This window comes from Chlamydotis macqueenii, chromosome 10 (genome assembly GCF_036417535.1).
Source record: "Chlamydotis macqueenii isolate bChlMac1 chromosome 10, bChlMac1.mat, whole genome shotgun sequence".
Lineage (NCBI taxonomy): Eukaryota > Metazoa > Chordata > Aves > Otidiformes > Otididae > Chlamydotis > Chlamydotis macqueenii.
This window is the reverse complement of record NC_141565.1, coordinates 18,087,994-18,160,082: the sequence shown is the minus strand read 5'-3', so window position 1 is coordinate 18,160,082 and position 72,089 is coordinate 18,087,994. Positions and strand designations below refer to the sequence as shown.

At 43.4% G+C, this 72,089-nt stretch overlaps 1 protein-coding gene across 1 annotated transcript; it reads right to left on the bottom strand.

The window, feature by feature from the left end:
- Positions 1–34,634: 34,634 nt before the first annotated feature.
- On the bottom strand, positions 34,635–69,028 carry LOC104477206 (uncharacterized). Its single transcript, XM_086755929.1, has 11 exons — positions 69,013–69,028; positions 63,548–63,707; positions 61,807–61,898; positions 60,368–60,600; positions 53,469–53,705; positions 51,922–51,999; positions 50,520–50,736; positions 45,491–45,699; positions 44,891–44,963; positions 40,293–40,410; positions 34,635–34,830 (listed from the first exon to the last, which is right to left on the bottom strand). The coding sequence occupies exons 1-11, from the start codon at positions 69,026–69,028 to the stop codon at positions 34,635–34,637; spliced, it is 1,629 nt and encodes a 542-aa protein (XP_086612055.1).
- Positions 69,029–72,089: the final 3,061 nt, after the last annotated feature.

Sequence of the window (72,089 nt, the reverse complement as noted above, 5' to 3'; positions counted from 1 at the left end):
AAACCTGGTTAGTTTTCATAGTTTAAAAAAGCTTTTTTACCTGAAACCTTTTCAAACTGAAGGAATTCACCCCAACATGCTCCATCCTGCAAAAACCCTCAGCAATGGTAAATATGATGTTTTCCCACTGGGATAAAAGCTTTGCACCCAGATTACTGGTGAGCCTGAAGAGGGAGACGTGCCTTGGGGTCAGGGAGGTGGGAAGCAGAATGCAGAGTCGGGGTCCCAGACCAGCTGTCCCCATCATCACGCTCATCTCTGTGGCCTCCATCAGCATCCACGCGCGGTCCAGGAGCACAAAGCACAGTGACAAATGTGGGCCTCTGGTTTGGGAAAGGGAGAAGAAATTTAAAAAAAAAAAGGGAAAAAAAAAGAATTGCAGTTGTGTCTTTTCTCTTTCACAGACCTGACGTGGAGGTTGGGTAAATACGCGAGGTTTTGGGTCACCCACTGCAGGCAGCCTCGGATCCACCCGCTGCTGGAGGGGTGCGAAGGCACAAATTCCTAGAAGAGGAACATTAATAATACAAAATTAGAAGTACTCTCTCCCTCAAGATCACTTACTCGCTGTCTATAGCAAATGAGGTGCATCAGCGAGCTCCCTCACCCACCGGCAGCGGTGGTCTCCCGCAGATCCCACCAGTGCCGTGGGTTTTGGTGGGCTCCAGCTCAGCCCCCCGCAGACCAGCATGAGGCTGACAGTGGGTACTGGGACTTGTGCGCGTGTTTATGGAATGGACAAGGTATGTATGTGGAGTTAAAAATAAAGCTTTGGGGCTTTTTTTCCTTCTCTCAGATGCAGGTGGGGCTATAAAACCCTGTTAGCATGAGTCAGAGAGCCAGACTTGGCAAAGCTTGGCTTACCACTTTAAAAACAGAGCACTAATTAAATCAAGTAACAACAAGGAAAAAAAAAATCTCTTTTTTTCCAATAACTAATCCAGCCTGAAATGAATTAAAAATATTTTACCTGGACTCTATTCACGTACAGAATAAAACAAAAAAAAAAAACATGCCTGAAAAAAAAAATGCTTGGCAAAAACCTAATGCAAATTGCTCTAGCATGAAAGTGCAGACTCTTTTTTTAAGCAGTTTAAATAGATTTAATCATGAAGCTGAAAGACTGCTTCTTTTCCAAGGAGAGGCCAAAGGAAGGGCCCTCGCTTGGGTGTTTTTGTAGGGGAGAGAGGATGGGAGTGTCAGAGTCATTCTGAATAACCCGCTGCAAACTGCTAGCGATCTATATTTTACATCCTATTGCCACTGTAGGAGAAGCTAAGAGGGGGGTCATTAAGGTGAGATTATGGCAGAAGTTTAGGCTTTGGGCTGGTCCTGTATCCCCTGCGCAGAGATCTGCCCTGGCTCATAAGCCCTCGCTGAGGGATGCTGCTCTCTGGCCCAGAATTGTCCCTGACACAGAGAGGCTGCACCGGTCCTTGCAGCACATCTGACAGGCACAACCAACCTGGAAGATTTTAACAGCCATTATAGCAAGTTCATTCCCCTGTGTTCCTGCTTCATGCAAACATTTCAGGAAAATGAGATCCATTTTGAACCCGCATCAATGTGGAAAAACGTTCATACTTACAGTACTTCACAGTTCCTTGGCACTATCCTTACAGATTTTCTTCCAGGGTTTTTTTTTTTTTTACTCGTCTGTTGTTTATTTAAAAAAAAAAAAAAAGAAAAAATCTTAAGAAATGTTAGTATCAGTGACACACGGAAAATTAGTGCGAAGAACACTCAGTAAAAATACTGGAACGTGATGGGAAGTAATACATTTTTAAAAAGCAGCCAATTCCTCCTGAGCACACCCCACTTGCAGAATTAGTTAGCAACAGTCAGGCTTGACGCAGGAGTCACGGGACAAAGCTGTGCAGCCTGTGTTGTGCAGGACATCGACGGGCTCGTCATGGGATTCACTTGCCTATAAAATCACTGGGGGCAAAACGATTCACAACTCCAGCTCACTGTACCTGACAGTTGTGCCATTAACTCCAATAGGAATCTACTCGCCTGAATAAAACACGAAAGACTTGCTGGGGGATTTCTCTCAGCACAGTGAGCAGGAAGAGATACAAAGCACACAGCCTGCAGTTATTCATTCTGGAGATTTATTTTTATTGGGAGCTATTTAAAGGAGTATCTGCAGCTGCACATTTGGAGATGCTCAGGCCAGGCTGGACGGCGGAGCATTTCCCCAGACGCGATCCCCAGCGCGGCAGAGGCACGCTGGCTCCTCTCGCCGGCTTTATCTGCTCTGCGTGCTATCTGCAGGCTTCTACCTGCACCCGAAGCTTCCATTCACTTCAGGGACAAATTTGGCTGCCAAATGAAAACGATGTCTCATCCAGTGAGCTGGGTGGGTGGAGTGCAGACCGTATGCGGTGGCAGGGTCTGCATTACCCTTGAAGCCTAGGCATCAATCCCATTAACGGTCATTAAAATTCCCGGCTGGCTTTGGAAGGAAAATAGACATTGATTGGTATGCGGGGGAGTTCGGGAGGAGGCACTGGGGAATCGCACAGCTCCTGATCAGGCTCCTGATCTGCTGGGAGGTGTTTCGATGGGTCAGTCCTGGGTTGGGTACCGCTTGCTGCAGCACGGGACCCACGGCAGCTCTGGTGGGTACAATACCATGTCCCAGCACAGCTTGCCCTCGTGCTGTCCCAAGCGCCGTGCCTGTGTGAACGTGGCTTTGTGATATTTCCGTAAGGAACAGAAAACTCAAGGACCATGCCTGAAATTACATGAGGAAAGCAGTGCCACCTGAGACTTTCCAAGTCCCATCCCCTGCATCTTTTCACTGAAGGGATCTTTGTTTTTTTCAGAGTGCTCATTTAAATTACGTTTCATACGATAGGCACGTCAGATTTTGTTTACAGAAGTTTACTGTTCAAGTCAGTAGGGAAAATAAAAATCTATCGACTGTGGCTTTTAAACAATATGAACGTAGATTTTTTTTTTATTAGCACTCCATTTCAGTGCAGACAGAAACATCACCGACTATCACTGTTGTTTACTGTTAAAGGCACCGCTCCTACCGCCTTTCCACACGTAGAATATTCCCATGGCAATCAGCGGAAGTTTAGCATAAAGAGCAAAATATACTCCATCAGGTTGTCTCTCTATATAGTAAATGCTAATTTCTTGCCAACTATAAACTTGAAAATTTCTCGCAGTACATTGCAACACAAACCTATTCTCAGTGTGCAATTTAAATTTTCAAGATGTGTACATTCCCAGCGGAGAGTCATTTGTGTGTGTGTGTGTATATGTATAGGAGACATGAAACATTAATGACTTCTCCTTCTACATTTCTATACTTGTTAGCTTTTCCTACTAGCTTTCTTCTGCCCTTCAGAGTGCTAATTGTGCCTGTAAAAGTCCAGGAAATTTGTGTCATAAATAGTTCCTGCCTATTACAGCCAATGAAAAACATATCGGGACAAATACATGGGACTGAAGCACAAGTTATTTCACTGAAGTTAGTGAGGTTACTCTGCATTTTGATCTCGATTTGGCAAGGCAAGTGGTCTAAAGTTGGTCTTGGAGACGGGAATAAAATTAAGCACATGCGTATGTACTTGTCTGGGGCTTTTTTTTGTTGTTTTTTTTTTTAAATTGACTCCATACAGGGAGCAGCATTTAGCTAAATATGTTTAATATAATTTCCTTCTGATTTTCACCACTATAGATAATAGCCTGTATTGGGAAAAGCACACCATAAATATCACACATTTGCCAGAGAATGGGCAAATAGGAACTACCATTGCTGCGCGTGAATCAGTAGCAGTGCTGATTTGGATGGCCAGGTTATTGCCATCTGGCCATTAATTTTGCTGGTAGGTTGGAAAATAATACACTTTTCTATGTTAACTAGTTAATTTTGTATTCAGGATGAAAAAAAAAAAAACCACAAACCTTTCGTTTCTCAGATGTCCAGAAGTACTACCATTTTCTTGCCATTACCTTTTCCTCAGTATTTTGGGTGTGTCACTCCTTTTGGTGGGTATATTTGAGCCTTAAAACTCAGTTGCCTTTTCTTTTTTTGCCACGTGTTATAGAATTGTGTGCATGTGTGTTTTTAAACAAGGGCACCTGCATAAAAAATGTCTATCCTCATTAGATCCATTTTCTCAATTAAATTCAAGTTTCTATGTCCAAAAGGCATAAATCTGGGTATCGATTCAGTCATAAAATAATGAAACTCCCAGCAGTCTTCTAAACCCATTTTACTTGGATGAGTGTACAAGCTTTTAAAATATCAAGTTATTCCAGTATTTAATACACATAACTGCTTCCAGAGGTCTGAAGGCAATAAGGCAAATCTTCCCCACTCCATTTGAAGCGCTGCCGTTCAAGCTAGCCAGTCCCCCACTACTGGTTTTAAGGCTTTTGACAATTTTATTCAGTGTGAGTTTGATTCTTTCTCAACAGGGGCTATATCCCCTACGCCCCCTGAAGCCAAAATCAATAACCTATCAAATCAAAGCTCTATAAAATACCAATGGGCTTTTGGTGTTTTGCTCCCATAAATGCAATTCAGCTTAACTGTACACTTCCAAAACCGGCTGACTCTACGTTTACTGGCCTGTCCCACCAAGTTAGCGGTATGGTCAACGTGTACTTCAAAAAAATCTCTTTTTAGGCAACAAATAATGATCTATCGCTTGTAAAGCAAAGAATCAAAGCCAGTTCCACTTACCTGTGGAAAACTCTGAGTCTTTTTTTATTTTTTTTCCCCAAGCAGGACAGCATTTTGCTGCGCCAGTGCATCCTTTCCCTTGTTCAAATGATGTGTCCAGCTGAGCGAGTACAACCTCTGTGTGGAAATAGCTGGAGTCTGGGTAAAGCATTTAAGTTTTCAGGTTAAACAGGATTTCATAGTGTGTAGATCAATGTTGGTAAACAAGCTTTAAGGTACATTGGCCTCTTACTCAACCCTGTCTATGCTCAGGGTAGTTTGAAAATATGGAAAGAATAGTAAATTGAAGCAAATTTTTTAAAATTCCAGTGTGTTTTAGTTTAATCTTTTCCACTCCTCACACATGTGAAGAAGTTGCTGCTTGATAAAACAAAATTTAACAGAGATGAGCATTTTATCAGCTAAGAAACCTTCTCTTCTACCACAACGTTGAGTGTAACAGTGCAAGGAGTAACCTGCCTCACTAAATCAAAACAAATTCCGCATACAATGTTTTTCCCCAGCTGGCAGAGTTTAGCAAATAAACTTACCCTGCATAATATAACAAATATTCTTCTGATAACTAGGAGTGACATTTCAAATTCAGTGGGTTTGCGAGGTGTTTGATCTGCTGATGCAAGATCCTTTTTTTTCCCAGAAAGCTCAGTTACCGCCATGTTATTCCAGGCTTTACACCACTACACAACTGGAGCAAAAGACCCTTACTGCCGTCTGTTTTCAAATGATCTCAAAAGAATTAACTGTCAGGTTTCACTGAAATTGCACGCACAGAAATCTGAAGTAACATGGTGATGAATTATCCTCCAAGTACCAGTATTTTGATTATTAATGAATATGAAATATCATTAGTCCTAGCAGTTCCTTATGTACAATCTGGAGTTCTGTTCAGCAGCAAAACTGGTTTCTAAATATAGTCTTGAGGTCAGCTTGTGAAAAATGTAAAGTGTGGCCACATTTCAAGTGTGGTTGTACATCATAAATCAAAATTAACACCAAAAACTTTCATTCAAATGAGTGTCTTTTGGTTCTGCCACTCTTCTCTCTGATTAATTCTTCTCTGATAAATACAGCTAATTTTTTTTTCCCTCTGGATGGCACTTACATAGTTCACCTACAGAAAACATCACAGGAATTTATTTATGTGTTTATCTCTCTGGTGTCCTCCAAAATACCAGTTCTCTACTACTCCATTATTCTAGACGAGTCCTTACATTCTTGACCCTAGTCTACAAAATAAGTAAGCACATTTTCTTCTATGTTAATTAAAAAAAAAAGTCAGAGTGATTCTTCAGACCCAGTAATATCATCTGAAATAATCTCCTTCACTATTAATTTCAGCTCTGTAGCTAGCAAGGACAATGTCCAGATTTGGAGGGCTGAACAGCTGCCGAGCAGGACCGCAACCTTTGTTTCGTGACATCTCTTGTTTTGACCCTTGCTTTCTGGCCACCGGAGAGATGATTGACTAAGTGCGCAGGGAAGTCCATTTTTAGTACGGGGGACTGGAGCACGGCATGACAAACTGTGATGTCTGAGTTTTGCGTTACACCATCTGGCCTGCCATTTCCAGAGCCTCACATCAGAGTCCTGATGATGTATGTTTAAGCTTGGCACTATCATTTATCTCCTATCTTGTGTTTAAACAGATGCTAGCTGAATATAACAGAAAAGGAGACCTTGATGCAGGAGTCGCTGCAGAAAGCGATGCTCTTGAGCTGTCTATAGACTCCAAGATTAAGTGTAAAATCTGACAGGAAGGATATGTATTAAAAAATATGTGTTGACAGAATGATTTAACTAATATTTTACAGGCAAAACATCAACTGAATTTCCATATTATTTGTAATGTTAGTGAACAAGGTACTACAAAGCAAGCTATCCCCTTCTGTCACCAGCATCTTATTCACGACTTTATTTTACAGATCAAGAATATTTTAATAAAAGGAAGCTCTGGGGCCTGATTTTCAGCTGCTGTAAATCAACCCAGCTACACTGATAGCACCGGGGTAGCCACATTAACGAGGCGACGCTGATTTGCATCGGCTGAGGATCTGGTTCCTAATTCTCATACAAGTTCTTGTGCACAGAGATAACTTGCTGCATTGCAAGGAATACAAGACCTCACTGAATAAATGAGCCCTTGAAATGCCACGGGTGGGAACGCATGAACCAAGTGTGTTTATCAGCCGAGGAAGAGGAGAGGAAAGGAGAAGGGTCTGCCCCGCGCACCAGGCCGTACGGTGGTGCTGGGTCCCTGCTGTCCCAGCCGTCCTCAGCTCTTTTTTCCTTCATCCCAAATTATCACACATCTTTTCCTGGATCTAGGTCACATAAACCAGGAAATCCAATGGAGGAATGACATTTCACACCAGTTCTGGATTCAGCCCCCAAAGCCTAGATGAAGCTCACAAAACCACCGAAATTCAACTAATTGCAATACTAAAATTAGCAATCCAGGCCTGCACTCCTAATGCACAGAAAGAAGTTGGCACAAACAGAGTGGGACACAGCCATTCTAAGATGCGAAACATATCTTAAACGAGAGGTGCAGACCCCATTTCAGTGACAGGAAAGGGAGCGTTGGGTGCTGCATTGTATCTTGGGCACCTGGATCCCCACATCCAAAAGAGAAAATATCCCAGGGCAAACAAGATCATTGCCAGTGATGCAGAGAAATGGAAAGTTCGAGGGGAGACAGAGGAGGTTGGAAGGGGAAGAAAACAGGATAAACTAAATAAAATAAGCAGGTAATTGAGATGTGAACAGTCTGGGAAGACTGAGCTGTACAAAAACCCAGATATGTCACCCTCCTAGTCCCTCAACATAGCTGTAAGTGACAGCAGCGCTTCCACAACGTCTGTGGACATCCGGGTGCTGAAACCGGACCAGGAGCAGCCACGGCACTGGGGGGACAAGGCCGCAGCCCCTGAGCGGCATACAGCCCCGCAGCAGCTCCAGAGCAGACAATTTTCAACCTTTATTAAAATGTTAGCACTTTATTTTGTGAATGGAGCGATACTTCCATTGCATGCACAATTAGCCTTTCGTATTAGCAACTTCCCAGCAACTCTGTTTCTTAAAATAGGGACTTACAGTGCAAGCTTTTATCTTATATAATCCCTCAGAAAAAGATAGCTCAGACACCTTTTGGGGGTTTTAAACATCAAACCTTCAGCTTGAGACCTGTCTTTATCAAAGGAACTAGCAGCTCTATCTAGGGTTTATGTTCTTTAGAGGAATTCCAAATTGCCTGTTTTTTATAGACTACCTACATAACAACCTCCTACAGTATTTAAATTTTTGTAATTTTCTACCCCTAATGTGATCTTCACATTTAAATGCACACAGAGTATTTTACATTTATCTATTTAATATCATAGTTATGTCTTTCTTTAAATGCCTGTTATTCAACAACTTATTAATAGTGAACTGTTTTTTCTGAACAGAAGCCATTTAAATTTAGTTAGTTTATGGTGATTTCTTGTCTCTTTTCAGCCAGGAGAAAAGCCCTAATAGCCTAGAAGACTGTATTTATAAAATGTGTTTGTCTGTTTAACCTCAGATGTATCATCGTTATGAGAGAACTAAAGCATTTTCCTGACTTTTCTTTTCACAGATACTTCACTGCTATGCATTAGTAAATGTGACTCCTCTGAAACAGACTTGCTGTTTATCACCAATACTTTAAAATTGTTTTAGCATTAAAAAAAAAAAAATGTTCTCCCACATGGAGTCTTTCAGGAAGCTGTCCCAAAGACAAAGGTCACGGCAGAGCTGTGCTTACCTTCGCTGTCACACTGCCATGGGGTCCCAATACAACAGTCTCTCACCCATCACCTGCTGGACGTGACGCCATCCGTGGTGGTACAGAGCACCCCGAGGCCTGGGCTGGGTATGTGGGGTGAGCAGGCTGACTGTGGCTCAAAGAAACATCATCTTGTTGGCCAAGAGTATCTACCACCTCCTGGGCAGGAAAAGTTAAAAGGGGGAAACCAGGTGTAGTGTCGTTTAGCATCACACTCACCCTGCAACCTTCTTAGTCCTGTGGACTTGCATTTTGGTGCACAAGTGGGCCATAATCCATAGCAAAGCCTTTGCACGTGCTGGTCTTGAAGAGCAGAAATGTTCTTTTCAAGGGTTTCAAGGACGTCCTTGGCCACTGCTCTGCATGGGGCCTCTGGAGGCACGCAGCAGTGAAATGTGTGTTTTCCTGACAGGTGCTGGCACACACCAAGAGGAAGAGATGAGGGCTGAGAGAGAAACAGGTTCAGCTGAAATGTTGTTTGTAATGACCTGCACAGGATCAACAATGGTCGCTCCAGTCAACAGTGTCATTGTTGACTGTGAGCATCTCCCAGGCAGGAGGGAGGTGACCCACTCACTTCTGACAAGTGCCTGAACACCATTACTCTAAACTAGGATGAGCAGGGGGAAATTGGGGGCTCCCCAAGGATGGGGACAACCCAGTTCCCTGCATTCCCACTGGGCCCACAACATCAAGTGATATCTGAGAACAGCTCGGCTATAGAGGCAGCCCAGAGTGCAGGGAAGGCCTCAAACCTGGAGCATCTCACCCACCTTTTTGGGTCGTCTTCCTCCCTGCAGGACCTGAGCCGTTGGCAGGTTGTGCAGTTCCTGGCCTCCTCCCTTGCTATGGGTACCTAACAGCGAAACTTCAAGGAGTCCTTTTCCTCCTTTTTATTTATCCACCAAGCGTGCTTTGAAAAGGCTAATTTATATTTGAGCAGCAGTGTGTATGAAGGTCTATGCAAGGCAGCTCAGCCACCAGAAAAGTTAATATGTGCTTTGCATTTGCTGTCTCTAATTACAAGAGGGAAGAAGTGGAGGTACAGCTATGCCTGCCTCTGCATGAGCCACTTTGACTATTCCAAAGCTAATTAAATATGTCTCCTGTATGTAAAATATATCATCTCCAGATAACAGCATACTGTTAAATTCTTCATCTTATTAAAAGCTTGCATTAATGCTTTTCCAACATAAATTTTAACTGTGGACAGGTACTATTTGAGGAGCCTGACAATAGGACTGACCTAGATTAGGCTGACAGTGCCAAAAGATATATCACCTCTAGCTGTCTCGGGGAGAAGAAGGATGAGGAATACATTCTCCATTATTGCCTAATGCTGATGTGCCGGCATTATCTCCAGAAACCCAGTGTTGCTTCCTCTTCTGCTCTCTTGGTACCGTAGGTGGCTATACCATGCCGAGGAATTATATTCTCTGCTTGCCATCTCTTATTTCCCACCTTATAACTCAGCTGCAGGGATATTTAATGGAGCATCGGATAATGATTTGAAATCTATTGATAAGTCCTCCTACAGTTTACAAAATTATGGGAGCAGTCAGATAATTCCATGTGGTTGGGTTTATGCACTAAGTTCTCGCAGGCATTTACATCAGGGCTGTCATCTGTACAGGAGCAGAAAGAAGTCTGCCTGTACCAACACTCAAGCCTTTGCAAATTAAATCTCCTCTAAGGTTGCTTGAACTCTTCTGCTAGGCCTGAGCAAGCAAGGAGCTGTGATGACAAGTTTAAACACCACGGGGAGTTTCACCACATAGAGAACATTTTGTTCTTTTAGTGTATATGCACAGAGCTGATCAGAGATCTTTTCCAGGCATCGTTGTACAAAAAGGAAACAGCAAGTGGGTTCATAAAAACCCCTTTACTGTTACACAACTTCTAACGCAGAAAACAAGAAGACTGCCGAAGAGCAGCAGTATTTCTCGCATACATTACTGAATATTCAAAAGATATGAAAATAGCTTTAAGAGTCTAAGAAAATAGAAGTTCCAAATATTAATAGGAACTCTGGCATTGATTTTAGCACAGAGCTTGCACTGACATTGTGAGATTGCTCAGTCTTAGACACTTGATTGACACAGTGATGGCTCATTCAAAGTATATGCAAAGTCAGTGCAACTGTATTAGGCTTTTCTCGTGACTTCAGGCTTTTAAACTTTTTACATTGACATCCCAAGGGCCATTGTATTGACAGAATAATACTTCTGCTGCAATGCTGGTGTATAAGAGACTTTCTTTTTTGGGAAGGGGGAAGAAAGGACTCTTCCACTCCTGTCCTCCTGGATGAAGAGCTCAAGATACATTGAATGAGGTGCAGCCACAGAATCTTCAGCCCATTAAATTCTTTTTGGACTAATTGGTGAGTTGCGCACTTGAAAATTCAGTTAAAAACGGCAGGGAGATCCCTCTACAAACCAGCACCTCTGAAAAGACGATTTTTGCTGTTGGGATGATAAGGCCAAGGATCAACTTCAGAGCCACACCTCTTTAAGGTGACTGTGGTGTTTCCCAGAGCTGGAAAACCAGGAGGAAACCAACATTGCCATCTCCCAAAAGAGGACAAAACTGTTTTCCAGGACAAGGGTGTCATTTGGTGTGTTTCCTCCTCATACACCCAGCAAATTGTCTACTGTAGCACAGACCCATCCTTTCCCCAGGAAGCGAACTCATGGCCCCTGGCAGGGGCTCGTTGACTAGGACACCAATGCAAGCAAAAGTGGCCTGTTCCAGAGGGGAAAAAAATACTCTGTTGACACCTGCTTTTGCTATACAACTGGGTGAAAGACAAAAAAAAAATTAGAAAAACTGATGGAGGAAAGGCCTCTCTACAGGGAAAGTTACCCTTTGAGAACCAGGACAGTAAAGTAAAACTTACTATATCTAAGGATTCTATGTGATAAAAAGAAAATTCAATGCCAAAATAAAACCAAGGATTCGAAACACAATGAGCAAGAACTGAAGGGTCTCAGGATCACTTCCTTGGTGGGAGTAAATGGCTGTAACTGCACTGGATTTAATACCAGACAAGAATATGTCAGAGATCTATCAAAAATGTCCTACAGAAACAGATGTTTCCACCTACTCAGAGATGTGGACAAGAGCTTCAGTTACCCAAAATCCCTCTCATGGTCTTCTAAATATATATCCATCATATGCCCTTTAAAGCGTGAGAATGATGCAAGACAGACTTCACATGTATGAAAATCTTATCCTGGATTTTTACAGGGAAAAGCATAATTTATCATTAAACTTTTTTCCAGCAGTTCCACTGGCTGTGGAAATTCACCTGTTCATTTTGGAAGGTATGTACAGAAATGTATCTAACTCAGGCAGGAAAATGAAAACTGACGATAAACCATCATAATCTGCTTGATCAGCTGAAGCACAGAAATAAAAAATGCTACCTCTTAAAAGAGCAGTCTGTATTATCTTGATTTGTACATAGAAATAAATGACAACAACTTCTAGATAGCCCCACTGCCTAGCCGCATATTTAAACTTAAAAGTCAAGGTTGAGTGAAAAAATATTGCTGCCTTGCAAGATAAATATATTACTTATATTAGCTACAACAGGAATATGTGCTACTGCATAAATATTTAAATTCAGATTTGGAAACTATATATTTTGAAGAAACCAAGACCAATAAATATTGGATTACAAATTCATATTTACAATTTCCTTTAAAAAACCACTCTTATGATTTCTGTTTCACTGAACTAGGGTGGCAATAATTTGTCTATATTGTACAAATGCTCTATTCGCACTCTGTTCTCCTAGCTAACATTTCCCATTTCCTTTTAACTACCAGAAAAGTGAAAACGTTACTTTAAAATATTTCCATTCAAATTTTCTAGATTAAATCATATGCTTTTAAACCTCACTCTATGGCCAAGACACTTTTCTTGCAGCACTCCAACCCAGCTAGCTGAGCGGGATGAAAAGCAATAGAGTTGCGCTAATACAGCAACGCTCGTTTGGAATAGATAGAACAGAAGTGCTGCACGGTAGGCAGCTGACAAAGCTCGTTTCCAAAAGACACGCCTGGAAGAAGTATCTTAGCAAATTTTTTAAAAAGAGGGTGGCAGGAAAAGACCATTGTACATAATCAGAGCAGAAAGGGCTTGAAATATCTTGAAATACAAGACATCCGCCAGCCTGTAAAGAACATGAGCAAGGAGGCGGCATTTCATTTGGCCTGCTTTTTCATTTTGACCTACTCTAAAGATTACTGCATTTAGCTCCAGGGCAGCTCTTATGGCTCATTTTTACCTACAAAATTAGGCCTCCATAGCCTGAAGTCTCATATGATCTGACGGTTCCTACATTAATTACCAAAGACCAGGTTCTTCCCTCCTTGCTCGGATGAGCTGCTGTTGGTCTCTGGTGGTGCAGACTTTGAATCAGAGGATTTACAGCTATGGCACGGCAAGAGTCAGGAAAAGATAAGCCAGGAGTAACAAAGACAAGACTGAAAATTAACTTGGCAAGCATCATGGTACTAGAAGTTTAAAGGTATACAAAGGATGTTTTTATAAACTTTAGAAAGAATATAGAGACCAGTCACATAAATTGCATGGAAAAAAAATGCTTAAGTAGGGCTAATAGAACAGTGAAGGAAGAAAATAATCTGTTCTTCCTATCCTGCAAACCTATATCCACAATTTTTCAGATTGACTAAGAGCCCAGAGGGGTGAAAAATCATATCACTGGAACTTGTAGAGTCTTGTCCCCCAGCGCTGGAGCCCCACGTTAGATCATGGAGGGATCCAGCACCTCCACGTAGGCAACTCACAGACGGAGGGGAACGCTAAAATCCACCCTAGCACAGCTGATGGTACGAACTGCACATCGCTGTGAATTTCAGAAAATGATTGCTGGTTTTAGTTGCTCTTTTTGGGTGGCTGCCCAAGAGAATTGATTGCCAGAGAGCAAAGGCTTGGGCTCACTGTGAATCAGGAGCTAATAAAATGTCCCAAGGGACAGGTGAAGGCATGCCAATAATTTCTGAAAGTGTAAGCTTTTAAACATGACATGACTAGAGAAAGAGAGAGGAAGAGGAAGAGGAAGAGGAAGAGGAAGTTTTGTTCATAATCACACAACACAAATATCTGATTTCAGGAGGATAAAAAGTAAATATGGATTTTTTGCAAAATCCCACTAGAAAATTGTCTCATTATTGAGCACCTATAATGCTGACTCAAATACACCAGACTTTGCCTTTTTTTTTCCCTGTGAAAACTCAGTTAACGTTTACATTCCTCTCATTTTCATTCTACAACTGACTGTTGCAACAGTGTGGTATAACTCTTGCCCAACCCTGGACTGTCATTGACGGTGGCAAGAGAAAAAGCCGCGTACACTTAGTGCCTTGATCCAAAGGGAAACATAAATGACAAAGAAGTTTTAAGAAGCCCTGGGATAAATTCATTTTTCACTAATTTTCCAGCAAGCTTACCTCGGCACTGACAACCCACCGCATTCACACGAAGCGTTGCCATCGTGTCCGTAACTGCAAACAGCTTTGACAACACATCTGGCACTCTGGGATGCAACAGGCTGACTGCTGGGTTTCCAAACCCTCCTCTTCTCAGGAAGTTTTTACACTAGTTCATTAACACTTAGCTTAAAGGGCAATTCACTGCCCAGCACTGTGTGGACAGAATTTTTTCATAAATAATGCATACAGTGTAATGAGGACAATAAAGGACAAGGTAAAAAAATGTAAAACATTTTAATAGGATGTCTTGATGAAACTTTCCCATCACATTCTCTAAATACTTTGCTGATGATCTTCTAGCTTAGGGAGGTAATATTTTTTCTCAGAAAAAAAAAGTTAATAACATACTAATAATGTGCTGCTAATTGTTGAAGTAGCCAAGTTCAGATGTGCTATTCCAGCTGCTCTCACTGAGTAAATGCGCTTACGCCCCACACCAAAAGCTTCAGTAGGGCCTTCTTCAGGTCTGCTCTGCCTGAGACAACTTCAGCCTCTCATCACAAGAGTGGATGCCAGTTTTCAAGAGGGGAATGTGGAATAATGAAGTGAAATAATAGCATTAACCAATACCTAATTAACACACAATCTATTTAATTTCCAGCTCCACCATTAGGTTACTATTAAAGCATATTTAGTTGGCCTGTGTAAAACCACATTATGGCAGCTTTTCAGAGTCAGGCTATTCACAGGCCATTTGCAATTTTCATTTCTCTTCTCTCTTTAATGTCATAGACTTAACTCCACAAAGGTCTAGAGCAGGTTAGTGCAGAAGATTGATGATTACAGCCTAATAGGGTTTTTTTTTCTTCTTGGCCCCTCCACAGCATGTATTAGAAACCTGCACCAATTCAGAGCAGCAATGGGTCCGTCTTCTCCTGGCCCCCAAGATACAGGGAAGCAGCGTTTTAGGTAAGAGGAACTGGGATTTCAGGCAGAGCTATGTGTTTCTCTGCTAGGCACCAAGTGTTTGACCTATTCAGATATTCAGGCAGGTAGACAGGCCCAGTGCCTTAAACCTAGTGCCCATGGAAATACCAGAGTTCTCTCGGCTGCAAGAGGACTTTATGTGGAATGCAATGCACAATGTGTTACATCTCCTGTATTCCTACCCCAGTTTCTGCTGAGGTTGTGGCCAAGGCCATACTTGTCCATGATGCGTACAACTCCAGTTCTGCGTCTCACTAGGTCAAAAGCCTGTGCTCCCTCCTGACCAAGAAGCCAGCTGCATGCAAGCTCCTGCTCGTGCTCAGGTACCGGCACGGTTCATCACCGCCCGTGCACTGAGCAGAAGGGACGGAGCAGCATGAGCAGGTTCAGCACTGCAACATGCACCAAGGGGAAGGGTGTGTGCTTGCAGCCCTGGATTTCAGAACAGCTGGGTGCTGGGACAAGGGTTCAAGCCAAGCACATTGTGGATCTGTCCATCAACATGTATGCCTTCTCAGTAAGGTCTGGTTCACGTGCTTTCACAATTAACCATCCTCACCAAGCCTGACTGTGGTCACAGATACGGTCAACAACTGAGATCTTGGGGAGTCACCATCCCCTGTCCTTCCCTGCCAAGAGACCCCGCAGCAACGGTCCATAGACTTAGCTGCTAACTTTAGTAAATCATTCAAAATACTGCCTAGCCCATAACATAAAGGACAGCTGTGATTTAGTAAGGCTCTCAAGCTGGGCAGAGCAGAGCTGTCTGTGTTACCTCAAGCTAGAAAAGGATGAGTTTTCAGCAGACCTCGTCAGGATATTTTAATTTGTGTAAGTGCATTCAAAGCATGAAAGCAGATGGACAATATGTGAATTATGAACTAATTGGGGGAAGATGGAAATGAGAAGGTAAATTTCATTTACATTATCTCCCTTTTTACGCTTGCTAAGGTCTAAGGTAAAGGCTTGGTCTCTTTCTGGTCCATAAAATATGGATTGCTATTTTCAAACTACATCAACACTGCTAATAGCCATTCCCATTAGTCAGCCGTATAATAGCATTATGATGCTATGAAATATTGACATGATAAAACAATGTAAGCCAGAGGTTACTGACAGTGCACACTCTGATATTGACAAATAAATGCAGATTTTTTAATGCACTCCTTTTGCCACCTTTCTACCTGGCTGACAGTATATAAAAAACATTTTTTCCAGATCCTTCACTCATTATTGTTGATGCCAGTTGATGGCAGAGGACCACTAAAATTAATGGGACTGTTCCCACTGATGTTTTCCAGTGTGGAAAAAGAACTTAGGAATTGGGCTAAAATGGGGACAGCGCTGAAGATTTTATATCTCAGCCAGTGTGGTGTGAGGGAGGCAAGATGGAGGCTCAAGAAACCAACCAAGGAGATGCTAACTTGCTGGACAATGCCCAGCTTTTTGGAAATGTGAGCACATAGAAATGATCAGGGGAGGACAAAGTGATAGACCCGGTTGCTCCAGCATCTCTTTCTTGCACCCACACACCTTCCCCGGAAGGGAGCTACCCTGCACTGTATCTCCTTCACCAGCTAGCTGCAAAGCCATCTTTTCCGCAAAACAAATACACGTAAATATATATTCACCTACCCCAGGGGAGTATTCTATTGGGCATTTTTAAATATTAAAATCATTTATAACATCTGTTCAGTGCCTAATTTTCCACCCTAAATCATAACTTGCAATAGTTTTTATTTTGTTGGGTTTAGGCAAGTTCCATATAACATTTGATGATACAATACAGATGAGAGGGAGAAGTCTATTTTTCCAGAAATAATGATTACTGGTGACCTACTGGAATATATTCCAGAAACATTAAGTCAGCAATTATCTCTTTAATGGAAAACATATCCTCTGTACCAGAGACTTCCATTCATTAGTGTTTTCTTCACTTCTTGTCTTTAATTATACCCAGAAACTGGGATAAAGACTCTTGCCAGGCAGTGGTGCTTTGCTTACTGATGTTTGCAGAGCAATTGGATTTTCTCAGGTGTTAAGGCCCAGAGGCCCTGTCCTGCCTGTGGTTCAGGCTTCCTTTGTGCCCAAGAGGAGCCTAGCACAGGTCTGTGTTTCTCCTGGAGAACGTGTCTGATGGACCCACTCTCTGCCTCCCAGGAGTTCACCCTAGGACTGAGCTCTCCTCCTCATTCCTCCAGCCCATCTGTTTTAGTGATGACTAATTTCCACTGCACATAAGTCACCAGCTCCCCCTCGTTTTCCTGGAAGAATCCTTATTCCGTGGTGCGTACCTCCTTATCTGTTCCTGTAACCAGCTGTCCTTCCTTTGATGGTTTCTACCAGGATTGCTACACAAAATCCCCAGACTGTATAAATCCTGTTCTGTGGAAATGCAGTGATTTTACCACCAGGGTATCCAGCCCACTCCTGAGATGACAGGTCCTGAGGAAGCATCCGCAACAAGCACCAGCTTTGATGATGTCTTCCCACACACTCTGGAGCCTCATGTCTGAGGCTGTACGTACCACAGGAGGGTATAAGAAGGGCAGCCTGAGGAGAGCTTGTCTGGTGGGGCTCGTTCCAGGAAGACGTGCGTTTCTGGTCTCCATTATCTGCAGGAGTCAAACAGAGGACATGTCAGTGCAAGCTGATGGGTAGTGCTGAGCTAAGGAGAATGCAGCCACGTCTGAACAAACACAGCTCCTGTGTGGCTTTAACAACTTACACTTCACAGGCAAGGTCTGGATAACACAGGAAATTTCACCGCCAGATGCTGTAGCCCCTACCTGCAAACACAGACCACACAAGGGAGTGGAGCTGGGTAAAGAACAGAGGGAGGAGAGGATGGGGTCACTGCTCACCTTCTGCATCCTGGCACTGCTGGGGCAGTGACATCTCCTCTTGCTTCCCACCAACGTGTGACACATCCTCTTACTTAGGATATGAAGCGTAGCTTTTGGTTACGGATGTGCGTGGATGCTCTGAACTGCTGCGCAATTAAAACAAGAATGAAACAGAGAAATAGGAGCAATGAAGGGAACAATAAAAAAAGAAAGGGGAAGCTCGAGCTGAGGCAGGCAGGAGATGCGCCTGCTCCCCAGCTACAACGATGAAGCTGTGAAGTAAGTCCCTTGATTGTGCCCACGTTATGGGATGTCACTGCCATCCCCACCTCCCAGACAGATCTCTGCCGCCAAACTGGAGAGGCAGAGACGTAACGGCCTAGTGAGCCCATCAGCAGGGCTTGACGTGTGGCCTCATGATGGGGGAATGATTCCCCCCGACAAGGACAAGTGCTTCCTAGAAATACGCTGCTGCCTCCACAGATGCTGGATGGTCACAGGCACCCAAACATGGTCTCTGATTAGCCAAGGCTACCTGAGGGTACAAGCAACAGTTTGCAGCTGTGACCATAGTAAGGCTGATGGAAATCCTTACATTTACAGGAAATGCTTACATTACATGGAAATGCTTACATCGCAGCTAATCACAACCATTTTCCCTGGTCTTATTCAGGAGACAGCTCATGAGGACAGGCACTCAAAAATAGGTATTATTGGATTTTAGCACAGGTTTGAAACCTTGCTCAGACTAGGACGCGATGCTTGGAATATGCTCTCCTGAGTTAGCACTTCACTCTGCTGATCTGGCTCCTTACCTGAGCAATGATTAACGGCCGTAAAGTAGCAGAAAGCATTCCGAATTGCGTGGTACGCTGCCGAACTGGTGAGTGAAGCAGAGGCAATTAAAAATGTAGCCAGAAATAAGTTTTCAGCCACAATAGATAACAGAAGTGATATGCAAAGCAGTTGCTTGTCCTTACTATTTACCTTGGTTTAGAAGCTGATGGCAACTCTCCAAGGAAATGAGTTTAAACTGAACACTGAACTCAGTTTAATTAGTTTTAAGGTATTGACACCACAGCAAGAACCATCAGACAAAACTTCAGTGCTTGATCAAACATACAGCTTTATCTGCGTTCGATGTGAGGCTTTTGCTGCCTAAATCTGAAAACTTCTTATCACTTAATGGCTCGGTTCGAAAGCGAGTTAATTTGGGATGGTAAGTGGACTGACTGACCAATCTGTGTTTTAAGACTAATCCACATCTGCTGTACTTCACAGTGCTCCTTGGTGAACTCCTCACCTGGTTCTGAAGCTTTCTGTATGAGCTATCTCCTGTGACAAGTGCAGGGAGATGCAGTGAAGAGTTAAAAGTGAATCTCCTGCCTCTTTGAACTGTTTTCTCAGTACTGCTGTACACAGATACACTTTTGATGTGTTAACTAGAAAATCTGACTGAAAAAGAACAAAGCAGCTGTCACTGAAAGGAAGACACTGACGAAGAACCACACAGCCTTTTATTGAAGAACTGTCAAGATTGATCCTATAGCACTCAGTTTGTCTGTAGTATTTATCAAAGACCTAGATCAGATGAAGGAAATTAAAAGAAATAATAAAATTCTATCCACTGGACATTTATAAATGGTATCTGAAAATGCATTACATTTAAAACACCTATGAGAATGGGGTTTTTTTTTAACAGTTCAGGGACTGGAATATAAGCTCGCTGGCATTTTTCACAAGTCTTGGAAAATAATAATTTGTCACTGTCGAGCAAACCCACTTAATTGCTTGCAAAGTTTTAAGTAGCAAACTTCATTAAAAACCATTCTGCTCAGATAAATAAATGAACTCATAGAAAGTTCAAAACCTCTTGTCTTGAAAAGAGAAGTAAGACATGCAATGCATCCTCATGAGTACTGACATTCATGTTACAGTTGCACCGCGAGAGCTCAAAAAAAGATCAGGGCACAAATGTGCCAGAACTTCCCCAAACATCTGGGTGGGATGCAGATGACAACATAAGCAGAGAGATTAAGTCATTTGCCCAAGGTCACACAAGGAGGCCTTTGGACAGTCAAATCTGCAGCCCTGAGGGTTTCAATCCAATCCTCTATTGCAAGGCCAGTCGCTAATTAAACATCCTAGGGATGAAGTGTGTGATGTGACGATGTGAACTAGGGTGATACATGTCTCACAGGACTGGCAATGACTGCCACTGAGCTCCTCAGGGGAACTGGGACTCGCTGGTGGGCAGTGCAGCGAAACCCGTATAGGGTTACTGGGTGGGAACTCTTGGCAAATGCTGACAGTTTAATGGTGAAGACTCTGGACATATCTCCAAACACAGAGCCAACAAGACAAGTCCTTCTCCATCAACCTTTCTTTAAAAGTAACAAAAATACTGTCCTTGCTTCCAAAGAGAAGCCATAGCTGCACAAAGGGCTCTGCAGTACCATGCAAGTGTTGATTTACATTCAGATTCTACACATCCACACGCACATACACTTTGGGAGGGGAGGACAGATCATACTTTCTGTCAGTGAGTGAAATGGGAGTTGCACTAAGCAGATGTGGAAGCTCAAATTAAAAGAAAAAAAAAAAAAAAAAAGCTTTGAGGCATTTCCATTTGTGCAAAAGTACCAGCAAATCCTGGAAATGCTGGTGTGCTATTCTGCACCCTGGGCCATTTCAGGCACTGCTTCTCATGGGCTATGAGAGTGGTTGCTGGCCTTTCTTTTGCCAAGGCTCACCGGAAGAAATCCAGAAGAAACCAGCACCTCACAGGGTCCAGCTCCTTACACCACACACACGTTTTCACTCATGACAGTTAATACCTCCTAGCTACCCAGGCTGCCAACATTTCCACCTCTCCTTCCAGTAGAGTGAAACCATGTCCCTGAACAGGACAGGGCATATGGCCAAGAAAGATATATATATGGTACATCAAAGAACTGTCCATGGGGGCTTCATGCACAGTCTCTTTGCACCAGCAAGCAAGATGCCTGCTAATAAGGTAGCCAGGCCTTCATAATTAATTCATGTGCCTACCAATGAGCAGAGCACTGGCCTGCCTCTCCCATAAGAAACGGCCCTGGGAGATGTGGCGGTGAGTTAGGCAAAGCAGGGGTTAAGCAGTTGGATTGGGAATAGACGTGTGTCTCAGTTTGACAGTCATACGCTAACTGGGGATGGCTGAACAGATGCTCTCCGAATGCTAATGTCACTCATGGTGTTCTACTTTGGGCAGACTTTCTCCACCAGCACAAGTCATCTGGGAAACGGCTGAGCTTGGAGGAGCCGGTGGCCGTTCTCCTGGGGCACTGGGGCTCTGCCCAGCCAGAGCTCACCACAGTGCACGTGGCCAGGCTAAAACCCTCTGCTCAAACATTATTTCAGTGCCTTAAAAACAGCATTGCCCCTTTGTGCCAGCCTTTGGCAAGGGGTGGATTTATATAAATCACCGGGGAATGGGACCTTAGCCATTCAGATACTCTTGGAGGAATTAAAAAAGTACATTGGACTTGCCATGTAAACTGTAAAAGACATTTAGCAAGTCCTTCGCTAGCATATCTTCATTGATTTAGACACCAGCTCTGCATTCGGACCAGCTCCTAGTCACACTCCTACTCCTGAAGTACCTTTTGAAGCTGAAGGGTCTGTGCTATTGAAGCCAGCGTGTGGTGAAGACCTCAAACAACAGGCTGCTCAGATTGAGAATGTACGCAGTGCCAGGGGACCTGTGACATTGTATAGCAATCATTAACAAGACTTACTTCAATTGCACTTGAAAAAAAAAATATATATATTTATCTAAACTTTGAGCAGAAGTCCCTAGAATTTTAAAATCACATTGGAGCTGTCCATTATAAACAAAATAGCCGAGTCCTTCCTTAACTCAACCCATGTAAACTTTCCTTGAAATTAATCAGTAATTTGCCCAAGTGATTACAGAGATACGGGGCTCTGGGTGTACAGGCAGAAGTTTGCTCACATAAGATGCTCTCAGTGGAGTAACACTGATTGACACCACTCAGAATCTGTCCCAGAGATCTTACTTTTTCTGAAAAACACTTTCCGCTGTGGCAGACATAACGCCATATCAAAGGCATGTGCTGTAATACACAATAAAGATATAGCTTTCATAATTTTCAATTACACTTCCTCTGCAATGATGTTAGTGAATCTCACCCAAAAGTAAATTATTCAGTGCAGATGATATAAAAATCTTTTGATGAGTGTCACTTTTCCATTTAAAGTTTTACCAAGATCTTCTTGGATAAGGGGCTCTTTTTTTGCATGACACATTTTATATTTTGTTTCTGTCCCTCACCTTCATTCAGCAGGCTGTTTCAACTTTTTAATACACTTTTCTAACAAAACATTGAGTAGCTAGCCATTCAAATAGGTCTATTCAGGGGAAGTGCTCATTCATTCAGCCAGAAATACTGATATATATGTTTTATTTAGTTTTAAGAATACTTTTTTTAAAAATTTTGAGAACACTGAAAGCTGCAGCCAAATACAAAATGGCAACCTTCTTTCAAGGCAGGCTTGGAGGGAGAAGTATCGTGGGCTGCACTGGGAATCCTTTTCTTTCATGTAAATAAATAGTTCATTTACAAGAGCTTTTTAAATGGAAAAACATATCCAATACAGCAATACATTTAAACTCAATCTTATGGTAAAATACAGCAAACTGAAAAGCTATATTCCAGAATGTTTTTATCTTTCTTTTCATGAAGTTAAGGATACATTGGAACCTAATTCCAAAAAAAAAATTAAAGTCCCTTTAACTTCACAGTTATTTTCTACTTGCTATACTTCAGATACGTACAACAATTAAACATTTCATTTTTCCATCTACTCTTTCTTTTCTATGAAGCTATTCAGAATCCTGCCCATGTGACATGGCAAGTAAATTATGTCCTAGGTTTATTTTTATGTGGTGCAAACTCCTACTTTTATATCTGGATTACTAATACATTCCTTACGACTTCAGCTGTACTGGTCAAGAAGCGCCAGGTATCAGTACTGTGAGTGCTGCGTCAATTATTCCTATTTGGAAATGGGTAGGTGATACCTAACTCCAGCCATAACCATTTTTGCAAGCATGGAACATCTACTGGAGAGAGGATGGTAAAATTTTGCTGATGGAGACATCTATCAAGATATACCAAGAGAGCCTTGAACAGGAAAATCAGCAGCTTGTGTCCGAGACTAGAAGATGTAGCAGCAAAAGAGATAAAAGATGATGGAAGTCTGGATGGGAGAGATTGAGCATGTGTTGATGTACAGGAAAGATTGCACCAGCCGCAAGGGAAGGAAAGATATTCTTCACTGGTTTCTTCCTTCTGCCTTAGAGTAGTACTGCACCTGCCTGACTTCCCCTAATTGTTTAAAAAAGGCCTGGATCTATCTGCAGCTCATGACAGGTGACACATATCCATGCAAAACCCCAAGCTTCAGCAGATGGCACTGAGCATATCAAAAGCATAGCAAAGTATACCTGTTTGTCCTGGCATTTATCCTGCATTTGCCTTGTTTTTGGCACCTCTTACTCAGTGCAGAGCAAGACTGGCTTCAGCTTGTTGAAAATAGCCCATAAGCAAAGGTCAAAGGCAGCCTTTATCCCTTGTGTCTTACATACTAAAGGTATTTTTCTTGATGCTCTAGAAAACCTTCCTGAAGATTTCTCCTTTCAGTGTAAAACCTCCTACTAGTGCACAGATACACACAAATTTCCATCTTCTGCTAGCAATAATCTAGTGACAGAGACATGCAACACTATCTGAAAAAACGGAGTTTTCCGGTGGGAAAATACAATGCTGCATTACACCTCTGGGGTCTGTAAATCCAACTGAAGTTCCGCATCTGCCATTGATGGACAGTCTTTGGGAGAAGAAACCATAAAACTTGAATTATAGTTCCAGTGCATGGACAAGAACCGCTGTGGTATGGGTTAAAACACCAGTATTACTCAGAAGCAGTTCATACGTGAGTGAAAGAGCCATCAAAGCTGTGGAAAGACAGCTTTGTGAAGAGCTGGAAATGACTTGGGATTGTTTACCTTAAAGACAAGGGTCTTAAAGAAGAGACGTGGGTAATAGAGATTAACTAGGACCTTCTGATCTCCCTGACTCAAAACACAAGGGGAACATTAAAAGATGGGAAATTTAAAACTGTTAGTTATTCATATTTTCCTGACTTTTTGAAGTGCAACAGAAAGTCCTTAAAGCCTACAACCTCTCAAGATTCTAGAAGAGACTAGTCATTTCTACTAATTTCAGAGAAGTTCTAGCTCTGTTTAACAGCCATCTGGTAAATACAACACATCATGATTTTAGCCAGGCTTAGATTTTGAAATGGCAGACCAGTTTGGAAAGCAGAAAGCTCATACCTCCTTATTTTGGGGTTTTACATCACAAACGTTGGTGTTTCCAGACTTTTGGGGCTCATGGCTCACCGTAAATCCACTGATGTTTCTATTGCTTCCCACCCTGGCAATGGAGAACTGATAGACTCACCAGTCTTGCCATCTAACACAGATCCGTACATCAGCTACAGATCATATAACCTTGCCATATATCCAGATTGACAGCCCATGCTGGGAAAGCTGGTACAAATTTTGACTACTGTTGGCGTGCTCCTTGTACAGACTTCAATTCAAATGTGCGCAGTACTCAAAGAAACAAGACCATGGCTCAAAAGACAACAGGACACCCCTTTTTGCAAGCTGGATTAGCTCTTTAAGCCAGCGAACTATCAGGAACGTGATTCCTCCCTACCACAACCACTCATCTCTAAAAGAAAATTTGTAATTCCCATTCTGGATTTCCTTTCAACCTGATTCTCTAAAACAATCTTCCCCTCAGGCAACGTGAGTCTCCAGCCTTTGTTTGGCTGAAGATGTAAATATTTGGGCACTCACAGATTTGATATATATATACATATTTGTTGGAACATTTACCACCTGCTATTCAAAGTTAAATCCATAGATTACAGAAAACAAGTTCTTTATCGTTTTTTGCCTAATGTAAAATTAAAGACAGCTGAAAGCCTACAAGCTTTCTCTTGCTTGTGAGTCAGTTGTAGCATAATCACCCCTTTAAGGCTTGAAGAGCAGTGAAGAGCCTGATCTTTGCAAAGGCTCATCATCCCAGCAAGAGCGTCAGGAGCTTCTCTGTTCCTGAGGATATTAAAGCAGAGGTCATTAAAGCAGAGGCCACAGACTAATGAAAACTCCTTGTCTGTGCTCTGCAAGAGCTCTCGTCTGCCAGTGGTAAAGGCTCACTTGGCTCCTGAAGCAGGCAGACCCAGGGTCTCCATAGAGTATCGTATGCCTCCTCCTGAGACTATGGCAGATAACACTGTCGTGACAAATTGCAGAGGGTTTTCCCAGACCCATTCCCAAAGTTAAAAATGGCTTTTAGAGGTTTGTGAGATCTTTACACAACCAAACTCTTCCTATGTGTGCAGTCAGGCCTACCAAACCTGCATTGCTTTCCCAGGGTGGCTGTTCTTCCTAAGGCACTGAAGCAGTACAAAGAACAAGGTCACCACTTGGCCATAGGGAGGTTTCTCTTCTCGTCAGTTATCTCAGAAACTTTTTCAGACTGAAAACCAGATAAAGCATTTGGGTGCCTGGCTACAGTTATTGAAGTGAGGTTCTGCCACTCAAAAAAAAAAACAAAAAAACAAGACAATGAACAAAAACCCAAGGAGATGCGTTTGCCAGGAGAATTGTGTTGCATTCTCATGCTTATTGTTTTCATTAGATTTTCAGGTGGTGACCCTGGGTGGTGTGAGCAGAGGAGAGCAGACTATGTAGGAGCAGGACGTGTGTGGAGTGTAGGCAGTGGTACAGCAGAGCTGGTGCAATTAGTGATGCAAACTGCAGCAATGTCATGACCTCCAGCATCAAACTGGGCTTGATTCTCAGTACTACGTGCAGGTCCCTTTAGGTTTACTTCACTCTGTGAGCTTTCAAAATACACTTGACTGAAAAATTACATCCCTAAAAGAGACCAGGTTTACTGTAGACATCTCAGAATTTCCCAATCGGGAAATGGGTACCAGCGCAGTTTCAATGCCTGCATCTGCTGCTGGCGTCCGTGCTCCAAGCAGAAAACCAAACTGTCCACCTGGAAACTGCTTTTAGCACTTAATTTTATATGTGCAAATATTAGTGAATACTCAGGATGTATATGGGACGTACACGACATACAGCTAATGGCACACACAACAGTATGAGCAATATCCTCTGACCAAGACGGCTTGGAAATCTGAGAAGCAGAACCACCGATGGATGGACATTAAACTGACTGTTTGGATCTGACTGCTATAGGAGAGGAAAAGTATGTCTCTGCTCCCTAATGAAAAGGATAGACAGATATTGAAGCAGAGTAATTTGGACTTTAATTACTGGTTTTGATATCTGATCTATAACTCCCTAAAAGTTTTGCATGGGAGTAATATGGAAGCATCAGAAAATTCCACTGGGATATAGATGAGGTCCAGTTTGCAAAAATATCCTCTTCATAAAGAAGCTCAATGCCCTCCTTTGCTTGGCAAACCATCATGAATTTATGATGCATTGCATTTGGAAGGCAACACGGCGCACAGCTGAAGCAAGTTACTGAAACGCAGGGAGAGTAAAAGCAAAATGTTCTGAGAGTGAGGGTACATATGGGGATGTATTTGAAAAAAAAAAATTATATATATATAAATATACACACACATTTGCTGGAGAAAATGTATATGTATTTATAAAAAAATCTAAACTTCTCACCAGTCAAAAGTTAGAAATGATGCAAAACGCATCTGCTTTGATAAGCCTGTTATAAATCTCACAGCTTCAAGCTTTTAACTGACCCTTTCCAGTTCATGAATATTTTAAGCGAATCAAGTTTAATTTAAAACAACTCTGGATCAATATATGCATTTATTCTGGCTCTGTCCAAATTTCAGGTCCTTGTATTATCAAAAGTTGTATCATACATTTCCGGCTTGATTCCAAATCTAGGGTTCACTCAAGGCTGGAGCTCAAATTAGGGGTAAACCCACAAGGATTGAAACCTAAAAACGTCTGTAAGGAACCCAGCCAAGGAAGACAATTTGGCTAACTGTATTTAGAGCAACCTTCTTCATCCAGGTGTGCAGAGAGAGTCAGAGGCTGAGAACTGCGAGGCTGACAAATTATTCTTTAAGCACTTGTATGACTTTAAAAGACTTGCAGAAAGCACCTGTTTATAAGAATAACTCCAAACATACTGTCCAGTTTAAATATTAATGGGATTAACAACTGCTCACCACCCCACAGATTAGTGTTCTCCGCCACTCATCTTCATGTCAATGAGAGGCATTTCTTAATAACTACAGTGAAAATTAGATCCTGCCTTCCTCTTAAATTCGATGAGAGTTTTGCTCTGAGTCATAATTTATTATGTACTTATGTTTTTCCTTCCTAGTACTGTTCACTTTTTTTAAAAAAAGTTCTCTTCAAAGACATTAGCACATATTCTACTGCACTAAATATGTTTTTCATTTTAAAACCTCTCTTTCCATACGTCTCCATCCACTGCAAAATTCATTTTGTGCCACTAACGTAACACAGATCCTGTATTAATCTAAGCAGTATACTTCTAACGTCGTTAAATTTCATAGCAGCAACAGCCGCCTGGCCGTCATCCTCTCACCTGGTGTCGGGGGCAGCAGTGATAAAAACTGGTTTTATACTTGAGGTGCATTTGTGGGAGCTTATTCAGTATGTAGACTGTATAACCAGCCTCTAAGGGAACACATACATAAACATCCAGCCTGTGACTTCATTAAGATGCGCATTGACTCTATGGGAAGTCCATAATAATCTCTATAGGAAGAATGCGATCAATACATTATCGAGAAGATAAGTCAGTGTCAATGCTAATGTTTAAATATTCATCTACTTGTACCAACATCTTGTCTGTTACTGAAACAACAGGAATATTCAAAGATTAACTCTACATAAAAGACTCGGTAATTTCTTTCTCCAATTCCTTGTTTTTCTCTCGTCAGTTCTACGAACAGTTGTTAAGTAGAACAGGTTGGCATTTTTTCATCAAAACGTTACTTATTTGAAGAATGGGTCTTGGAACAAACCAAGACTTTTGCAGAAAAATTTCATTTGGGGAAATTTTTCAGCTTGTTGTCAAGAAAAGTGAAAACTGAAAAGAACTCATTTTCCAGGATACACAATAGTTCTGAATATATAATCAAAAGAGCTAAAAGAACCAGACGGTATTTGTTTTAATCCAAAGAATTTGAACAGAGAGAATATAAAAGGACTCATATTAACTGCAAGCACATTTATGAGGAGCTTTGGATGAGAGAGGATTTGCTTCTTCATTCAGGACCACTAGAGTAACTGCAGAAAGTACCAAAGGAGAGAAAGACGGAGGACGACTTCCTAGCATTTGCAACCCATTCAAGCCATTTCTAGTGCTCCGAAGAGATTTCTCAACATCTCTGCAGGGAAAGATCTGTTTAAAAGTAGATATAAAGAAAAAGAAGACTAAGGAGCACGTGAAATGCTTGGATAGAAAGATGCTGAGGTTTGTTCACGATGGTGTTCTGCACAGTGCTGCTTGGAGGCTCTAAATATAACCAACATTTCTGCCACCAGAAGCAACAGTCCCCTGCGAAAGGGGAGAAAACTGACCTTCCAGATGATCGCCCTGACCTGGGAAATCCTGCTGAAGAGCAGTAACATGGTTTCATGCAAGATGGTGAGTACATCTACCTGCAATCTGGAAAAAAAAGATACATGGCAGTGAGCTCAATCCCGTAACCAATTCATCTATTATAGCGTAGGCATTGTGCAGCATATCAAAAGTAAATCAACACTTCCACCATCTTCTTCACAGGTAAGCATTGAAGTAAAGCCTGCTACCATTTCTCAGGTGGGATTTGAACATCAGAATTGGATGAGTGATATGACAATAAGAGAAGCAACAGAGACAAACCACGCTGTCATCAAGAGAGGTTTGTAATGGAATAGCACAGTACTTGCCATTTTGCTATTTACCAAAAGCCTTGTTTTAATCAGAGCTGTAATTAAAGCCCTTAATCATTCTGAACAGTTTCAAATGAATGGCTTCTCTCATGCGTTAACATATCATTTATGCAACAACTGTACATGTAAGGTGGTGTCCGTCGTCTGTCCAGACATAGGAAGTAGCCTATGGAACCACAAATCTATTTGTTGGTATTTTAATACAAATCTGAAAGTGCTAGTTTACACATTTAAGAAGCTGTAACAAACTGTCAAGCAAAAAAAAATATGTATCTTGTGAATTAATGAGGCTTCCTAAAGACACAAGCGGCATCTGTACACAGCATGCTATATTGGTGAAAGGGGAGGAAACAGAGCATGGCAGAAAGAGACCACAGCTGCAGTTTGGGGTTGTGTCCTGAAGAATGTCTTCCAGGAAAGGGCATATTGTCCCCACACCCAAGCCAGCAAGGGCTGAATTAGTGCCCATTGAGCCCAGGTTTGAGAAAGGACTTTAACAAAAGTGGAAATGGGATCTATAACCTTCTGTTATACCTGGCCATCCCTGGATTCAAGAACATATTCACGTATTCAAATGGGAAGGGATTGGGGTGGGAGTTACTTGTACTCACCCATGAATACCAGTCTTCCTACTTCTGCTACCACCGATAAAGTTCTGGTACCAGAAGCTTCATGGATTGTGATGGAGTCACTTGGGGTGCAGGTAAATGAAGGCAAAATCCAAGCCTTGGTATTGAGAGGTATTTCTGGGTAACCCACATGTGCTGTCAACAGGCTCTGCTTGGTCCCTCTCCACTCTTCTCCATTTGCCTCGGTGCAATGGGATGACAACAGCAGCACTGGTAATAGAGCAGGGGAAGGAAGTCAGGACAGGTGGGAAGGGACAGTGCTAGTGAAAGAGGTACTGAATGGAAAAAAGACAGCAGGTAGATGAAAATCTAGCAGCAAATATTACAAACTGAGAGTTTTGAAGAATTTCAACCCATTCTGGTGAGAAGATACATGCTGTAAGACTGCATTGGGGTTCTCCAAGAAAGAGCATTTATTTTTCTACTCTGCTTTAAAAGTGTCAAAATTAATATATAATCAGATTTATAATCACAGTGTAAAATACATAAGATAAGGCTGGGAAAGGTATCCAATTTTCAGTCCTCAGCTCTTTGTGTTTCCCATCCCAACAAACCTCTTGTTCTCAGGTGCTACCACTCCCTCCTGCTCCTCCATCGGCTGGGCGGAAAGGCAGCAAGAGTATCCCAGAGCTTCTTGCTGCCTAAAGGAGTGGGAAAGGTGGTCCCTTTCTTCCTTGGCTAGCCAAAGGTGAACAGGAATTTGCCACAAAACCCTTTGCCCTAAGGGAATTGCTGATCTCTTTAAAAAAATGTTCTAAAAATGGGTTTTGCTGAACTTCCAGCAAAACATTGGTGTGTTTCTGAGGAACATTAGTTTCTGAAGAACTAATGGACTCACAGAGCCGTGGTGGACTTCCAGGGAAGTCCTGGAAGAGGGATGTAAGTCTTCAGCAGGGCACGTCAGAGCTTCCCAAAAACCAGAAAATCATGAGGACTTGTGTCCTCATGGCAGCTGGTAGGTCCAATTTCCTCCACGTGCAGCTGAGAGCCCCGAGAGCCACATCTCACGGCGCACAGTTTCCTCTCCTGCTTCACACAGGAAATTTGAATGGTCCTTGCTGCATTTCCTCCAGTTATGTGCTGAAACAGATAAGAAAAATGCAGCTGTATGGAACACTTGACCGAGCTGCTGCCCTTGGCTTTGCATACCCACACACTTGAGACCCATGTCCCAGATGTTTTTCAGTGTGCGAAACATTATGTGCACATTTCAGGGCTGCAGTGTGGGGCGCGATCAGTAGGTATTCCAGGTGACTGGGATTGGATGGCCAGATGCCACCCGCAGCACCCATGCCTGCAGAGGTGTCACCTGAACATCTTTCAGGGTGGCCAATGACAGATGGATGAGTCAAAGGTATAAAACCAGCCTTTTCTTCTCAGAGGCCACAATAACATTCAGTCGCACTTCCATGTCAAGCTTAAGTCTGCATTTTAACATATATATTGAGGAGACTGTGTTAAAAAAAAAAAAGTCTAATATTATGCTTTTGAATAGAGAATTTACCTAAGTAAATAATTATTTTTAAACCCAAGATTTAGGCAGCTTTAGTATTCCACATTATGCTAATGTTTGACAATTACTAAGTGTGGGTATCAGCCAGCATTTTTTTTTAAAGTTTAATTTAAAGCAATTTGACATGGAAAGGTTATTACTTTAGTTGCCAATAAAAGCTGTACTTTTAACATAAGTGTACACCAAGCCCTAGGGTATGTGACTATTATCTTTTCTGCAATTATGTGGTGTTCTACATAAATGTTTAAAAAAAAAAAAAAAAACTTAGAAATATCAAAAGTACTAACTTAGCTACAATATGAAAGTTGAAGAGCAGAGCCGGGAAGCCCGGCTCCCGCAGACACAACACAGGTTGAGGTTTCCTCCTAGAGGTACCGCTGGGAACGGCGCCGGAGCCCAGCACCACACTGCCACCGCATCACCCCGCATCGCTGCCACCACCACCGCACCACCCCGCACTGCCCCGCATCACCACCACATCAACCTGCACCGCCCCACAGCATTGCGCCTTGCCTTACATCATCCCACACCACCACATCGCATCACCCCGCACCGCCATCGCATCACCCCACCATCACTGAGCTGCTCTGAACAACCTCATCAAACACAGATGCTGCCATTTTGCAGCTGCACCCTCTTTCCCCGAAAAGGGACCCTTTTTCAAAACATTTCAATTTTTTTTTGTTTTTCCTCTCAGGTCTTTTGTACTAAAAGGGGAAAAGGGATTTTCTCGCAACCCTCTTGAGCCTGGCTTTTCCCTTACAAGAGGAAATCACCACTTCCACTTGCATTAGGGCTGTGTTGCCAGAAGAGACCCCAGGACCGCAGCGGTGAGCCTCCCCCTCTGCAAAAAGCAAGGTGCGATCCTGCACCCAACCAGGAGCCCCGTGCCTGGGGAGCAGCCGCCACGCAGCAAGACACAGACCCAACCCAAACGCTAACTTCGGTCCTGTCAGACAGAAGCACCGCTGTATGATCAGCCCTGACATTGAGCGGCAATCAGCCTTTTCCCCCAGGAAATTACAGAAGAGATCATGAAAACCCACAATGCCATTGCCGGAGCCCCTGAATGGTTAAAGCCCTGGGTACAGGGGTGTGGAGGAGAGTCCTCAGGAGGAGACAGGCCAGCTCATGATGCTTGGGGAGAGACATTTCCCTCCTGACACCTGCTCCCCTCCAGGATTTATTTCTTTGGCCAAAGCAAAGATGCCACGCAAACCAAAAGTGCCGTGAACGTGCTTGCCAGTCACCCTGGGGACTTGTCCCCCATCCCCAAGCGTCGTATCCCCTTGGGCTGCCTTGAGCCCCTCCGGTATCGCAGAGCGAGAGACGGCCTCTGCCACCAGCCTCTCTGGGCCAAAAAAGGGCCGGAGCCGGGGTTGGCGCGGGCCTAGGGCAGCGTCTGCAAGTGGGGCCCGGGCCCCACACTGGCCCGTGCAGGTAAACTCACTGCGCTCTGCCCTGCCCGCTCAGCCCTTCAAAGGCCCAGCCTGGGGGCAAACAGAACAGAGCCAGGCAAGCTCTAGCCCAAACACTGAAGGCTGCTTAGTTAAGAGATCTTTTTTTTTTTTTTTTTTTTTTTTTTTAAAGTCTGTTGGGTACTTTTTCTTTCTGTCTGGTTTTTGTTTTTAAAGTTAATTTGAAGCTTGCAAAAGTCACAGCATGACCCTTGCTGGCTGAAAATCTTCCTCCCAAAAACACCCAGCACAAGGGCAACGAACATCAGCTTCCTGGCTAGGCCCTGCCGGCGTCTTTTGGTGCGAACCAGCAACCATCTGCAGACGGCGAAAGGGAGCTCAGCCTCAGCCGCCTTGCTCAGCCCTTTGTCTTTCTACTGAGAAAGAGAGAACACTGGTTACCGTTCCAGTGCCAGCTGCAGTTCGTGTTTCAAATTAGCTAAAGTTTGTTATTTTACACTTTAGGTAGGAGCTGCAGCAAACTGTTCACCAGCAGTCCCAGCAATCGTATACAAGCCCCTCTAGAATCCCTTGGAAGAGCTCCTGATGAGTTCACCAATGTTTGCACATTAACCTCTGGGTGAAAAGCCAGGCAGAGGGATGTGAGAACTCCACCGAGCCCTCCAGAGCATGACACAGAATGATGCAAGTGTGGGAGCTAGGAGAGAAGAGGTTTTGTGAGCTCAGAAAAATAATAAAATGTTTAAGTCCTTAATTGTTTTTCTTGAAGATCTATCCAAAATTGAGCTCTCCTTAAGCCTGCGAGTTTGCAGAGCATTGTCAATAAATTAGATCATGCACACAAGGCAGGGATTTCAAGCCAAAAAGCTCTAGCCCTGAGCCGCTTAACAGCAACACTCCCCAGAAAAACGACTTGAGATGAAACATGAGATATGTATTAATTATCAATGGTCTAATAGAAAATTTAATGAAGACAAGTATCTTCTTGCACTTTATCCACGATAACGATGATAGTACGTCAGCGAGATGCATACCTTACAATGTGGCGGTGAATGTCAAGTCTGAAGCCATTATAGCAATTCACCACAATAATGGTGAGCCAATGTATGGACTTGTAGCACTTAATCAAAGTAATGACATTCATCCACAATTATTTATGTTATGGTAACAAAGAGCTGCCAAATGCAAAACAAATGACATGAGGATTTGCAAGTGGATTCCTTCCCGTAAATTCTCCTTAGGTTATGCTTAAAGGCCTTCAGGATGGAAGTCTGTATAAATTCAGAGCGTTATCAAAACGGTGGGGTTATTGTGCCATGTTTTACTGCCTATAAGCAATGAACCCTGCACTATTGCTGAAATGAGCTCTTCAGCCAACAGAACTGTATTGATATCATTTGAGCTGGCCCTGACTCACACCTGAGAGTCATCTTCAGAATTTTACAGGAAGAAAAACAAAAAATATTCAGAAGACGACCTTAGCTTACATCTGCCTGTCAAGGAAAACAAAGACCCAGTTGTACCAACACTTACACATGCATTTAACTTAAAGTATATGAGCAGTCCCCACTTACCTCAACGGGCTTGGGATTAGAGCCGTTATAATTACCAACCATGCTTCTCTATTAAGTGCAGTACTTTTCTTTTGGGGGCATTTATGTGGGTGTTTGTATAAAAACACTGTCAAAAACTAAGAACACCAGTAAATATAAAATGGCAACATTCAGGTTCAAATGCAATGAACTAATTTATTTTTTTTAACACTACATCCAACTGTTTTTCACCACTCACAGATGTCACTGGAACAACTTGAATACAAAAAATCGCCTAAGAACAATATACTACACAAACCAGCTAATATTGATTGCTTTAAAATTGCCCCCTGTTAAACTAAATAATAGCCAAATCTCACTGCAGTAAATGTGCCTTTATAGCATTAAATACTAATTTAACAGAAATCTGAATGCATAGTGAAAAACACAAAAATGTTGAAAATGAAGGATTGTGGATTTTTTTTGGTTTTGTTTTGTTTTTTGTTTTTTTTTTTTTTTTTTGCATTATATGAGTCTCCAAAGCAACACCCAAAATAAGAAAACACTCATTTCTTATTAGCTGGCCACTTAGCCTCACGGGCCAAAACTGGGACTAAGCTAAACTCTAAGATGCACTTTCCAAAGCCAACTCTGCTCCTGAGAGGGGCGGCTGGAGGACGCCCCTCACCACAGGCTCTGGCCGCCCTCGATGACCAGGTTATGGCCCGTCATGTAATCCGAGGCTTCGGAGGCCAAGTAGACGACGGCAGCCTGCAGGTCGGTCACCTGAGCCAGCCTCCCCGCGGGGATGTCCGCCAGCCAGCGCTGCACCAGTGGCCGCAGGTCCTTGGAGCGGATGAGTGGCGTGTCGACGATGCCCCTGCAACGAGCAGACATGCACCGAGAGTTTAGGATCAGGTTTGCCCCAGAAGGAAGGGCAACATCGAGAGGTGTTTGAGGTGGAAGGAAAACCAATACCCTGACAAATCATGCCACATTTGCCTGTGTCACCTCTTTTACATTCATGAGTGACTACGCTATTTATTAAAACTCTGCTAAGTTCATTTTCTTCAGGTGCCCTAAAAATGAGTGATGCTCTGGAAAGCACAATGCAGGGCGAACATTTGGCTGGCTTTTATGACTTTAACTGCGACTGATTTGTCATACTGCTCCTTAACAACATATTTGTATTTTGCAAAATGTATAATTTTTTCAGCCCCTGAACAAATATATTTACATAACTGTGTCTAACGAGAAATTACATTTAACTTCTCAGAAATGACAATAACTAAAACCTGAACTGCCAATTCCACTTCATTAGTGTGGTAGAAATGCATTCCAAATGTTAATAAAAATTCCAACATGCTGATAAATTAGCGCTTCTAAGGAGCATGTGACACCTTGGTTAACATATTCAACCTCAATTATATTTCTCTTCAGCACCCTGTTATCTGGAACCTTTGCTGGCAATCAGAGGTGCTGTTTTTCAGCGGCCAATTTTCTAGATAATGTAGCTTATCAACACTGTGGGTAAACTTGCCAATGAAATCAGGCTGCACTGAACCACACACACGCTAATTGCATCTCTTTTTTATGCATATTTACAGACTGTCACTTCAAAGAAATCAGTGGCCCATTGAGGCAGCCAGTTAGCTGGAAGAATTGCCTCTTGCAAATGAAAATTAGCAAACAAGCTAGTGATAAATATGAAATGAACAAAGTATAAAAATACCCGTTTTGTTCTGAAACTTCATCGGCATCCCAATTTGTACTTCCAAGGAAATGAATTTTTGAGACACATTGGATTCTGGGTATGAGATTTACCTTTTGTTTTAAATGAAGGCTGAAATCTGTTATTTACTCTGTTATGAAGTAGAACTAATTCAGACTTTCCCCCAAACATTTCTGCTTTCGCTAATCGGGCAGGATTTAAATATTGGCTTTATTTTTTATTGCAATTATTAATAAACACCCGAGCAGTTCAGAAACACTGAGCAATGCAGCTCACTTAAGCTCTGGCAACGTAATAAAATCAAGCACATTCCAGTATAGGACTGCAGAGGGTTTACTTATTTCCCCCAAGCACAGTCCCCTTCTCTCCCAAACTCCTTGAGAATTGTTTTTCTTCAGAGAGGAACATGCTTTGAGCAGCAGATGTGAAATATCCTGGACTCCTTTCCCTCACGAGCCTCTCACCGTGCTTACAAAACCATCAACATAATCATTCTGGCTTTACACTACCAGAGATTAGAATAAGATCCATGTGATTTTATATTTTTTTAAATTTACATATATGTTTTAACCCCAAGGGAATGCAGATTAGGAAATATGACACATAGTCTTCCAGCACAACAGCTTTTGCTAAAAAGGGGACATTTCTCAATCTGTTCGGAAAAATGCGGTCTGATCACTGCAACCTGTAAAATCACAGTGCTGTGCCTCTCGCTGGACCTTTCTTTAGGTTCACTTCAAGTAGCGAAAATTTAGATGTGTACCAAAACTTCATTAAAAATTTTTGTTATATAAATGAGAAAAAAAATACAGCGCAAAACTTAAAAGTTGCAAACACACATACTGATGGCACTATAAATATTAGGCATGTCATTGATACTACACATCTTCTGGGAAAGCTTTGGTGCCAAGTTGGGCAATTTAATGTTGTCGAACCCTTTTAGGCAGATTTTAGTTGGCTTCTAACCAGTTCCAGCAAAGACAACTGCCAATGCATTAATTCCCTACCTCATCTCGTATGCAGTGCTGAGCCTATCAGTACTTTCTGTTGCATGTCAATGAAATATCAAACTGCAGGTTCCTTAACATTAGATATAAGCATCAATATTTCATTATTGATACACAGGACAATTCAAGACTGTAGGAAAAAAAAAAACCAACAACAAAAAAAAACAATTGCCTAAAACATTTCCACTTTGAGAGACACATTAGGAAAAATATCACTTACCAGATACTTAACTGGAATTGTTACGTGCGCTCAATCCCCAAATGAAAGCAAAAAAAAAAGATTCCATCTGTGTGTAACTTGATTTCTTTCAGATGAGTTATTAATTTGAATGAGTTAAGTACACTCCACTTAATCAGGAAGTGTTTAATCAAGAGATCCACTTAATTGGGACATCTCCCAAGGAATTAGATTTAAGTCCAAAGATACTTACCAGCAACGGCTGCTGCTTAATGGGGATGGTAATGCTGCTTAATTGGGACGCCTTCAGGTGATGCTGGGGTGCTCCTTCTCCTGCCAGCTCTGCCCCTCCTTCCGCAGTGAAGGGGTACACCCAAAACCTGCCATGATCCTGCCCTACCTGCTTTCTGACTCCTCGTACCTACTGGGCTAAAACTCTGGCACAGCACCATACGGCTGCCTCCGTACCATCCCAGGGGAGCCAGGTAGGCATGCAGGGGATGAAGGGTCGTTGCCCATCTCAGCCCAAACCCAAATCTCTGCAACCCAGCAGTGGGGAATGTGATTCATCCCCTGGGACCGCTGAGTTTCACTGGGTCTCCAACAAGCTGGCCTGGCTGAGGCCATGGGTTGAGCTGAAGACCAACTTCCAGCTGCCCATCCCAAAGGTCATCACACTATGGCATTTTATGCCTTGCAAATCATGGAAGGAGATGCAATTAGCCCAAAAAATGAACATTGATTCAGTGCAACAACTACAAAAATGAAGCATTCCAATGCTGTACGTGCCAAAAACCAGAGGACCTCAAAAGTCCCCTGTTCCACCACACCCAACACCCTTCACATGTGTGGGGACCAGGAAAGAGACCAAAACACCCCATGGGCAGCCAGGCACTGGCCACCAGTCAGTGCTCTGTACAGGTCCCTGTTCACACCCCAGTCTCCTCTGCAGCCTGACCCCCACGTCCCTCTCAGGAAGACTCCAGCACCTCTTTAATTTTGCACAGTGTCAGCTGTGGAGCAGGCTACGAGGCAATGGTACTGGATGGTAGCAGAAGGGCTGAGCACAGCTGCTACATGGAGATGTTTGCTGCTGCATGGAGCAACAGGCAAAGCATGCAGGCGCACTTGGCCACCTTCTCCCCACAGGCAAGAAGCTTGCCTACCCAGCAAGAGAAGCCTGAATCTTCAATTTTATAAATGTAATAAATTATCCTAAGGACTCTGCCATAACATTTTATGCCTTGATAACTTTTATGCATTGCTCTGCATAAGTTTTATGCACTCATTAAGAAATTAAGTTGATAAAAAGTGACCAGATAAGAAGAGGGAAGAAAGGCCAAAAGGTTTGCATGGTGAAATAATGTTTAAGGCCATACTGTGGTGTTTGGAGCTTCAGAGGTACGCTGAGAGCACCTTAAAGCATTAGCGCAACCATGAGTGGGAAGGGCAAAGGATGTAAGGACACACTTAAATATTTTACTTACCCAGAGATTATCTTGGGTAACATCATGCCCTATATCTCTGTGCTCCTCACATTCCTCAAAATCACCTCCTGTTACAATCGGCTACATGCTAGGTTGGACATCCATGCTCAGAAAGGCAGGCTTGTGCATTTAGGACATTTTTCCACCCTGCAAAGTGCACCGATGGCATTGAGTGGCACTGAGGGTGGTGCCAGCTGTTGGGCACTAAGCCTAGCTGGGCTGAAGATGCCCCCACGCCCTGGCAAGTCATGTCAAGAGACACGCCGACGAGACTGGCGGGGTCCGCGGTTCTAAAAACGAGTCCAAATGTGCACTGAAATGCAGGTTCACATCTCATATAGGCAGGAGGGTAAATGTGAACACTTATTCACTCTCAAGCACCTTGAAGAGGGCAAAAATATTTGTCCTCTGTGCACCCTTTCTGGCTATTCCTCCACAAAGAAAAATCCCCCTACCTGTTACTCGATTTTGAGCTCAGAGCTAGAGTTTAAGACAGGTAGAGATGATCAAAATGCAACCCTCTCTTGGCTTGAAAAGTAGAAAGAGACAAGCGTGACTATTTTTTCTCCATGCTCTGACAACTGCCTGCAGAAACAACTTCTTCAAACATGAGTGCATGCTTCCAACTTATACAAAACAATGAGTTCTAATCATTTGGTGGATATTTTATAAATTTATGTAAACCCTCTAGAAATGGGTAATTCCTCATCTAAGAGCCTCCTTACTGGTGATTGCTGCGAACGCGGCACTACTACCCCAGCTCAGTTGGTACAGATTACCTGTGTGTTTTCAGACACAATTCCTGCCAGGTCCTGCTGAGCCTCCCTAATTCCCTTCATCTCCCCTGGCTCCTGAAAGCCACTGTAAATTCACTGCCATTACTTGTGGCAACACTATTGCAGTGCTGCTAGCGTCGTCATGGGGAAAAACCCCATTACAAAGTAAGATGCCGTTTAAAGAATCCGTGGATCACATAAAGTGAAGGCTGGAGTCACTGGTATAGTTAGTAATAAATAATCATAAGGAAGACAGCTAGCACAAGCAAGTGGGGAGCAGATCGACAGCGAAAACAGAGGCACTTGCCATTGCGCTCTGTGATTTTTTTTTTACTCCACTTTGTGGATTAAAACATGTAGTTTGTTTTTCCTAATTTGATGTACATTATATCTTCATTACTACAATTTCACTCCTGGGTTAAAATCCTGCCCTTCTTACTTGCTCTGTTTGACTTCAATGGTCTACAGAATTTGACCACTTCCAATTAACACTATCCACTTGGGTTTCTGTTAAGCACTATCACGCACTGTTAATTGTTTAATAAAATTACTGTGTTGGGTATGTGTGTGAGAAACAGGGAGAGAAAAAGTGTATGTGGCAATAAAACTTTTCTTTGTGAATAAATACCATAAAATAAGACATACAGCTTTAAGTCTCTAAAAATAAGGAAAATGTAATTTGTAATCAATATATATATATATTTACAAAATTACACCTGGCCGCCTGTGATTGTCAGAGCTGAGCAGTATCTCAATTACAGCAGCACAGTGTGGCTTTTAAAGTGCCTGTATATTTGTCTCAAGTAAAAAGGGGAAAGAAGTATTGTCTGTTAAGTGTCAAAAGCCTTTTCTTTAACCGCAGAAGGCTTGGACAGACTAGGGAAATATTTCATCTGGAAGAGAAATGCTAAAAACTACCCTTCACATTATTGGAAAACCTATTATCAAATGTTAAAACCCCTTCTTAAATCCCTGAGCGTACACAGCAACAGAGCAGGCTTGGTTCTAAGTATTTAAACCTTTGTTAAGGAAAAGACAACATAAAAAGGGATGCAATCCACCTGCTAATTAGAAACTTTATTTGCTGAGATACTGCTCATCTGAGCTTTTTAGAACATTTCATTCTCTTTGTGCTTTCAGAATGAGACTACGTTTTACTTACGGGGAAATGCAGTTGACTTTTACTCCTCTGTCAATCCACTCGGTTCCTAAAGTCTGTGTTAATTTTACGACCCCGGCTTTTGAGGTGTTGTACGCCAACTGCTTCTGCGGATGTGGGACTAGAAGAGATTCAGAAATAGAAAATTATTTATTCTCCACAAACTAAGATAGCTTAGGCGCTACATGGATAATTCCCTGTATTGAGATGAACTATTTGCCATTTTTCCTGATACCAGGCGGGGAGCAACAAGAATTTAGCCACTCCCAACACAGAACTCTAAATCTGTATTTTGCCATTTAATGTTTTTGCCTCAGCAGCTGGGCTACTGGAAAAAAACAAATGGAGGGAAAAAAAAGAAATAAAGAAATTTAAAAGGTTCCATACTTGGGCAAAGCCAAAACCAATGTATTAAATATATATATGCAATATTTGACTACTTGCAACAAAGACAGATAATCATATACATACATGCACAGCCATACACATGTGTGTTAATATACAAAATACTTGTACACTGTAATAATAATAAAATATAATATAGCATAAAGATACAATATAATATGATATAATATTATTCAATATTAGATATGATATAATGTGATATAAGTGCATAATAGATTTTATATAACATATTATATTATATATACCTTCTTGGAAAAAATTATTCTCCATAATTTTTAAATTATCCATAGTCTGAAGCAAACACATCATATTATCTAAGCAGTGTTTGTGTGGATGTGAGCACAGGTGCATCCCAAAAATTCATAACACCCACCACTTTCAAAATCTGAAGCTTTTGAAAATGTTTCAGAGATGTCACATGTCAGTCAGCGAGGGAAAATGATCGGCTTGCTAATTACAATGTTCAAGCTTGTTAGTGCTATGTGCTCGGGCGGCTCTGCCCCTCCACCAGCTCTCACACTTGCAGTATTCCCAGGAAAGCTACTTAAGGATAAATCCCCAGTGGGTATAAAGTGCTTTAAACCCATGGGATTCAACCCAAGTCAGTCCAGCTGTTGGGATTTAAACCCACAAAGTGTCTCTCCTTGGACTTTCCTGGCTGCCATCAAGACTTCATTAAACAAAACCAGTGCAGAGCACTGATCCATAATTAGTGCTGAACTGGTACCGAGCATCACTGACTCTTTCATGGAGGGAGAGTGGGGAAAATCAGTACTAATATCAGCAATCACAACGCCAAGAAATGGCAGTCTGCAGAGTTCTGTAACTCTGGGCCCTGGAAACGGGTGAATCACTGCGTTTGTGCAAGGTACAGCAGGGGAACCCCACAGCATTTTGGTAAAAGCACATAAGCGGCACTAGTAGATGGCATTAAACTGGTCTTAATTTATGAAGTTAAGCTGGTGCATCACTTCGAGATCACTACCATCCCTAGCATCCCAACATATCCACAATTGCTTTGATTTATTAAAACTATTGGGTTTGACTATGTCAGTTTAAAGGGTGAGAAGAAGATGGTAAGAAATTGAGTTATCCGAACTCTGAAAGAGGAAAAGCTGCTGCTCATTACTGAGCATGTGAATAAGGATCTTTGCCTTGAAGACAGGTATTTGTGAATAGATTTAAAGCATACAGATGATGGGGGCAACAATTAGTGCTTCTTTTTTTTCCACATGTGCTGAAGGTTTGCTCAGAATTTGGAGGCCGTTTGCTTGCTACAAAGAGCATTTCACACCATGGCCCCCCTCCGCCAGCATCTATTCTGCGCTCATTTTTTGTTCAATAGGAACAGATTCGCATTTCGGCCTAGCAGAACCGTTGTGCCCTCTGCATGTGCCTGCTGCCCCCCAGGACGCAGCGCACCGTGGGGGCTCTCGAAAAGAGGTGGAACCTAATTTCTTGATTAATTGCCATGCATCAGCTCCAAGTTACATACAACTTCGGTAGTTAACCTTGTAACCTCCCAAAAGCAGCTCTTTGCTAAACTTTCCAAACATGTCTGTCTGTGATAAATCATTCGGCGTTTGCTAAGAGGAGAAGAGTTTTGGCACCGGCTGTGCACCTCCAGCGCATGTGGGTGAGAGCAGCAAGTGCCGCAAGCTATCCGAATCGGCTTTCTGATGTGGGGTGGGTGCTCAGTCAAGGTTTACGTGAGTCCTTCCATGTAAATGCTTTTGTCTGTATAAGAATATCTAACAAAGGTAATTCAGAAATTTCTTGCTTCTAAGAGACTTGGCCCCTCTCAATGAGAAAAGCCCAGGAAGAAGGCAACGAGCGCTGCGAAGCTCTGGCACTGGGTGGGCTTTCTGCAGCTGAGCACCCCACACCACCTCCTCTTCCCTTACCTAAGGTGCTCTCTTACAGACGAAAGAGCAAATCTGAAACCCTCCAGACTCACAAAACAGGGCCAGAGCTTGTAAATAAAGCTATGCCTCCAGCAGTGTCACAAAAAAAATCTGAATTTGTAAGGCTTCTGGGAAGCGAGGACACCGACTCTTGCTTCAGATAGAGAAGACGGGAGGCAAGCAGATAAAAACAGAGCCAACATCAGCTGCATTACATTTTAAACACCTGACGCTATGTTTCCACAACCTTGTTCGGTGCATAAGGCTCCTGGCCTGACCTTGAAGCAGCCGTGTAATGTTAATGAGAGGTGCACACAGATAAAGACGGCCAGACCACTTACCACTAAAGATATTCACTGTAAAAATTACAGAGCTGAGTTACACCTGTGCGAAACGCAGAGCCGCAGCAGCCTCGGCACCGACGCTGAAGCATACGTCTGGAATAATTCCAGTGAAATACCAGAATCAAAATGCACAGACGCAAAATGTATGCAGCTTATCTTCAATTAATTAAAACTGATTCTGAGCAGTGTATCTGGAAAAATCACAAACAAAACCCTCCCTACCCTGCTAAGAGTCTCCTCATTTTCCTGTATCTCTGAGGAAGGACTCAACCTACAACAACAACAAAAAAAATATCCCCTAACTATTTCTAGAAACACTTCATACTATGCCAGTTGGCCAACATGCTTAAATAACCAACCAACCAACATATTTATTTAACATTCAGCAGATGGACATGATATGAACATCGTGGTTTTCAGTCGTAGTTTTATAACTACTAGATTTTTTCAATGCCAAGATTCAAACAGGTTCAGAAGGTAAACACATCCCTTTGTCTCTTAACTTCTGGCCCAGCATGCATTAACTTTCAATGACATTTAAACGCATCTTGGGATGACCCTTCCTGGCTGTTCTCTGGGTTGCTTTCCAACATTTGTTCCTGCTCCGGGACTGATACTGCCCTCAAATGTGAACCCCGTGTGGGTCTCAGTGGACTTGGCGTGCCAGCCCAGGAGCTGCAGCCCCAAGCTGGGGCTGGGATGATGCTGTAGTGGAATGGCATTGCCTCCTGGCTCAACAAAGCTATGACAGGGCTCAGTGGAGAAGCTGGGGAATGCCTCTCTTTAAGCAGCGGGGAGCAATTCTGGGTTGCAAGAGCTGGTGCCAATTTCCACAGCTGCATAACTTTCTCTAGGATGGAATACCTCCCAGTAAATTTTGCTTTGTGATGATGATGGGGACGGTGACAGCCCGAGCCCAGACCAGAGCCTCACAGAGCATGAAAGTCTGGGGCACTTGGAATTTAAAGCTCTACATTATTTTCAAAACTTTTTCTTTTGGAGATTTTGTAACTCTACAAAGCTGAGGCGGAGGGATGGTGCCTGTGTTTAAGCATAAGTAAAACAGCTGGTAAAGACACTCAAAAAAAAAGATTAACAACAACATTATAAATGCATTTTTGAAGAAACATTTAAAGTTACTGTGCAATAAACTGAGCAGAATGTCACAGAATGTCAAACTGGGCACAGTAAAAATAAATGTTATTCCCAAGGAAAATAAAAAGACTGCATATTTATGTAACATTCAGCAGATGGACATGATATTAATACAGGGGTTTGCAGTTGTACTTTTATAGCTACTAGATTTTCTTGCCTAACTTGGCAACCCAAGGCACCATTTGATTTTTGGATTTGGACAATACTGCAACAGATGTCCAGACCAATAAAATAAATTCCTAAAGGGCTATGCTTAATTTGTGTAATTGATCAATTTTTGTTACATGGGCCTCAGTTCACCAGCATGTAACTGCCTTCCAGATTAGCTCAGCAGTAGGGATTTCATTCCATATGTTACGATGGTTTATTGGCGCTTTTGACGATACTGCTGATTCAGCAGTGTTGGTGGAGACACCTGTTGGCAACCACAACAAAATAAAACCGCGAGTACCAGGGCGAAGACTGGCACAAAAGCTTTTTGGGTGTCTTGTAAACATCATGGGGGCACAGCTTCCCTCATTCAAACGCGTTTGCCTGAAATTACTGGGGAGGGAACCAGCACCTCTCCCATGCCATCAGTCCACCTCTTCTATAAAAAGTAATAAGTGCTCTAAAACATAAAGGACAGATAAATGTTGAAAAATGATATCAATAAAAATTTTGTAGTACATTTCCTCTAATACAAAATGTCAGTGATTTACTCCTTCCCAATACAGGTTTAATTGATTCAAATAGCATCAGTAGTAATTAAAATATGGATTCTGAAGCACAACTGTTAGCTCTCATCACTCACCTATTAAACTTGCCATAGATGCTGTGTTAATTATCTTCCCATATCCTTGATTCAGCATAATGCGGCCTGCAGCCTGTGACAGAAATTAAAGGAAAGACCAGTGACCCTTTTTGTGATTGTGCTAATAATGACATGATAATAAATTAGTCTTCACTTTTCAGGAGAGTTTATGTGCTAACACATTTTTTTTAAGCACTTGATATAAAAACTTGGTATAAAAATGGCTGATGCAGGAAAAATCCCATTGCCATTTCACACCCTCTTCACTGTTGGCAATATTTTTTCAAAATAATCACTAATGTTGGGAACAGCCCCCCAAAGAGTTCTGGTTTTCAGGATGTGTCAAATAACCACCCTCCAAAAAAATCTGGCCATTCTTAAATGCCTGGGCTTGGGTAACCAGTAAATACCAGCTGCTTTTGAAAATATTGACTAAAATCTGTAATTGATATAAAGCAAATCTCTCCTTAACTCCACCAAAACTAGGACCAATTTTATTGTGATAATTTGTAATAAAGTGTTATTAAGTCTTGGTGAAACAAATGCCTAGAAAATTATTATCCATTTGCAAAGCAAACCAGCACAGCATTTCACACTTACTTGGCAGCACAAAAACAATCCTCGTAAATTAACATTGAAAGTTTTGTCCCATTCTTCTAGGGAAGTGTCTTCGCTTGCAGAGTTCATATTGATCCCCGCGTTGTTGCATGCGATGTGAAGCGTGCCCCAGCGAGCGACGATCGTGTCCACAATCCTTTGCACGTCCTCAGGTTTGCTTACATCGGCTGCGAGGGCAATGCTTTTAATCCCTGTGGTGAAACGAGAGTGATGCATTCAGTACGGGAATTCACAGAGAAAGAAAAATAATCTATTTTATGATTATTCATTAATTCAGATATGTATGTAAGTATATGTGCCACCATAATTACTGTCACAAACAATTTAATGTGTTTGTTACTGCAATATTTTTATTATGAAGTTGCTAACCGGAGCAAGGTTTGCTTGTTGGAGGCAAACTTGCATCCAAGGTGTGAGAGCAGAGTTTCCCATTCTGCCGGGACGAAGCTTTGAACACCGCACCATCTTCTGTCCAAACCTTCAACTGCAGCTTCCCCGTCCACTAGCACTTCCGCAGAGAGCATCGCTCGTGGGTGGATGGTAACAGCTCGGGAGCAAGAAAAAGCAAAGAACCCTTTCATTTGCTCAAATATAGATGGTTTTTATGCCAGTTCCCTTCAAGACACTGCAGAAATCAAGCCAATTTCTCCAAAAAGTGCTCTCTGGATGAACTACAGTATCCAGACAGCTGAGAGTCTCAGACAAAACCAAACCAGTTTTAGGTGGGGGCTAACTGGGAATACCTGCAGGCTCCCAGGTACGGTATTCACAGTGCCTGGCGTTATTAATTGCAAATCACACTACCAGAATAACACAAACATTCAGAAGTTAAGAGATTTACTGGATTTGAAACATGCACAAGTTGTGCTTTTTTTTTTTCGTAGAAAAATCCATGCATTGACTTTTGCACCACTGTTGATTCATAAATAGCTTCATCTAATTTACTATCAAAATCAGCTGTAAATACCCTTATTATTAAACAGAATAAGCAGCCTACTGAGCCTCATGCCAATGGGATTACATCCATTCTGAAAGTCAAACAAGACCACACCAGTAAGGGCTGTGGTGAAATGGGTCTCAAATCACAAGGAGGGAGGCATCTGCTGGGGCTGGACCATAGATGAGCAGCCTGTGAGCAAACCTGTGAGCAGGTAGGAAGATACAGCTGTTAAAGCAAGATTTTTTTCCTTCTATTTAAACGGAAAAATTATTCCCCATTGGTCCCTCTTTTAGATCATTCTAATAAAATAAAAGAAGCCTTAAACCTATCCTAGAAGAACAGGAGAAGACTCTCCCAAAATGAAGCTTTAAGCTTTTCAAGACAAAACAATAATTGCCCAGTGATGTTTGGAGAAAATGACAGGAAAGTGGCTTTTGGATAGAAATGCTCCCCTTGATCTCCAGTGCCTCCAGGAGCCTGCCAGAGCGCACACCCCAAGGCGATGCTGGTCAGGGGCTCTCCCCATGCCGATGTCCCCTCTGGCCTTCAGCTACACAGTCCCCTTGCAGAACAAAGGGCAGACCCATAATACAGCCCCCTACAAAAATGAATGCATTTTCTGCCACAGAACAACACCTCTTATTTTATTGCAGGTTTTACGATAAATACATTGAAAAAGTAAGAACAGCCAGACAGCCCCCGTTGCTCCTCCTAATTGTTATCAAGACATGCAACGTACAGGGAGCTGCTGCAAACTTTCTTATTCAATTTACAGACAAAATGGGTGCAAGCGTGTTACTAATGGTAACAGAACGAGGCTCTTCACCTGCCCTCCAACTCTCACCCCCATTTATGGCTTCATCTTATACGATGGTTCATAAAAACAAGACAAAAGGTGCCACGCGTGAATATCTAGTGAAGAAGCAGTGAAGGCACACGTACTTCAAACCAGAGTCCCACACTTGACCGTAATCAATTCAGCTGATATCCCTGCACTCTGATAGAGGGGAAAAAAACTCCTCCCTTTCTGTCTCTCCACTGTCCCCCAAAACCGTCTATTAAAAATAATAAATAAAATAAACTATGGAACGATAGCTTAAAAATCTGTAGTCCCAACCAGAGGTAAGAAACCCAGCACATGACTGTGCTGCTACATGCGTGACAGCACCAGTGCATCTCTACACTCCTCAGTTTAGTTTTGTGATGCTCAGAGAGGCAGTTTTGTGGTGAGAGGAGCCCAGTGGCTCCGTGCTGGAGAGACATCAACGTCCGAACCTGCCCGAGGTGCCCTTCTGCAGGGGACGTGTACACAGCCCCCCTGCCACGGGCTTCAGCTCTGGTCTCTCAGTGCAAATGGGAGTAATATATTGCATATAGCTAAGAAGATCAGAAGTGACATTGAGGGGAAGGTATTTGCATAGTTTACAGTGAAAATGCACATTTTAAAAATCCCTCCAGACTAATTCTTCCCTTAAGGTACAGTCAGTGATTCCCCCTGAAGACAGAGGGGTATGTAGAGGAAGGTAACCCTCAGGATTTTTTGGTTATGTTTCATCATTTTTGGTTCTTCCGTCAGGATCCATTAGCAACTGTTGAAAAAAGGTATTCATGCAGGATCTAAAGACAAAGACCCCTGTAGCCAAGGGAGATACTCCCGAGCTGTCTAACAAAGCTAAAACTGAGATCACAGAGGTTCTGATGTTTGAAACTCATCATGAAATGATGGCACCATCCCAAAAGACAGTAAAGGGCTCCTTGATATAAGAAGTAAAGTGGGTTTAAGGAAGTCAAGCGAAATTTTTTTTAAAAGTAGCGGTTTGGAAATTATTTGGGGCACTGCATTTCCAACTTTGAGTTAGATATCCACAATCAAAGAGGGGGAAAAAACCAACAATCACAGCTCCTTTGTGCTTATTATAGCAGGAAAAATATGTGTTAATACTAGTATTGTTTCAGTTTACTCATGTGAATATTTTGAGAGTAAAGCTAGCTGAACCTTTTTGTCAAAATTTATTTCCAACAGAGTATGTTACTTCTTTGAAGCCAAAATGTTTCATGGAAACATATTGATTTCAACAAAAGTTTTCAAGGGAAAGCTTCTGAGGTCCAGGCTAGACTCTCTAGTTACCTCTGGAGAGAACAAGACTGAAAACCTGACCTTTTCAGATCCTTTCCAAAAATGGGCATTTGGATATAAATCCTCTTCACAAAAGCATTACAAAATTTGGGTTTTGTTCCAACAAGGAATAACAATAAATATGAAACCTCAAAAACCATCATAAGATGGAATAGATGTGCTCTGACCAGCTGCACTGGTCAAGTTGATAGAGAATATTTGACCTCAAAAGATAAAGATGTAAAAAGACTGCCGAGCGAGATTCTCTTTACCTTAGACTGCAATAATATTTGCTATGCCTCATGACCTCTCCGACTACATCTTGTAACCCTCCCTTCAACCTCCTCCAGGCTTCCCACTAGTGAATGAACAGAGATGTAGGGCAGTCATTGAAGGATGGATGATCAAACTCCTACTGAAAATGCCCTGGAGAAAAGTTAAGCTGGTTTTCAAATAGGCTGTTGGCATCCAAAGTCTCATGGCTCTATCAAGTAGCCCATTTCTAGCTGAATAGCTCTACTTGATATGCAGGACCTCACAGTGAAAAAACGTCCAAAAGGCAAGTTAACTTGTAAGGCACAGCTATGTTGTGCCAAGACCATATGGCTTCAGTGCATAAGAAAATGAAAAGCTTCAGGGAAGGAGGGACTGGATGACTCAAGAATTGGTAATAGGAGCTGGACACTTTCTATCCTAGGTCGTTATCTGGGATCAGACCAGCAATCACAGCTTTAATCGTTTCACCGATACTCCGTGTAAAGTGTCTGCTGCTTGATAGAGCTGGGACTGTACAGACTGGGACTTTTTAAGATGTTCTCTGTGGAGGCTCAGGATGGCATCAAAACCAAACCTGAACCATTCCTTGCCCCTTCCTCAGGAAGCTGATTGAGACTGGGTGACACAAATACGTCTGCAGGGGCTGGTTTTGCTGGAGAATGTGTTTTCCAATAGTCCAATCCCTTTCTGAATCCAGAGCGGAAACAAATCCTGGTGACTGTATCCAAACGGGAATGTGAAAATTCCCTGGGTAAAGCTCCATCTTTAGAGGCAATGAAGTACTGAACTTGAAGAAGGCTCGGTTGTAATCTCACAAAAGGAATTATAAAATGAGTAACATTTCCTTTCTTTTCTCATTAAAATTATATTTCCAGTTTTCTTTTTCACCTTTACAATTGCAGTATAGCATGACTCCAGGGGGAAATTCAATTTTATGTTACATTTTCTGTTTTTACTGCTAAAATGGAAGTGGCTTGTAGAGGATTTTACCTCTTATTCGGGATTTTAGTTATTATGTTTATTAGTATTTTGTTCCTATGTCTGATCTTACATGTTTGAAAGAACTATAGCTGAGGGTTTAAAAAAATGACTTTGTCCCAGTTTGGAGACACAATGAGAGATTTAGGCTGACAATACTTGTACCCTGTTTTGGTGTTTTGGCTCATGGTCCAGACATTAGGTGTAGAAGAGGTGACAAGGGTGTGTGCTGATGTGTTTGTAGGCCATGTCTGTCATCCATTCTTAGCGAAGCCTGAGGTGCCTGGGCTGCTGCTTGATTCATTCTGAGGAACACCATCTCTGTTTGTTCAATGCAGGTCATACAGACCTCATCTGCAGAGGTGGCCCTTCTCTGTCCTTGGCAGTCATGGCTCACTGCGGTGTTTCCTTTGGGCACTTCTGGCAAGGAATTTTGTTTGGATCACTTTGCCTCTCTGGTTGAGTTTATATCAATAAATAACGCTAGCAGACAATGTGATACTGATGACTGTTTGCTGAGACAACCTAGCCTGGGCAGGAGAAGCTTTGTGACCATGGCACGTATTTGCTGTTTGAAAACCCTCTGCTCTAACCTGTTCCCCATCAGAGCTGGATGGTAGATACTTGCAGCGCAGAGAAAGCATCAGGTTTGAACCAGGAAAGCAGCCCGTTACAGCAGGACCTGCAGGTCCTGTGCTTACCTTTAAGGCTGAGCTCAGAGACCACTGCTTCTGCCTTTGCAAGGACCAGATCTACAACGGCTACTTTAGCACCGGCTTCCCCCAATGCGTGAGCAAAGGCTCTTCCAATTCCCTGCCCTCCACCTGTGACGTAGGCCACCTTGCCGTCCAAACGCAGCCGGTCAAGGATGCGTCGCCTGTTATAACCCCAGAAGACGTCATCTTTGACCACTTCTTTCTAAAACAAAAACATACATATATTGTACAATAAGGTGCAAAGCACTGTAACGTGAAGTTATCAAGGACTCTGCCTGCGAGAATGAGGTGGGAGCAAGCACAGGGATCCGTGTCTTCTTGACTCATTATTTAATGCAAAAGATAAGACTAATTCAACCCAAAAAGCACCCTTATCCCTGCAGATGTTAGTCTCCATAGGAGCACTGAAGTGCAAGGCAATGGAGCAGAGGGGCTACGATTTGGGGAGATACACGAACCACTCCACTTACACGAGAGGAGGGGATGGTGTTTCCTTACTTAGCTTCCCATGAGAGATGGGACAGGTACAACCTCTCAGAAGATCACTGATCAAGTCTTGCAGCTATTTCAGCCCCAGGGCCAAATCCTGCCTTTGGGCTCAGCTGGCTCCAGGAAGACACAGAGGCGAAGAACAAGTTCCCGAAGGCAGGATTTGGCTCAAGTAAAGTGCAATCAAAATATCTTCACAAGGCTGGTGCACAAATAAAGATATCAGCCAATAACTTAAACCAAGCTGTCATCTGATCGGCTGCCATACATCATTTCCCCCTCCCTGGAATCAAAATGGAAAATACAAGATGTTTAAAATACTGGGTTTGAAATGCCAGGAATTACCAGTGGGTGTAGCTTTGGGAGCACTCAGAAACTGCAAAACAATCAAGATGTTTTGGTCTGGATTTACAGAGTTAGGCCATTATGGTTCCAGATGGGAATTTCATTACAGCTGGATGATGCCCACTACATAAAATGGAGAAAGATAAAAGCACCATCTTTTCCACAGGACATGCAAAATCTAAGGCCATGAAAATATTAAGTTCAGAGACCATAGGAGGGCATCACGTGCTGTCTTTGGGCAACAAAATGAGCTATTTCAGAAATATTGCACTGGTTCATTACAGCTGTGCCCCAGCTCTACCTGCCCACATTCCCCTGCACGGGAAGGACCAGGGAGCATGAGAAATCAATATTTAATAGCTTTAGTGTAGCCCTGGACTAGTGAGGCTAGTATGTGCCAAGCCCGAAGTTGGTATGTCCATGCTGCAGAGCACTACTGTACAACAGAACATGAGTTTGAGCTCTTGCCACCAAACCCCTGGAAATTATTTTATCACTGTCCTCAGCAGAGCCAAAATTTTCCCAGAAGTGCTTGCAGAGAGAAAATACACACCTTGGATTCAATCACTGCATCTGGAGGTGCAGAGCTTCTTCGAATGACGGTCAGTCCACTCTGCACAGGTAAAATAATCTGCAAAGAGAATACATGAACACAGGGTTCTCAACTACTTTGTACCTGGCTTTCTGTTACCCAGATTCCACCAATATGAAGGACAGTCCTTCCTTCCATAGGCCACTGCAGATTTTCTCCTACTCCTACTCTTTAGCTGAAATTCCTTCCAACACAAATATGTCAGGCACTTGTATTTGCTTACATTCCTCTTCCAAACTCACAGCTTCCACAAACACCAGGAAAAAAATGCAATTGTGTCTCTCCATTTTCTAATTGTCACTGATTTGTGTCAGCTGCTGAGGTTTCTGGGTTTCCACTGCCTAGCTAACACTGTCATGAGGATATTCCAGTCTTATTCCTGGGGCTCAGCAAACCACAATAGCAACACTTTGGTGTTCTTCAACTTTTTTCTTCAGCATTTGCTAGAACATCTGTCCTGCATCCATAGATGGATGTCAGTGGGTTTTGATACCATTACCACACTTCAGTGAAAGCTGCACTCAGCATTGGAGATTCAACACTAATATCAATCCGTTAGAACATCAGCTACGGAAACAACATGCTATTTACATGCACTGAATGGCTAACAGTAAGATTCAGGGCATGGAAAACTGTCATTAATCTTTCCCTCCTCTACAAAGAAAAGCTATTGCTCCCGGTAAATTAGCTGATAGTTGTGCTGACAATAGAATAAATACAGAATCACAGGAGGCACCTCTAGAGGCCATCTGACCTGCAGATAGACAAGGACCTTAAGCCTACAAGGTGCACACGAAAACCCTCTGGGCATGAGCCCCACAATCCTGTGCCGTGGAGAGCTATGGTAGGGGGGTGTGGGAGGAGGCACCTGGAACGGAGGTTTCAGACCTCACCTGTCCCATCATGGGACAGCCTGGCAGCGCAGGAGGGTGGACAGGGATCCATCTGTCCTCGGTGGCTCCATCCAGCCACAGCAGCCCCTCTGCCACCCCATGCAGCTGTAGCATGAGAGCAAGCTTTGCAGGCTGGTGAGACTGCCCTGGGGTAGCATGATTCACATCTGCTTTCAAAGCCGTGGAGGATATTTATCTAATTTTGCCTCTAAAACCACAGCATATTGTTTATGCATCCCATTACTTTTTGTTTTTTCTCTCTTGTTGGAGTAGGACTTTGTTGACTCCTGTTTTTCTGGGGGTGACCTACAGCCTCCAGAGCGTTTAGAGCGGAGCGGCGGTTCCTTGGTTGTACTGCAGAGCTGATTATTCACTCTGAAGTGCTCCGCTTTTATCTTGCCTTTAACACTGCGTATGATGGAGACAGAGAGTGGGGTCCATTTCTGAATATAGAAACTCCTATATAGAGCTCAAGTGAGGTGAATTATAATAAAATTTGAGTTCATTTTAGGTCCCCTGGATAATGGCACCAACAAAAGAAACATTTTAAAGAGTACTTTGCAAAATCTATAGATACAGTATCACAGGCACCTTAACCAATTGCATTGCACTAACCTGCTCAACACGAGGATCTGAATTAATCACTGTATTTAATTTTCTGACAGCTAGTACTTTTTCATCAGATATGTTCTCCAGGTAGACTTGTCCTTTCATGAGTGTATTCTCTACACAGATCAGTCCATCCATTCTCAGCAAGTGGTTATCCATGACAAAGCTGTAGTAGTTAACAGAGTTCCTTTGATCAGCATCAATAAAGACTATATCAAAGTGCTCATCCTCAGCATGTAATGCCTGGGAAAAAATGATGTTGGAGAAAACACTAATTATTTACCTGAAACTTGAAAGTCGTGCCATTAACATGTCCTTTATATAAAACCTAAATCATAAGGAATCCTTTCTTTTAAGGTAACATCACTAGAATTACTTCTGGAGGTCTCAGGAGTTTGCCATGCTTTACAAACAATCCTTCAGCAATGCTGGTGCCCAAAATTCTGAACCTCTCAAAGAAAATCAGGATATAAAAGAGGATGGCTCATCCCAGCTTGAGAGTTACAGCAGAAACATCTGCGTATCTAGAGTCAAAGCGAGTTAATCCATCAGGGTAAGGGAGAGGACTGGCATCAAACCCTGAGGCTGAGGTGCTGCCGTAAGATATCTCTTCTCAAAAGAGTAACTATCAACAAATTGAAGAGTGGCAATTATATCAGTCTTTGGGAAAAAAGAGGCATAAGGCTGACCCTGGGAATTGCAGACTAGTGAGTCCCACTTCAGTAGCAGGAAAATGGTTGAAATCCCAATTAATAATAGAATTATAAAGCACATAAAAGAACAGGTCATGATAGAGATAAAGCAGCACAGCTCCTGTGAAGGAAAATGATGTTTCTTTAATCTAAAAAAAATGCTTTGGATGGCTCAGCAACAGAGAGGATAAAAGAGAACTGGCTGCTATCATCTAATTGGATTTTCAGAAATGTGGCACACCTTCCCTCCAAGCAGGCTGCTGATGATAATGTATAAAAGTGTTGATGGATGACCAGATGGGAGCCTTTACAGCCTTCTCCTGTGGCAGTTAATGCACTCGCTGCCCAAGAGGCTGCTATGGAATATTTCAGATTCCATCTGGGACTATTTAACTGCATCTGTGTGCGTTGCAATGAAACAACGGCTCATCCACCTATCTCGGCAAGCAGAAATGCTTTCAAGTCTTGGCATTTTGAGTGAAAAGAGAAACAATTATGTTTTCCAGAACTCACTGTTTCTACCACAACTTTTAACAGCACTTCTTGTGTCCAGATTTCCCTTTTGTGTTTGGAGACATTGTGCACAATGAGTGATGAGCGATCCTCTGAGATGAACGAGAGAAAGCATCAATAACAAATGGCAACAGAATGTGAAAAACTAATTTGTTTTTAAGAGTGAGGCTGATGGCTCCCAAACAGAGATTTCAGGAGCCTTTCTGAAACAGGGAGCGCATCATTCAGACACAGAAGTAGCAGAAAGTGGATCATTCAAGCTCTGAATTACTTCATTGTGCAAACTGGTGTCATTGTGAGCTTGTTAGTGGTTAAGAAATTAAGCCTGCCTGAGAGCCTGGACAGTCACACCTAACTGCAGATGCTTGATAGCACAAAGTTCTGCCAAAATCATTCATGAATCCACATTTAGGATAATACACTGGAATGAAAAAAGACCTTAAGGCCAAATATATGCTGGTTTATAATAAATGTAGCAGAAACTAGGACATCCAGTTTTGTGGGATTTCTATTTTCATTTCATGACCAGTAAGAGAATTTTGCCCTAGTTCCCTCTTGAGCTGTATTGTGGGAAACTAGCAGGAACATTTTTGCTACTCAGAAGAGCATCTCATATCAAGTTGCAACTCAGCCAGTCTGTCCTATGCGGATATTTAAGGAAGGGTCAGAAGATGAAAGCTGGGAGGAGGAGTCCATCAGGAAGAGAGATTAGAGGTCTCATTCCCCAGAGAGAAGAGCTGAGCAAAATTCAAGTAATTATCATGACTTATCACTACTTTCTGACTTGTAACCTTCCTGAGTGGAGGAGGTGGGGGGCAGACATTCAGAAGCAGATGTGGCCATCTCTGAACATATGTTACTACTGCTCCATGGTATGGCTCCCTAATGAAAAAGAATCTCACTTTTATGCATTGACTTCATTAGGTCCATATGGAGTTGTGTAGCTCTTAGGATATTAGCTGGACTTCTTATTTCAGCTCTCTTTCTGTGTTGTCTACCTGCTGACAGCTTATCTCCTTCTTATCTGTCTTCTGATGTCTTCAGATAAACCATACTGCCAGTTTGTTTCCACAGCTTCAAGACTGCTGTTGGGTTTTCCCTAAACAGCTCCAGGCCTATAAGGGGAATCCATGGAATTCCTTGAACCCTGCTTTGCCCGTGGAGCAGCATCTACACAAAAGGCTAAGAGCCACAGGAACGGGAAAACGCTCCCCTTCCTGGAGCTCTATGGCGAGCAAAGCACGGGTCACCGTGGCCAGGGTACCACACTGGAGAGGGTTTCCTCCTGCGGAAGGCATGTCTCTCTGCCAACACCCACTGCTGAACCAGGAGAGCCAGAAAGAAATAACACTGCTGTACTGGTGGCTCTGATTGCAAAGCCAAGCACTGGAAATCTCAGTGCAGTGATGGAGAGAAGAGCAGCACTCACTGCTGTCCCTCTTCTAACGGATAAGGGGTTTAAAAGGAGGGATTGACCACCCTTCTCCTCCCAGAACAGGCCTGGCCCTACCTGGGACCTCCCAGCACGCTGGAGATGCCTTTCTCCTCTGCTAGGAGAAAGGCAGAGCCCAAACATCTCCAGCTGTGAGGATAGCTGAGATCCAGAAGGAAATAATCTGCCTGCAAAATGTCCCGCTGAAACTAATTTCCTGAATGTTTACGGTGCAATCCCTGCTCCTTGCTACAGAGGCATCGTAGATGGTAACAGATGGCAACAAGAAGTGTCTTAACTCAGAGCAAACTTGGCTAAAATTAATGCTTTTGCTTACAGTGAGTCATTAACTTCCTTTTGGTTAAAAAAGAAAAAAAAAACAACTTGTGGCACTGCATTGCATAGCGGAGATGCACCAGAATAGAAAAGGAAGAGCAGCGCTGGTTGACAGATAAGGCAAAAGATCAGGGAGAGGACATCCCAAATAAAAACATGAATGAATCTTCTACCAAAGCTGAGAGAAAACCTGATTGGAGTCCTGATCAGAGACAACACTCTCTCAATAAGGCACATACAAACTCAATCAGAAAAAATGACTGTCCAGTTCCTTTGATATGGATCATACTGTCAGCATATTTGTAATAAAGATGTACTCAAAACTTATTACCTTCCCTATGTCTTGTTCTTGACCTAAACGCAATAGCAATCCATCCTTAGGGTACACAGAATACATGAAAAAGTACAGCTTCCTTTTAAAACACCATTAGAATATTTTATGTATGTGGACATACACTCTTGTTACTCCTAAATGCTATTCTATTGAGTACAGTTTATATTCACCGGCAAAGCTAAATCTCTAGGGAAGCTAGAGAGGGAATGCAATTTCTAGTAATAACAGCTCACAACAGTGAATACTATCCACTTATCCCCACAATTTCCAGCTATTTTGGACTCCTTTCTGAATTAACCTTTCATATCAAAAGGAGCAATTCTGCACACTAGAGACTCCGACACAATTTCATGCATAATTTATTCACTCAGTTCAACATTAAACGCAGAGTCCTTGACTTTGTCAAGGTGGATTCTGTTGGCAGACTTCACAAGCAGCAAAACAGGAGAAATGAGATCTGCAGCTCAACCTCTTCACCTATTCTGTCTGGTAAAAGGAGGGAAAAAAGAAAAAAGAAAACCCCGACATGCTTATACAATGCCCTACAATCAGCAGAATCTGCCGCAAACACGGTGTTATTTTTTGTGTAGCATTTTCGATTTTAAAATGGAAGGATCAGAATCATGGATAGGAATAATTTCCTGGTAGTTTGCATTCCCTCTGGACTCAATCCTGCATCCATTGTTCAACCAAAACTCCACTGGGAGTTAACGGAAGCTCTTTGTGCCAGATCAGACCTCTTGCTCACAGCTGAGGCACGGCAAGGCACATTGTTCAGGTTCAACACAACGGAGTTTAGACTTGAGGTTGTTGGGATAGGTTTTTAAATGTTGGTCCAGGATACATTGAAAAGGTAGCTAATTTCCACCAAAAGAACCTGTATCACAGACTGAACCCAAGGACAGGCTCCCCCGACTCCACATTGCCAAAGATTATGTCAAAATTACCAAGGTTATTGGGCACAGAGGCTTGTGCCATGGTGTATACGAGCTACATGCTTTGGTGGGGACCTCACCTAGCTTGGCAGTGCTTGTCCCTCACGCATGGCAAAGGAGGACTTTTTCCCATCGTGCCCTCAGATACCAAATGTACCCCACTGTGTACCCAAGCTCTGCAGCTCCTGTCTGGTATTTAGCGTCCTTTGACAGCTGCGAATCCCAGATGTTTTGCAGCTGGCTTTGATCTGGGACAAGAGATAGGGAAGCTGGCCATCCCTGCCAACGCTGTGCAATAATGCAAAGGAGCAGCAAGAGGCTTAAGAAAGCCTGGTCACGGCACCACTGTGGACTAACGTCCTGCCTTTGCACTGCTCTCCGTTCACTCACAGCGGCAATGAGCTGCGCTCATAGGTGGAAGAGCCAGAGCCACAAAGACCCCACTGTCTGAGGGGCACAGACACAGATGCATCGCATCCTTGTGGCAACAGCTGCAACATCCAGCAGCTTTCCTTGTGAAGGGCATTGACACCAAATGTGGATGCAGCACGGGACACATCCTGCAGCACTTGGATGGTACCTTCTACCCCAGGCTAGGATGTACCTCCTGGGTGGACCAGTTTTACACCAGAAGTGAGTGTACATCCTATACCTTCTGGCAGTTTGCAGTTTCTGAATTATAGCTTCATGCAGTGGAAGACGACTTCCCTGCCAGGTAGTTTTATTTATATACCACAGGACATTTTTGCGCTTTTGAAAGAGCCAGTGCGTTGAGGCAAGTTCTCTGCTCCCAGGAACTTGCACTGCTGCAAAGATTTGAGAAGCAGCAGATAAGCAGTAGTTCTGCCCCACTGCACTCACCTTGGAAGCAAAATCCAGCCCTAGACACCACAGCAAGAAAGCTGCAGCAGCCACCTCCAAAGAGCAAGTGGTGGGTGACCATCTCTGCCCTCTAGCTTTTGTAGAGGAAGAGGAAAGAAACCGAGGGCTGCAGACAACATGGACAGCAAAGACAACCCTTGCCAGAGCTTTTTCCAGCTCTCCTGAATCTCACCATGCTTTTCAGCATCTCTTACCCAGCTCTGCACTAGACCGGCCTCTCCCTGCAGGTGATGGGAGACAGAATCAATGCTCTCCTCCACAAAGCTGAGCTGTGAGAGCGTGGCTGTGCTAGCCCCAGCCTGCCTCCTGCCCACAACTGGCTCGTCCTCCACCGCGACATGCCAGGGCACCAGAGAGGTCCCCAAACACGTCACTTTATCATTTAGACCTGTAAGACAATCTTGATTATCCTTATACCAATGACAAAATACCTGCCAGGTTGAGCAACAAAAGTTCAGAGCCCAGTGCAGAAATCCTGCACAGAGAGGTGTCTCCAGTGCCAGGATGTCTCCTGCCAAACACGAGCATCTCCACTCCCATCAGAGTTGTTCAAAGCCCTGAGTACCTGCAGAACTGGGGTCAGGATGTGCCTTCGCGTTGCAATCGGAAAATATAAAATGAATTGCAACGTTCTGTTTTAAGGTTTTCATTTTCATGTCTTTGCTGCTTTCTTTAATCTCCGCGCAGCATGTATTCTGCCTGCCTCTAGATATTTTAATTCAGTCACAGTAAGTCAGTTGCACAGAATGGGCACTAGAGAGCAACAGCAATTCAATTAATTTCACACTCACTGCGGGGAGCTGGGATTTTAAATGCTGCACATTGCAGGTGATCTGTAACGTTTCGTTTATTCATACACTTGGCAAAGCTCTTTGTTTCGTTCTTATCAAACTTGGAGGTCATGAAAGCCAGAGGTCAGAAAGCTCCTGGCCATTTCATTTTAGAAACAAAGATGGTACTGTTAATGCAAAGAGAGCTACAATCAAGCTCACAATGACACATCCAGATTGAAAATGGAATCTGATCAAATTAGATTGCATTAATAATAAAAAAGCTATTTATTTAATGAACCTGGCATGGTCATCACCTGTTAGCATGCTAGACCTGCAGCAGCATCCTGGAGATCCATAAACTGGAATTAAACATGAAACTCCTCAAGCTGCTGGCAATCATAAGCTTCTCTCTTTCTCAGGATAAAGTCACTAGCCAGTATTAAACAAATACAGATAATACATTTGCACATCTGAAGCCTATCGTATTGCTCCGGAAGTGAGAAACTTGGGATCTAATGGTCCACAGGGTTGCGGACAGATTGTGGATGAATTACAAACTTCTGCAGGACTTTTCCAGTTCTTGCGAGCACTGGGAGTGAGTTGTCCTTGGGAGCAAGCTGTCCTTCTCAGAGCGTGCCCAACAGGCACGGATACACTCATTCAGCTTGTTGTGTTTGGAATTGGAGTCCCTGAAACAAAGCCCACCCATGTCAACTAAAACTCTTCCACTGAAGCCTATCAACCTACATTTAGAGCTTGTGATCCCTCTGATCCAAAGGCACACAGTATTTTAGTTAAGAAGAGAAAAAAACATCTGGCATGACAGAGCTGTCCTATCAAACCATCATCATGAATGAGAAATAACTCCCGTGCAAGAGTGTGTTCACATATTTACAAGCACACTAGGGTCACTACCCAGCCTTTTGTGGGCAGGAAATAGGACCTGCCCAAAACTCTTTAATCTGCTCTGCACAAGAGCTCCCAAACTCCCCTTTCAACTGACTTTACCTCCAAAGTGTCGGCTGTCGGTCCCACTTGCATGCTTATCTTTTTACCATCTGAAGAATAATCAAACGCTTCTTGGCTGTTCACTCCGAGATACGGCGCTTCTGCACAGGCAAAGATTTTGCCGTCATCTGGCAATTCTTCTGCAATAGCAAGGATACTGTAACCTTTAAGCTTGCCGATTAATAAAATCTTCCTGGCTCTGATCATATGAACAAACATCCTAAAAATTTGGCCTGTTGAAAGACAGGAATGAAAATTTTAAAATAAAACCAGTATAAAGACTGTACCCTTTTCACAATGAAAATTAGATGTACCTTTTAAGTGATCATAAAAAAAAAAAAAACACAAAAAACCCACTAATCTTAAAACATTTTCAAATAAGGGTTTAACAACAGAATCTGACAAAATTTCATCTAAAATGCAGCTAAAAGACAACAGAATAAAGGGACTGGTTTTAAATGTAGAACCTTTATCATCAATGCTGCTATTGTTCAAGTGCTTGTTAAATAGTGCTTGAAATATTGCATATTTTAACATTTCCCCCATATGAAAATGGCTTTAAGATGTCTCCATATTCTTTCTGGAACCCGGTTAAAAAAAATCACTACATTACCTTGCATTTGCTCTTAGAGTCATTATCCCTAGACAGCACCATCATTTAAGAAATTTATCATCAGTGGTGTCCTTCGAACAATGTATTAGTGTAATACATTATAAGAGTACTTCACTGTGATGATGTATTACTCAAAAGATGGGAACATCTGGGGAGAATGAATCTGGGAATGGATTTAGTGTAATAGGCTTTATATGGGGACTGCTGCTTGAAAAGGTACAGTGCTTGGCCACAGGCCACCTCCACCACAAAAGAACCTCAGTCCCTATCAGATACCACCAAACCCAAACCAACGTGATTTTTCCCTTCCTCCCCCTTCCAGTGAGGACAATAATCTCTGCTGCTCACTAAGGGACGGGGCTGGTACTGTGAATTAAAGCACACACGAGCATGTGCGTGGGCACCGTGTGTGTGGACACAAGGGCACAGGAGGCGGGCGGCAGGGAAAATTCACACAAAAGGAAGACTGAAACCTATAAGAAGGTCTTATCTCTCTTTTAAAGTAATTTCCCACATTTTATTTCCACTGCATTCATCCTATCCTCACTCAAGATGGTGTAGAGGATGATCTCAGGGATAACCTTTAAACCAATCTGGCACAATTTTCATAGAGTCATAGAATGGTTAGAGTTGGAAGGGACCTTTAAAGCCCACCCAGTCCAACCCCCCTGCAAGGAGCAGGGACATCCCCGACTAGATCAGGTTGCTCAGAGCCCCATCCAACCTGGCCTTGAACGTTTCCAGGGATGGGGCTTCCACCATCTCTCTGGGCAACCTGGGCCAGTGTTCTACAACTCGCATTTATCCTCTTGGTTCACCAACTTGCCATTCAAAGAGCCAGAAGTGTGTTCTTCCTGTAGCCTAACTCTGGTTTCAGTTCCTCCAGTGTCCCCTGGGACATGGTCAGGTGAAGTTTTTCTGGAAAAAGAAAGAAATGTCAACATTATGATAAAAACCAAAACCTGAATATCCTGCATAAAAACCAGCAACCAAGCGAGAACTCCTGGAAAAAGATAATCTCCGCATGAGCATGAAAAAACAGCCCAGAAGCATCACAAATATCGCTAACCTACAGTCCTAAGAGGATCTGGCTTGGCAATAGGTCCGTCTTGGTGCTGGCAGCCACTCCAACCATCAAGGCTTTGGAAGAAGGGGCTGTGGGGCTGAAGTAAAATGTTCCTCACTGTTCAACCTCAAATCTTTTCCATTTCCAGTTGGTCCCAGACAGTTGTCTGTCTGTCTGCTGGTTTGGAATAAACAGTTTTCCAGCTAACCTGGCCAGGTTTTGCTCAGCTCTAGAGTGGGGATCTTTTCATCCAAAAAAAAAGTTTTCATTGCAGAATGGGGGGAAAGATTTTTTGCAAGACAGGAAAAAATTGGTTTTCCTCACAAACCGATGAGAAAAACCTGGTATCTCCGCTTGCTATTTCACAGAAGCCAGGCCTGTGACAATGAGTTTGGATGAAGTGAGATGCTACTTATTATAAAGAGAAGAGAATAGACGACTGGAAGAAGTCCATAGCCTCCAGCCAGATTAGATTACCCTATCTGAAGAAAGTAACCAACAGAAATGGTTGGTGATACTTCTGCAGGCCAGAGTTTAGAGCCATTTCAGCTTTCTTTTTTTTTCCCCCAGCTCCTCCCTCCACTCCTCAGGAAAATGAGAAAGAATTCATAACCCGTGTCAGCCACACTCAGATAATCCAAGACTTAAAGAGTAGAACATTTCATATAACCTCTTTTCTGCCCCTCACAAATGCTTTAACAACTTTAATAAGATAATGTATAGCTATTATCATACAGTAAGCGTAAGTCAAACAACTATCAGCTATTATTTCAGCAACAGAACGAACACTCAGCGTTCCCATAATCCACAGCCTGGAACAGTTTACACATTGTCAATTTCAGACAGAACTGGCTTTTTCCACATATTAAAACGTACACTGATAAATGGGAATCGTTCCGCAGACCCCACATGGCTGGGTAATATACAGTAGCTCAAAAAAAGAATAACGAGGGTATCAGTTGGACTTCTGAATTAATGATACCTTAAATTAGTTTAATTAATTAGTTTAGTTACTGGAGTAATTTAGTTAGCAGATTAATTAATGTTTGTTGAGCGCTTGGAGATAAAAGCTGCATGTAAAGGTTGTTATTACAGGGTGGATCCAGAGGTGCAGGTTTTCTTCACTCTTTATTTATCCCAGCACCAGTTTGATCCAGGGGCTCATTCTTTGAGCGTTTCAGCGGACACCACGTGGAGGCTGGCCTGATGACTTTTCACAGGTTATGGTCCAACACAGACATAGTCAACAGTCAACTGGGAGAATATCTTCCCAAATTTAGAGTTAGGACTTTTTGTTCTCACCTCCTCTCCTCGAGGCCATTCGTGCACACAGACACACACATGTCCATGCACACTGTGCTGTATATTTGGGTGCAGTTGACTCTCATTCTTCTTCCTTCTACTTTCCCCCAAGTTTATGGCATATTCTGAACAGAAAACCTGAGAACATATTCGTACAATCACAGAAAAAAAGCACAAGCTTACAAAGGACCATCCATACCTCTTTGAAGTTGCCATTGCATCCAGGTAAGGGTCTAGTCCAAGAGCAATATCAAGAGCTTTTTGTAAGTAAATCTTGAGCTGTTCAGGAACACGAGACTCACAGAGGGCTATTTCTTTCGCTTTGAGAAGGTTCTCAGCAATGAGGCCAGCTGGGCTTTCTGACATGGGAAATAAAAGGAAGAACAATGATTTCATAACTGCTCAAATTAGCAGAAGAGGAATTCAGACTGCAAGAAACAAGTGCCTTTTTTTTTTTTCCATACAAAATACAGGTTTTTGGAGGACTGTGAAAACAATTATGGAAATTTTTTTGAACAGAAAAAATATTATAGTTCTAATTCATTTTTGTTGCATGCATTCTCCCTTTTTTTCTTCTCACAGTTGATCCTTTTGTGAGAGGAAAAGGATAAGAATATTTCCAAAACATGAATTTTCACTTTTGAAGCTCTGAGACAAACATTGAACACCAAACAACTACATACGAAGCTCACTCCTCTAGGTAGCTTTTTCCTTGGAGAATACAGAATATTTCTCAAACCGCTCTTGCAAAACCAAGCAGATCCTCTCAGGCCAGGACATGCAGGCACCGGGTCTAGCCTTGTCAAAAGAAGGATCTCCACTACTTGCATGCCAACGGGGTGCACGAGTGCCCTCGACACGTGTCCATGCCACGGAGGCTGCTGTGTATAGAGTCCGCAGAGAAACTCGTGATACTCATGCCTAAAATACCATTACACCTGCCTTAATGCAGCCAAACTGACAAACACTCAAACAAAAAAAAAAAATATTGTGCCAAACCCATGATGGCATCAAATCAAAGATACTCTTCAACTAATGATTTTAAGCAGGTGTTGTAGCAATCACCCTGGCAGGAACACAACCTCCTAACCCTTCTGCCTTCAGCCTGCCACAACAGCTCGCGGTGGTGATGCACCACCCTGAACTCTCTGTTTCTCAGGTCACAAAAAAATAACTATGCTTGAACCCATTGGCACCACGGGGCAAATTTCCCAGCATCTTTTCACAAGCCAAACCCTGCCAAAAGCTGATCATTCAGGTAAAGAGAAGCAGTTACGCACAACACAATGACATGTCAGTGTTTCCAAGGCTGTGGAAACATCTCCAAGATCAAGATCCCTCTCCCCATGGCACTGTACTTGCCCTGAGACCCCAGAAAACCCATATGGCAGCAATGCAACAATGGACCTCAGCGAGCTATGGCCCCACAGAGTAAGATAAAGTTCAGAAAAACTCCCCCACTCCTCAAGTGTAAGAGCATGTGCTGGGTTATGAAAGCACCGGCAAGACCACGTTTCAGGGACACGGGGCAAGTAAGCTGTGAGTGTAACTGGGGTGGAGCAGATTGCTCCTGGCAGAATTTTGTTCCCTATCATAGAAAAGCTGCAGACAACTAGAAGTGAAGCGGGTGAAAAGAGGACACGCTTCCTCTGGAGGACTGGCTCGTACCAGCCCAGCAGCTGTAGGGCAAAGCCCTGTTTCACATGGAAATGTTGTTGCTGCAGGCACCATGTCCCCATCTCAGGATGGGTTTCTGGTGGGGTCTCGGACACTGTAGAAGGTATCCAGCCACCCCATGGCCTGTCAACAGAGCTTAAGTACAAAGCCACTGAGGACATCAGAGTGTCACTTCATATAGGTAACTCCCCCATAGCCCACTGTTGAGAAAGACTGCATGAAGGCAAATGCAACTGCGTATTTTAGGAATAGCTTTTAACCAGAAGATCACTAAAGGATCAGACTGCAAAGTGAAGATACAAACACACCTCTGACTTCTCTGTTCCCCATTTCTTTCCATGTGCTTAACGTGCCGCCTTGGATATATTCCCCCAACACTGGGTCCTATGGGTGTTCTAACCCAGCCTTGGAGGTGGCCTGGAGTCAGCTTCTAGCCAAGTGGTAGCATGAGGAGGGGGTTTGGTTTTTTAATGTCTTCTCTGTCTGAGCATTTCAAGGGATAAATCTGAGACCGATACACCGAGCAACTACGTATCCTTAACGCAGGATGCAAAAATAGTCAGGTCTCCTCATTGTGGAGTTGGCCACTTTGAGTGTCTCTTTCTACAACCCCCCAGCACATCAAGATGAATGGAGGCACAGCAGATGACCCCGTTACCAAAAGAGCACCAGGGCTTCTGGTTGCTGGGGACTGCTCTTTCCTCTGCTACCAAGGGGCATCATGCGAATAAACTCATGTCTTTGGAAATGGGGAAAGGTCTAAACCTCCCCAAGGGTCTGTTGCTCAGAGCAGCTTTTCCCAGCTTTCTGTAGCTACTAGGAAGACAACTCTGTTGTTTTTTGAGACAACTGCACAACTTTCATTACCCAAATTATAAAACAAAAAATATGAATGTAGACAAGGAACATAAAATATATGTGCATTTCTCATGGAAATTGCCAGCCTGGACCAGACTTAGAAGTCATCTAAACAGCATCATGCTCATGGCAGTAGCCAAACCTAACGTAGGAGGAAGGCAGATTTAGGCCAGCTATAGCAGCACTTGATTTACAGCTCGTGCTGATCTCTTGCCATAGGGGCAGCTTATGTCTCTTTCAGCATTTTCATAATTAATTGCAAGTGCAGGAATAACTACCCCCTTCCCAGACCATGTTAGTTTGTTGACTTCAGCAAGTCCCTCAGCCCAGCTACACGTTGTGTGAAGACACGTTTTCTTTGTGCGGTATTTTCACCACCACGTGAGCGAGCATCTCCAGGCTGCGGGATGCTGGAGGCCGGGATCTGCTCATCCTCCCTGCCAAGCACTCTGAGGCTTTTTGTCAATTTAGGGAAAAAAAAAACACAACATGTTTATAATTCATGTCGGATTTTAGTAATCATGTTATTCTTCTGGATGAGTAATGGACAAGGATCCCTTGTTACTCAAGGAGGGGGAAACAAGACTTACCTCCAGCTGTTTTGTAACCTGTGTTATAACACTGATCGCAAGCGCCAAGACGTGCTACCGGGGAGAGGGAGCCTGCAGCCTGTGCCAACATCAGCTCTGTATCTCAGATTATACAATCTTTTCAGGAAGTGCTGCATTTTTTTTTACAGCCTGGTGATGCTTTGGGCCAACAGCAGAGGTCAGAATTGCCTTCATTTATGCAAGCACCCAACAAGTCAGAGCAGAGCTCAGGGCTGGCTGCCCTCAAGGCTCTGAGCACTAAGGTGAGAGAAAAATTTATGTAACTACATTTTTTTCTTTATGTTACTCCAGGAAAAGTGCTTCATTTTTAGTGCATAGTTTTGCATAACACCAGCAAAAAGCTGCTGGGCTATATTAAGCACTAAACTAGATTGCTTTGTTGCCTTCCCACGGCTCTATCTATGCACAGACGTCTTTTTCCCTCACATTATATTTTTCATACATACAAGGGGGTTAAAAAAAAAAAAAAGCTCACTCAGAGGAAATGCTGCCAGGTGCAAAGGAGAGGAGTTCAAGCCCTACCATGAAAGAGCAGGAAAGGGCTGCTTTAAGCCTCCAGCAGCTTCATAAAAAAATAAGGTGGCATTGCTTAGAATGGACCACAGTTGCCAGCAGGATGGTTCCCAGCTTCTTCCTCAGAGATGCTGAGAGCGCAGTCAGCCTGTTTTACAGCCAAGCTGAGTAATAGACTGCAGCTTCTACTTTTTCCAAAATCAGGCACTGTTGGCTCCTACTAAAGTCAGAGCCAGGACTGCAGGTGTGGTCATCACTGTCCCCTGAGCAGTGCCATGGAGGGGGAATGACTTCCAGAAGAGCTCCCCATCCCAGCTTAGAGCAAAGCATTGAACTGGATCCCCCGGACACTGTGCTGCCGGATGGCTCGGTGCTTGGGTGCCAAGCGCTTCGGCAGGAGCTGCTCGGTGCTAAACATTTGGAAATCCAGTCTGATAAAATCATCCCAAACAGTTCCAGCCATCACTTTCACCAGGGCACCTCAGGCACTGACAACGGCTTGTCACAACACTCACCACTCTATCTCAGCGTGTAAATACACCTCAGCCGCTGCGTTTTACCAGGCAACCCTGTTTATGGAAACCGCAATGCAACACTCAAGCTGTTTCCTTACCCCACCAGAACTTTGCACACAGAACTGCAGCCTCTTAGGAGACCCTGTGCTACTGCTTGACCCCAGTACATTAAACCCAGCTGTGACATACGCCCACAGTGTGGATGGAGCTGTAGCAGAAAGAAGCAGGAGTGTGGTTGTAGGACATCTGGAGCTGCTCGACGGCTCCAAACCTACCACCAATGAGCTGGGGCAGGGCCACGCACCGGAACACAAGCATGTCATAGCCCACGTGGGGCCAAGAGCGGTCTGGCAGCATGGGCCAAACCCAACTGCCTGTGTTGGAAGGGACCTTAAAGATCACGTAGTCCAACGCTCCTGCCATGGGCAGGGAACCTTCTACCAGACCAGGTCACGCAAAGCCCCATCCAACTTGGCCTTGAACACTTTCAGGGATGGGGCATGCACGGCTTCTCTGGACAACCTGTGCCAGTGCCTCACCACCCTCAGAGTGAAGTGTTTCTTCCCTGTGTCTAATCTAAACCTACCCTCTTCCAGTTTAAAGCCATTACCCCTTGACACATCACTACATGCCCCTGTCAAAAGTCCTTCCCTGTCTTCCCTGTAGGTCCCCTTTAGGTACTGTAAGGTCTCTCTGGAGCCTTCTCTTCCCCAGGCTGTACAGCCCCAGCTCTCAGCCTGATAGAGACCATATGTCAGCTGACTCATTTTCCATGAGCTCTCCTGCTGGAAAAGAAGTAGAAAAGCTGGATGCTCCCCAGCGCTCCTCTGCTTGCGTTAGGAGGCTCTGGCACTGGCAGAGTACACAAAGCACCCCATTATTTCCACACGTAATAAAGGACACCGCATGCAGCGGGGTAAGTGGTACATTCTGACAGCGGGATCCAAAGCCCAAAGCAGTCCAGGGGAGTCTTTTGACAGCTTCAACAGGCTTTAGACCAGGCTGTGGGAGAGCAAAGTCACTCTATTCAGAGCAGCCCGCATTCCCACACTCAGCTGTTGATTTTAGAAAACGCCCAAAAAAAGGCATCAAACATCCCGCTGTATGTGCCACACCAGGCACACGTGGCTATCGCAGAAAGCACTGAGGCAAGGTTAGAGTTGCGGAAAAAACATTTATAAAACAAGCATCCCAGTCTATCAGAAATGAGTCACAGCCAAAGCTCCCTGGGCACTGTGAGTGTCCACCTTCCGACCCATCCCTTTCTCCAGGGAGTGTCCTCCGCCCTCCGCTTCAGGTTCTTGCAGACCCACCTCCCCTGCTCAGCCTCACACTCCTCTCCCCAGTAAGCCCTTCCTCTGCTCCTTTCTGCCAAGCCACAGGTCACATCTCTGCGGGGCAGTGGGCGACCCAGGACTGAGACATCACACAGTGTCCCCTCCTGTCACACCATCTCTCCTGGAGCTCCCCACCCCACACAGGGAGTTTACCTGCAGGATTATGCATGTTGCTTCTTGTCCCCCAGCCTCAGAGGATGCTGCTGTGGGTTTGCTGCCTCTGCAGAGCAGCACGTTGGTGCTCAGGTGTTCGTCAAGGGGATGAGCTTCTCCACCCACCGTCACCTGGGCAGAGCCCCAGCTCTGGGGAGAGGCTGCGCAGGGAGGATGGCCCCGGGCTGGGGCTGCATCCACTCCAGCTGCACCCGCCTGTCCCCACCCAGAGTATGGGCGGTGGGTGAGATCAAACAGCATCTGACAGGAATAAAGAAGAGAAGAAATAAAGCCGACTTTCAATGCTTTCGCTTTATGTAAGAGCAATGTTCACTTCCTGACCTCAGGACACTGCTGGCTTCTCAAGGAGATAATCAGCAATTTCATAACCTTCTGGTTACATAGAACAGACATGTGTCCCAGCTAAACCATCAGGTATGAGGCCAAAAAGGTCCCAGGACTTTGAACCCCAGATTATCTACAAGTGGTCCATCGCTACGAAGTCACCTGCTGCCCCACGCAGCCAAACACTGGAGCACCCACTGCTCTTGGGTCCAGCTCAGAGGCTGGGTCTCTTCATCGGCTGGAGAAGGTTGTGTCACACAGCTACCAGTGGTCCCACACCCCCAGAAAGAGTCCCAGGAATGCACTGGCTGGAGGAGGCGTCAGGAGACACCACTGGGAACATCCAAGGTATCCAAAAGCCTCAGCTGGCCTATAGCAGAGTTAGAGCAGAAAAGGCTAGTGAGGAATTAAAGGAAAGTAATTAAAGAGCATGTGATGGAGCTGAGGTTGGCCAGCTGTCTCCTCTCCATGTAGATGAAACACAAACTGAATGAGGAAACATGGACAATCCCATAATTGGAACAGCATCTTTCACCTCTGGGATGTATCACCCCAGGCTAGTTCAGCCAACGATCGACTCAACATACCTGCAAAGCGTGCCGAGAGCGCCTGGGGCTGGGCAGAGGAGGTGGAGAGGCTGGGGGAGCAGGTCTTCACTGCAAGGCTCTTGGCAGCCCCTCTACAGGATGGATGGTACAAGAACATGGCAGTCGTTGGCTATGGCAAGCAAACAAAGGTTGGAAAGTCAATTCACCAGCTTCTAAAATGAAAGAGAAGATGTTTCAATGCCCCCAGAATAGAACAGGAAAGTATAAATGGAAAATAAGTAAATGCACAGAACAAAAGTGTAGAAGAAAAGCAAATAAAATAAGTCCCAATGCCCAGTGGATTTGCATTAATCAAAACAAATAAACAAGACGAAGAGACTTGCATACCTAAGATTATTCCATCTTATGATTTAGTAAACAACAAACTGCATTAGATCTGCAGCCCCTGTGGAAAGCAATCTAAATTGTGTTTGGATTAGGAGCTAAAACTTCAGATGAGTATTTGGTAAACAGGCTAAGAGCTTTACTATGCCATCTAATCCACTTCTGCTAGCTTTGGAGGTGACTTTGGGCTAAAGAAGATCTTCCCTTTCTCTCACCACGCAGAGCCGTATGCCGAGGGAGCATTTGGTGTGGCAAGCTGAGCCCGGGGCTCTCCGACAGCCCCAGCTGGAAAAATCATATGGAAAAGTGAATTGTCCATCCCTCATTCACGTGGGGAGCAGGGTGCTAGCTGCCACCGCCAGCTCAGCCGCCCGCCAGTCCCCACCACACCATCTCTTCCTAGAGAAGGGAAATTCATCCCTGTGGATGAGCCCATCCCACAGGATCAACATGCCTTTGGGTCAGGGGTCTCCTGGCATCATCTTAATAAGACAATAGGTGACAGTTGCAGGAAAGCCTGGGACCCAAAAGGCAGGGTCCTTAAGGCCCAGATACCATTGCCCGGAGCACATTGCTAATCCTGAAATTACTCCACTGCAGGGAAACCTCAGCATCTCAGAGCCCTGCAGGCAGCTGGGCAGAGGAATCACAACTCAGCACATCCCCCAAAGAGCCCTTCAGGGGACAAACCCTCTCTGATTATTTTTTTAAACCCACCATAAAAGCTAAAAGCAACAACAAAAAAAAATCATCTCCTTCCTCAATGCAAGAGAACCCCAGGAATGTGAGTTCAAAAGAGGTTTAAACAGCCTGTGTTGATCCTGTCCCCATGGCTCCTGTCTCACCCCATAAGTGCAAGTTGGAGCCACAGCCAGATCAGAGGCTCCGCAGCACAAAGGAGGTTCCTCAGCATCGTGGAGGATCACACAAATTGCCTTTCATAACTTTAAATTTGCTGTAGGGCATCATGCTTGAAGTTAATGTATGCACTCCTATTGTACTTAAGCATTATAAAACCAGCTGATTATACAACCCCATCCTGGTACTCGCACGTGTCTTCAAATGCTCTTGCCACCCTTAACGTGCATCCTGGATTGGATAATCTTAGTTTTGTAACTGGTCTCCCCTGTGGAGACAAGACCTCCCCTTCCAACACCTGGTCACCTGGAGACTTTAAAAAGCACCTCAAAGGCACCTAGTTACAGGAGATCTCACCTTCTGGAAGCATGCCGGTGTCAGAAGAGGCCTTTGCTCCAGCGGTCCGGGCCACCATGCCTCAGGAGCCCCAGCAGACAGACTTCCAGCTGGTGCGAGTCAAGAGCACGTGGTACCGGATCAAGAAAGGAGAAGCCCTTTCCGACTGCGAGGACAAGATAACGCTCTCCGAAGCAAAAATGTAAGTATAAAAGCCCATGTTGCTTGTTGGCGACTGCACTGAATGGCTCTGGCTAGCCAGACTATGCGGTGGTCTTGGCGGGATGCATTTCAGATGGAAAAACCATCTTGTGTGCCTTAAACCCACGGTTACGTGGATAACCCTATAAAAGTTGGCTTCAAGATATGTTCAATATGACAGCACAGGTATTTGCTGCTCTCCTTGGCTTGGCTTGGCTAAACTATAGAGAGATTTTTTTTTTTTATCAACAGTCTGAATTTCTGTGATTTGGAAGTTTCTTTAAACTTCTGAAAAGCTTACAGAGGGAATCCTGAGTGCTGCACTTGAGCTTTTATTTCCCCCTCTATGCGCGTGAAATCTTTGTGTGCAAAAGCTCACGCACAGGCGTGGGAGAAGGACGCGTT

Coding starts and splice junctions, on each gene's coding strand:
- LOC104477206 (XM_086755929.1), bottom strand. Junction 50,737..51,921: donor ATGCAGTGATTGAATCCAAG/GTGTGTATTTTC, acceptor TTTTTGTTTTAG/AAAGAAGTGGTCAAAGATGA. Junction 45,700..50,519: donor CTCTGAGCTCAGCCTTAAAG/GTAAGCACAGGA, acceptor GTTTCACCACAG/GGATTAAAAGCATTGCCCTC.